Consider the following 72,089-nt stretch of genomic DNA (forward strand, 5'->3'; position numbering starts at 1 on the left):
TCATAACATTGAACACCTGCAAGTGAACATCTGAGAATAACATCAGCAAATTACCAGCTGCAACATTGTATGTAGTACGTATTACTAAAAGATGTACAAAAAAATAAAAAGGTCATAACTGCAGATCTTCATAACTCTAACACATCATAAGTCAAAGGCTACCTGTTCTACTTTCTACTTCCTTTTAAAACTACTGTTACGTCAAGGAAAGAAGCCATATTGGCTCAGTGGTTGAGAGCTAAGCTACTAACCCACAAGTCGGTGGTTTGACTCCACCAGCCCCTCCGCAGAAGAGAGATACAAGTTCAAGCTGAAGCTGAAGAAAATTGGAATAAATCCATGAAAGCCAAAGTATAATCTTGAGTATATCTCACCCATTTCAAGAATATATTTGACATATTGAACACTAATGACTGAAGACCAGAAGAGTTGTGGAAAGACAACAAGGACATCATACATGAAAAAAAAACAAGAGGTCATTAAAAAGACAGGAAAGATTGTAGCACTGTTTACAATAGCAAAAAGATGGACGCAACCAAGGTGCCCATCAACAGATGAATGGATAAATAAATTATGGTATATTCACACAATGGAATACTACGCATCAATAAAGAACAGTGAGGAATCTGTGAAACATTTCATAACATGGAGGAACCTGGAAGGCATTATGCTGAGTGAAATTAGTCAATTGCAAAAGGACACATATTGTATAAGACCACTATTATAAGAACTTGAGAAATAGTTTAAACTGAGAAGAAAACATTCTTTTGTGGTTACAAGAGGGGGGACAGAGGGAGGGTGGGAAAGGGGCATTCACTAATTAGATAGTAGATAAGAACTACTTCAGGTGAAGGGAAAGACAGCACACAATACAGGGGAGGACAGCACAATTGGACTAAACCAAAAGCGAAGAAGTTTCCTGAATAAACTGAATGCTTCAAAGGCCAGTGTAGCAGGGGCAGGGGTCTGGGGACCATGGTTTCAGGGGACATCTAAGTCAACTGGCATAATCTATTAAGAAAACATTCTGCATCCCACTTTGAAGAGTGGCGTCTGGGGTCTTAAACGCTGTCAAGCAGCCATCTAAGATGCATCAATTGTTCTCAACCCACGTGGATCAAAGGAGAATGAAGAACACCAAGGACACAAGGCGATTACGAACCCAAGAGACAGAAAGGGCCACATGAACCAGCGACTAGATCATCTTGAGACCAGAAGAGCTACATGGTGCCTGGCTACAAGCGATGACTGCCCTGACAGGGAACACAACCCCTGAGGGAGCAGAAGAGCAGTGGGATGCAGACCCCAAATTCTCATAAGACCAGACTTAATGGTCTGACTGAGACTGGAGGGACCCCGGTGGTCATGGCCCCCAGACCTTCTGTTGGCCCAGGACAGGAACCATTCCCAAAGCCAACTCTTCAGACATGGATTGGACTGGACAATGGGTTGGAGAGGGATGCTGGTGAGGAGTGAGCTTCTTGGATCAGGTGGACACTTGAGACTATGTTGGCATCTCCTGCCTAGAGAGGAGATGAGAGGGCGGAGGGGGTTAGAAGCTGGCGAAAAAGACGTTAAAAGAGAGAGTGGAGGGAGAGAGGAGGCTGTCTCATTAGGGGGAGAGTAATTGGGAGTGTGTAGCAAGGTATATATGGGTTTTTGTGTGAGAGACTGATTTGATTTGTAAACTTTCACTTAAAGCACAATAAAAATTATTGAAAAAAAAAAAAAGACAGGAAAGAAAGAAAATGCCAAAATGAACATCAGAAGAGACCCTGAAACTTGCTTTTGAACTTAGAGTAGCAAAAGCGAATGGATGAAATAATGAAGTAACAGAGCAGAACAGATTTCAAAAGGTGGCTCAAGAAGACAAATCAAAGTATTATAATGACATGTGCAAAGATCTGGAGTAAGAAAGTCAAAAGAGAAATATACACTCAGCATTTCTCAAGCTGAAAGAATTGAAGAAAAAATTCAGTCCTTGAGCTGCAATATTGATGGATTCTATGTGCAAAATATGGAAAGATGCAGGAAGCATCAAAAGGAGTTAGAGGAATACAGAGTCACGCTACCAAAAAGAATCGGTCAACTTTCAAACATTTTAGGAGACAGCATACGATCAAGAACCAATGGTACTGAAGAAAGAAGTCCAAGCTGCATTGAAGACACTGGCAAAAAACAAGACTCCAGGAATTGACAGAATACCAATTGAGATATTTGAACAAACAGATGCAGCACTGGAGGTGCTCACTCGTCCATGCCAAGAAATTGGAAGACAGGTACCTGGCCAACTAACTGGAAGAGATCCATATTTATGCTTATTCCAAAGAAAGGTCATCCAACAGAACGTGAAAATTATCGAAGGATATCATTAATATCACAGATAAGTAAAATCTTGCTGAAGATCACTCAAAAGCTGTTGCCACAGTACATCGACAAGGAACTGGCAGAAATTCAATCTGGTTTCAGAAAATGACGTGGAACCAAGGAGATCATTGCTGATGTTAAAGGGATGCTGGCTAGAAGCAGAGAATACCAGAAAGATGTTTCTTGTGTTTCATTGACTACACAAAGGCATTCGACTGTTTGAATCATTATAGATAACATTGCAAAAAATGGGAATTCCAGAACACATGAGAAACTTGTACGTAGACCAAGAAGTAGTTGTTTGTACAGAACAGGGGGATACAGCGTGGTTTAAAGTTAAGAAAACTGTGCGTCAGGGTTGTATTCTTTCATCATACCTATTCAGTCTGTATACTGAGCAAATAATCCAAGAAGATAGACTATATGAAGAACGGGACATCGGGATTGGAGGAAGACTCATTAATCACCTGCGTTACGCAGATGACACAATCCGAAAGTGAAGAGGACTTGAAGCACTTACTGAAGAAAATCAAGGACTACAGTCTTCAGTATGAATTACACCTCAACATAAAAAAAAAAAAAAAAATTCTCACAACTGGACCAATAAGCGACCTCATGATAAACAAAGAAGGGATTGAAGTTGTCAAAGATTTCATTTTGTGTGAATCCACAATTAACACCCATGGAAGCAGTAGTCAAGAAAGCAAACCATGCATGTATTGCATTGGGAAAATATGCTACAAAAGACCTCTTTAAAATGTAAAAAGCAAAGATGTCATTTTAAGGACTAAGGTGAGCCTGACCCAAGCCGTGGTGTTTTCAATCATTTCATATGCATGCAAAAGCTGGACAATGAATAAGGAATGCTGAAGAAGAATTGATGCCTCTGAGTTACGGTGTTGGTGAAGCATATTAAATATACCACAGACTGCCAAAAGAATGAACAAATCTGTCTTGCAAGAAGTACAGCCAGAGTGCTTCTTAGAGGCAAGACTGGCAAGACTTCATCTCACACATTTTGGACATGGTATCAGGAGGGACCAGACCCTGGTGAAGGACATCATGCCTGGTAAAGTAGATGGCCAAGATTGACAAGTGAGCTCCAGCATAGCAACAATTGTAAGGATAGCACAGGATAGGGCATTGTTTCGTTCTGTTGTATACAGGGTCGCTATGAGTCGAAACTGACTCGAAAGCACCTAACAACAGCAACAACAGAGGCTTGTTATTTTCCCATGCCCCCATTTCCAAATACACAACAAAGAATCACAAACTAATCTCTCTAAGATGTAAAATTTTTGGAGATCCCAAGTCCACGTATACATCCACCAATAGGGTGTCTACTTTAGAAATTTCACAGGCACCTTAGAGTGCACATTAGTTTTCCCCTCTTGTTCAAGATTCTCCTGAGAGAATCCCTTATCCTCTGTGTCTCATTGTAACATGAAACATAATTGAAATTCATTAACCATGATTACTGTTTCTATATCTTTTTCTCTGGAAAATTGAAAGCTGCAAGAGGTTAGGAATTGTGTTTGCTTTATTCCCATCTATATCCTGGAACAATCATATACTCTGCCATAGAGATATACAGTTTTTTATTATAACTTCACTAGAATAAATGAGCAAGTGAATTAATTTATCATGCGTTCTTCATGTTGAGTTGCAAATTCAGGCTATTTATTTTTTTAAGAATAAACAAAACAAAAAAGTCTTCTATGGGAGAATTTAATAAATTAAACAAAAAATAATTTGATAAAATGTTAAGGTGACCATATTGTGTCATGCTTTAATATATTATAAAAGTGAACATGATGTTATATGAAACAAAAGCATTTTAAATATTCAACATAATATAACCAGATAAAGCACACATATGAATGAATACATGAATACATAATATCTTAGGCAGGGTTTTCTAGAGTGTATATATATTCTGGATATGTATATATATTATAGATATATATCTCTATATATCTATAAATATAACCCACTGCCATCAAGTTGACTATGACTCATAGAGACCCTATAGGACAGAGTAGAACTGTCCCATAGAGTTTTCAAGGAGTGGCTGGTGGATTTGAACTGCCAGCCTTTTGGTTACCAGCCGTAGCTCTTAATCACCATGCCACCAGAGAGAGAGATTTGTTCATCACAAGGAAATGGCTCATGCAGCTGTAGAGACTGGCAAGTACCAAGTCTCTTGGTCAGGCATCAGGGTGGAGGCTTCTACTGACTCATGTGCTTGCAGGGTCTGACAAACATACAATTGACAGGTCAGACAGTAGGCTATTGGCTCACAGGTTTGCAGAAGCTGCCAGATTCCAAAGTCCACAGGTCAGATGACAGGCAGCTGGCTCACAGGGCTGCAGAAGCTGGCGAATCCCAGAATCAGCAGATCATTCAACAGGTTCAAGTTCCAAGAACCAGAGGTCAGGTGATAAGCCAGATGCAGGATCCATAGCAAGAGGTCTCACCATCAAGGAAACTCCCCTTACATCGGATACTGATTAAGACAGTGACTTGAGTAAGAGCAAGACTTGAATAAGGGTGTGACTTGAGTAAGGGCATGACTTTAGTAAGGGTTTGACTTGAGTCATGCCCTTTAATAAGGGTGTGACTGAGGATACACCCCACACTAATCCTGCCTCATCAACATACAGAGGCTTAGGATTTACAACACATAAAATGGAGCATAGCTGCACAATGCTGTAAAATGAAGGACAATTAGATCACAAAATGGAGGACAATCACACAATACTTGGAACCATTGCCTAGACAATTTGACACATAACATTAACCATCCCACACACATGACATCAGCATAGCCATCTCTTAAAAACTGATGACCCTAGAGATAATCACGCTAACAACAGGAGCTTTTGAAGAATTTAACTCTATCCATGATTAAGCAGAAACAAGAGTCTTTAGAATAACTGAACATACCAAAGTTTAATTTAGTGTATTAATTGATAAGAATCATTTCAGTCAATTTCTAGGTCCCCTTTTTTTACTTCTCAGTCTTTCTTTCATTGAGGTGAAACCTCTGTGGATAGTGCTCCCCTTCTTGCTAAGGACAGGATTTACCTCTGATCCAAGCCTCCATTTTTACCCCCTTTGTTTTGCATGGCAGCCAAATTGTCTCAGACTACTGGATTTGTCCTCCTCAGAAAGGATTTATTAAGCCTGTTTGACAGGTACCTCCATATGATAAAAGGCTCCATGCTGCTCACTATTTTATCATTAGCAAAAGGCTCATAGTCGTTACCGAAGATATAATTATTAATGAACAACATTCTCAGGTTTTCGCTTATGAAGGAACGCATTCAAGTATGGCAAAGGGGCTAGACTTCAACAGGGCCTTGTGTCCGGGAAATCCCTGGGTGATATCCTAATTTTTTTTTATTTGGACATGGGTGTGTCAATTCTAAGACCCACAACATTTTTATCCTTTCCCCAGCCCCACTTCACCTGTCAAGTTAGCTAACACATCTTTAGATTACCCTCTGGCTTAACGTACACACAGCCACATATCGTTAACTGAAAGTAACAGAAGGAAAGTGACTCTCGCGATAACTCTTTAATGGACTGGTGTGAGTCAGCTCATTATAACTTTGAACTTGTAGCACAGTTTTATTGGAAGGTGATTACTTCTGTCCCCAAATAATCAACTGCACAAGCCCCAGCATGTTTTTGTGAATAACATAGCTTGTTAATCGTGATCGCTTCTTCTTTGGATCAGGGGTGCATCTACGGAATACCTCCCTTGCCTCCAGGTGACGAGAGAAAAAAGTTATGTTGAACATGTGTGGGCAAGGAGGGAGGGTAGGAGTAAGGAAATTACCCGCTCTTTTTAGTTCTTTTTTTTTTTTTCCTATTTTAACCCCAAATATAAAAATGACTTTTATTTTGCCAAATGTTGATTTCTGTGAACGCTTATCGTGCTTAAGTTCCTGAGCGGGCCACAGGAGATTCTGTGATGATTTACCTCCCATCAGAAACTTCTATTGAAGCAGCTAATAACCTCCCATAGGCTGTTTAGTCAGTCCATTTCTATTGAGCCTCTTGGTTCATCGTTTTCTGTCTCACAGGGAACATTTAGGGCAGTGAGGCCCAGCATAGGATGGTGGATAAAATGAGCCTTCTTCTCTCTATTGGCTTGAGATTATTTAATATTTTATACTTTTTCTTTTATTTAGTATTTTTCTAGACAAGGTTTGTCTTGCTAATCTGAATTGCTTTCTATTTTATCTTTGGGTTAGTACCAAAATAGGGAAGTAAAAATGGAAATGAAAAGGACTGTACCATTATTTTTCGTAGCTTTCAATACATCATTTTCCTTCTTCATTTAACGTTTTTAGAAAGCTGACCCTGTGTTTGGAGGCACTGAGGCAAAAGGAAACCCAAAGCAAATGAAAGTAGAGGAAAGTGACTCCCCAGGTGAAAAAAAAATGACAGTGGGTGATTTTCTCCTCTTTTACTGTTCCACCTACTCCAATGTGGTTTCTGCATATTAATTCAACCAAACTGTTCTCACTAAGGTCTCTGATGCCTTCAGCTTTCCCATAGTGGAAAGTGTTAATCCACTTATCAGCTTCCTGAATTCAAGGTAGCATTAAACAAAACAATGAGACATTTTCATTGTAAGCAATTAAATGTATCTGATTTAAAATAAATAAAATATTAAAATGACTTGCCAATACATCAATTTTATGAATCTAGCCAGAGACAGATCTATTTCAAAAAAAGGAAAACTATGCAGAGTAAATACAATCCGTATTCTTTTCCATGTTCCACCCTATTTCTATCATCCAAACTACTCAAAAGCCATCTCTGTCCACCATGAGATGATCCAGCAGATCTTCAACCTCTTCAGCCTACAGCCATCATCTGCTGCCTGGGATCGCACCCTCCTGGACAAATTGTACACTGGACTCTATCAGCAGCTGAATGACCTGGAAGTCTACTTCCTACTCAAAAACTATCAAGGCAAACTACTCAAAATGTTTTTCTCTACATATTGTCCCTAACCTCTCTTCTTCACCCTTCCACTTACTCCAGTATTATTTCTTATTAGTAGTTCTACCAATTTCGCTCTCACTAAATCCTCAATGGCATCTATGTTTGGGGTTAATAGATAGCTTCAATCCACATCTTCCATGAATGCATCCATTCTTCTTCCAAGCAGTTTTATTTCTTTAAATGTGCTCTTATCATCATTCCCTCTTGTCCTTCTAACATGTGGCCATTTCACTCCTGTTTCCTTCATGGCTTTTCTCTCCTCTTTAAAGGTTGCAGGTCCTGGGAGTCGATTTAAGTCTTTCTCTTATTCTAGACTCTCTTATCATGTGACCACTTCCATTCACCATCTTTCTGTGAACAGGTATGAACCTCTAGCCAGGGCATTGTTTGTAAATTGTAGACTCATAACACATTGCCAGTGGACAATGACTAAATACCTACTAGCACTTATGGAGAGTATAGACTGCCTTTATTTTCCTTGTTGGCATGTGTTACTCCAGCTTCTGCTGAAAAAAAATTTTTTTTACTTCATCTCATTAGAGCTTTTAACTGAACTGATATTGGTTAAGCATGATTATTGTTTTTAGGTTTCTTTCCCTGCAAAAACCAAAGATACAAGAGAGCAGGAACTATGTTTGTTGTATTCACCTCTAAATCCTGAGGGCAGCATACAATCTGGAGGGAGAAAGTCCATTTTAACTTAAAACCTGTATATAACAATGATGGTTAAATGAATTATACCATCTATTCTTTAACTGAACTACTCAGTCAGACTTGCCTTTTTAAAGAACAAACGAATACAAGACGTTTCTATAATAAAAATTTAATGAACAAAGCACAATAATAAATTAACAAAATATAAAGGAAAATATAATTTTTATGAACAATGTAAACATATACATGATATGATGTGAACAAAAAAAAGTTAAATATATAAATAGCTAAATAAATATTTAAATAGATAGATAAATAGATACATCAGCATGGTAGCCTGTAAGGAACTAGTGCACATGTAGTTGAGTGGGATGTTGATGAATTTGATTCAGTTCCCATCCTGATTGTAGCAGAAATGAGAGTCTTTGAAATGGCTAAATTTGTGGAAGTATGATAGAGCGTATTAGTCGATGAGAATCATTTTTTTATGGGACCAGGTCACCTTCCTTGCTTCTTAGTCTTTCTTGCCAGTTTGTTGATGCAGAGAAGGAGCTCATGATTTCTGCTCTGACGATCTCCCAGGCACAAGGGCTGTATTTCTTCTCTGTCAGATAGACAGTGATTCTTTGGAAGTACTTCCTCACAGCCAGCATGGAGTCCTCGTTCATCAGGAGTACAGGAGTTTCTTCTACGCCCATCTCCTTCATCAAACAGACTTCCAGGTCATTCAGCTGCTGATAGAGTCCAGTGTACAATTTGTCCAGGAGGGTCTGATCCCAGGCAGCAGATGAGACCTGTAGGCTGAAGAGGTTGAAGATCTGCTGGATCATCTCATGGTGGACAGAAATGGCTTGAGCCTTCTGGAACTTGTTGCCATCAAGCTCCTCCTGGAGAAATCCAAAGTCGTTTCTGTCCTTCAGGCAGGAGAAAGGGGAGATTCTCCTCATTTGTCCCAGAAGCACTATGGTTCTTCTGTTAGCCAGGCTATGGCTCTGAGGCAGGTCACAGCCCAGAGAGCAGGTGGAGTTGCAGCTGAGCACCACCAGGGCGGTCAGCAAAAGGAAAGAGAAGGCCATTGGGGATCTTGTAGATGCTGCTGTCCTGGTTGATGCTGGTGAGTCTGTGAGCCTGGGCCTCCAGGTTCTCTGAAGACCCTGCTCTGGGCATGGGTTTTAAATAGGGAACACACTACTTTCCATTTTCTTTATGACTGCCCCTCCTTACTTTCTACTTCTGTTTTTGCTTTCCATTGTGCACTTTCTATGTGGAATTTTTGTGTGTTGTCTCTCAACCACTTTTTCTCATTATTGATACTACCTGGCAGTCTGTTGAGATTTTTTTTTCCTGACTAACCCCCCCACCAATGAAATTTTAATACCACAGATATATGTTATACGTGTTTTATACATAAAATGAGAAAGTGTAAATTTTACTCTTTTTATTGAATGCAGGGTTAATAACAGAAGGGAGGTACATATATGGAAAAGGAACGTGTGTGTGTGTGTGTGTGTGTGCGTGTGCGCCTACATGTGTACATATCCATCTGCAAATATATGTTCCCTTATAGCTTGTATTGACAGAAAGCACTGGGCTGCTAACAGAAAGGCTGGTGGTTTGAGCCCACCCATTGGCTCTGCAGGAGAAAGACCTGGAGATCTGCTCCTACAGCCTAGAAAACCCTATGAGGCAGTTCTACTCTGTCATATGGGGTTAATATGAGTCAAAAATCAACTCAACAACACAACAGGAGTAACAATAGACAAACAGCAATGACTGCAATTTGTTGTTATTTTAATTTCAAAGATACCTCCATTTCTTAGTTTCAAAAGCCTATCTCCACTAACACAGGTATATATTTTTCTGGTTTTCTCTGTTTTCAGCCAGGATCCATCTGACATCAGCAATGATATCCTTCGTTCCACGTCCTCTTCTGAATTTGGCCTGAATTTCTGGCAGTTCCCTGTCGATGTAATGCTGCAGCTGCTTTTGAGTGATCTTTAGCAAAATTTTACTGTGTGTAATATTAATGATATTGTTTGATAATTTCTGCATTTGGTTGTATCACCTTTCTTTGGAATAGGCATAAACATGGACTTCTTCCAGTCGGTTAGCCAGATAATCTTCTTCCAAATTACTTGGTATAGACGAGTGAGCACTTTCAGCACTGCATTCATTTGTTGAAACACCTCAATTGGTATTCTATCAACTCTGGGATCCTTGTTTTTCTCCAATGCCTTCAGTGCAGCTTGAACTTCTTCCTTCAGTACCACTGGTTCCTGATCACATGCTACCTCCTGAAATGATTGAATATCGACCAATTCTTTTTGGTATAGTGACCCTGTGTATTCTTTCTGTCTTCTTTTGATGATTCCTGTGTCGTTTTATACTTTTGCCATAGAATCCTTCAATATTGCAACTTGAAGCTTGAATTTTTTCTTCAGTTCCTTCAGCTTGAGAAATGTCTAGTGTGTTCTTCCCTTTTGGTTTTCTAACTCCAGGTCTTTGCAAATGTCATTGTAATACTTTGTCTTCTTTAGCTGCCTTTTGAAATTTCCTGTTCAGCTCTTTTACTTCATCATCTCTTTCCTTTGCTTCAGTTACTCCATGTTCGAGTGCAAGTTTCAGAGTCTCTTTTGATGTTCACTTTGGTCTTTTCTTTCTTTCCTATCTTTTTAATGACCTCTTGCTTTCTTCATGTATGATGTTCTTGATGTCATTTCACAACTCGTCTGGTCTTAGGTCTTAGTATTCAATGAGTCAAATCTATTCTTGAGATCGTCTCTAAATTCAGGTGAGATATACTCAAGGTCATACTTTGGCTTTCATCAACTTGTTCTAATTTTCTTTAGCTTCACCTCGAACTTGCATAAGAGTAATTGATGATCTGTTTAGCAGTCAGCCTCTGGCATGGCTGTGACTGATGTTATTGAGCTTTTCCATGGTTTCTTTCCGCAGATATAGTCGATTTGATTCCTGTGTATTCCATCTGGCGAGTTCCAAGTGTGTAAAAAAAGGCACTGTTTATTTTGGTGAAAAAGATATTTGCAATGAAAAAGTCGTTGGTCTCGCAAAATTTTTTCAGGTGATCTCCTGCATCATTTCTATAACCAAGACCATATTTTCCAACTATCAATCCTTCTTTGTTTCCAATTTTCACATTTCAATGACCAGTAATTATCAATGCATCCTGATTCCATGATTGATCAATTTCAGACTGCAGAAGTTGGTGAAAATCTTCAATTTCTTCAGTTTTGACCTTAGTGATCAGTGCATAAATTTAAATAATAGTTCTATTAACTTGTCTTCCTTGTAGGCATATGGGTATTATCCTATCACTGACAGCATTGTACTTCAGGATAGATCTTAAAATGTTCTTTTCGATGATGATGAAATGCCATTCCTCTTCAAGTCGTCATTCCTGCATAGTAGATGATATAATTGTCCAATTCAAAATGGCCAATACCAGTCCATTTCAGCTCACTAATGTCTAGGATATTGATGTTTATGTGTTCCATTTCATTTTTGATGATTTCCAATTTTCCTAAATTCATAGTTCATACATTCCATGTTGTGATTATTAATGGAAGTTTGCAGTGGTTTCTTCTCATTTTGGGTGGAACCACGTCAACAAATGAATGTCCCCAAAGCTTGACTCCATCTATATCATTAAAGTCAACTCTACTTTGAGGAGGCAGCTCTTCTCCAGTCGTCTTTTGAGTGCCTTCCAACCTGAGGGTCTCATCTTCCAGCACTATATCAAACAGTGTTCTGCTGCTATTCATAAGGTTTTCCCTGGCTAATTCTTTTTGGAAGTAGACTGCCAGGTCCTTCTTCCTAGTCTGTCTTAGTCTGGAATCTCAGGGGAAACCTGTCTGCCATGGGTGGCTCTGCTGGTATTGGAATACCAGTGGCATAGCTTACTGCAGACCTATGTTTTATTGACTATGCAAAGGTGTTCAACTATGTGGGCCATAACAAATTATGGATAGCACTGAGAAGGATGGAAATTCCAGAACATCTAATTGTGCTCATGAGGAACCTGTATGTGGATCAAGATGCAGCCATTCAAACAGAAAAAGGGGATAATGAGTGGTTTAAAATCAGGAAAAGTGTACCTCAGACCTGTATCCTTTCACCCTACTTATTCAATTTGTGTGCTGAGCAAATAATCCGAGAAGCTGAACTATATGAAGAAGAACGGGGCATCAGGATTGGAGGAAGAATCATAACAACCTGGGTTATGCAGGTGATACGATCTTGCTTGCTGAAACTGAAGAGGATGTGAAGCACTTACTGATAAAGATCAAAGACTACAGCCTTCAGTATAGATTACACTTCAGCACAGAGAAATAAAAATCCTCACAACGGGACCAGTAAGCAACATCATGATAAACAGAGAAAAGATTAAAGTTGTCAAGGATTTCATTTTACTTGGATCCACAACCAACACCCTTGGAAGCAACAGTCAAGAAATTAAACGACGCATTTCGTTGGGCAAATCTGTGCAAGAGATCTTTTTAAAGTGTTAAAAATCAAACATGTCACCTCGAAGACTAAGGTGTGCCTGACCCAAGTCATGGTGTTTTCAATCACCTCGTATACATGGGAAAGCTGGACAATGAATATGGAATACTGAAGAATTGATGCCTTTGAATTATGGTGTTGGCAAAGTATACTGAATATACCAAAAACTGCCAAAAGAACAAATAAATCCATCTAGGAAGAAGTATAGCCAGAACGCCCCTCAGAGCAAGGACAATGAGACTCTGTTTCATATACTTTGGATACTTTATCAGGAAGGGGTCAGTCCTTGGAGAAGGACATCATGCTTGGTAAATTAGAGGGTGATCAAAAAAGAGGAAAATCCTCAACAAGATGGATTGACACAGTGGCTGCAACAATGGGCTCAAGCCTGACAATGGTTGTGAGGATGGAGCAGAATCGGGCAGTGTTTTGTTCTGTTGTACATAGGGTCGCTGAGTTGGTACCCATTCTGTGGCTCCTAACAACAACAACAACAACATCTCTGCTAAGAGGAGCCAGTTCTCCATTGAGAACTGAATGATCATGAGACTGTGCCAAGAAATTTACAAGTTGAGTGCTCAAAAGTTATGGGGAAAAAGTTATGTCCAAAGGATGTTGAAGCCTTTTTAAGAAAGCTTCTACTGGCCAAATTTGAGCATCAAAATAATAACAATAATAACAGATTATAATTCATTAAATAAAAATAACAATTTAAGAGTAACATTTACACATATATACATATACATGCATGTGTGTAGAATAGAAAGCTCTACCTTACAATGGAATAGTAATGAGTGAATACAGAAGGATGATGAGAGAAGAGCATTGTAATAACAACTAATAATAACTAAATCAATCATGAGACACTAATGGATGCTAAACTCAGTGGGTAAATGTAATAAAGATAGATATTGTTGTGGATTGTATTGTATTCTGAAAAAATACATGTTAAAGTCCTAATCCTGGTACCTGTCGAGGTGATCCTGTTTGGAAATAGAAACGCCAAGGATTGCCAGCAGCTACTAGAAGCTGAAAGAAACAAAGGACTTTTCCCTAGAACCAACAAACTGATTATGGATTTCTAGTCTGCTGAACTGTAAGAAAATAAATTTTTGTTCTTTAAAGTCACCGATTTGTCATACTTTTTGTTATAGCAGTGCAGGTAACTAAGATATACTCACACATTCTCAAAAGTCTTTGCTTAAAATACTTATTAATTACAAAGGCTATATATGGAGTGGAAACCCTGGTGGCACAGTGGCTAAGAGCTACAGCTGCTAACCTAAAGGTCGGCAGTTTGAATCTACCAGGCTCTCCTTGAAAACCCTATGGGGCAGTTCTACTCTGTCCTATAGGATCACTATGAGTCACAATCAACTTGATGGCAACAGGTTTGGGGTTTTTTGTTTATATATAATCTTATAGTGGATAAATCTGGCAGACACCATCTTAGTCAAGTGATCAAAGTCAATCCCATCTTTAAAAATGGCGTGGCAGCAACATTAGACCTCCTCGTCTAACATTACAGGGTGGGGTCTAGGGAAGGGAATCATTATCTGCATCCACAGCCCCAGGCTGATTCCTATGAGACAGAAGTCAGACATACCTCCTCTCTCCAAACTTTTTACCAATTCTGAAACCAACTGTCCCTCCCATGACACTCTCCACTTCTCTGCTGGGTTTCATAATTCATTGCAATGGTCAGAAAGAACTTACAGACCATACTCACAGTTCTGGGGGTTATTAGGGAAATAACAGGTTACAATTCAGGTTGAGGAACACTCAGGATACAGTTCTTCGATCAGGACAGCCTCTTCTCAGCCGTGACCCAAGCAAGCCTCACTCTGGCCCTCAGCCCCTTGAACCTCTTGGACTGGCCTGGCCTCTGCCCTGCTTGGGCATGTATTAAAAAGCTCTTTTATCTCTGCTGATAAGTGCCCAGAGGTACCCACTCTGCCAGTAAGTTTCAGCCCCAAAGTGCTCAGCTCTCTCAATGCATGAGTTGGCATACACTCTGTAACTACTTTTTTCCATGGGCCAGGAAGCCACCCAGGCCATCTCCTGCCAATCTACTGCTTCTGCTGCCTCTTCTGCCCCTGTTTCTTGTCATCTCTCTCCATCTCCAGTGTTACTATTCTCTCTCTTTGTCTCATGTGTCTAGGATGTTCTCAGATCAGGGATCTCGGGTCAAAAGGATGTGCTCCAGTCTTAGCTCTTTTTCTTGGTGGTAGTCAGGTCCTCACTGTCCACCTCTGGGATGGCTCATTTTAAGCCTATTGGGATGGCAAAACTGGCCAATCCCCTTGTTAGGGTTCTATACACCTTATTTGCATAGTTCCACCCCCCAAAAGGAACCATAAACCTTATTTGCATTATTAGCAAACTATCCAATCCCCTTGGTAGACGACAAGCATCTTATTCACATAATTCCACCAAGTTATTTTGTGGAAGTTACATGACCATAGCTGGAAAGGCCATATAAAACATTCCATCGAAATGTACCATAACTAATGTTTCAAATTAACATTATTTGCAATTAGTAGAAATCAGTGAGAAGACTGCATCATCTCTGATATTTTTGCCAGAATTGCATAAATGTAGGCTGAGGTTAGGTGGGATTGAGTTGGTTCCAAACCATAGTGACCCTATGTATAACAGAAGAAAACACAGCCTGCTCATGCATCATCCTCACAATCGTTGCTATGCTTGAGCTCACTGTTGCAGCCACTGTGTCAATCATCATCTCATTGAAGGACTTCATCTATTTTGCTTCCCCTCTACTTTACCAAGTATGATGTCCTTCCCCAGGGACTGGTCCTTCCTGATGACATGTTCCAAGTATGTGAGACAAAGTCTCAGCAACCTCGTTTCTAAGGAGCATTCATTCTGATTGGATTTCTTCAAAGACATATTTGTTCATTCTTCTGGAATTCCGTGGTATATTCAATATTCTCCACCAATTCCACAATTCAAAGGCATCAATTCTTTGTTGGTCTTCCTTACTCATTGTCCAGCTTTTGCATGATATTTATGAGACATTGAAAATACCATGGCTTAGGTCAGGCTCACCTTAGTCCTTAAAGTGCCATCTTTGCTTTTTAACACTTTAAATAGATTTTTGCAGCAGATTTTCCAATGCAATACATCATTCGATTTCTTGATTGCTGCTTCCAGGGCCCTGATTGTACATCCAAGTAAAACGAAAGCGTTGACAACTTTAGTCTTTTCTCTGTTTATCATGATATTGCTTGTTGATCCAGTTGTGAAGACTTTGTTTTATGTTGAGGTGTAATCCATACTGAAGGTTGTGGACTTTGCTCTTCATCAGTAAGTGCTTTAAGTCCTCTTCACTTTCAGCAAGCAAGGTTGTGTCATCTGCATATCACAGGTTATTAATGAGTCTTCCTCCAAACCTGATGCTGTGTTCTTCTTCATATAGTTCAGCTTTTTGGATTATTTGCTCAGCATACAGATTGAATAAATATGGTGAAAAGATACAAGCTTGATGCACATCTTTCCTGATTTAAAACCAGTCAGTATCCCCTTGTTCTGTTCCAACGACTATCTCTTGGACTTTGTACAGGTTCCTCACGAATGGAGACTAATTATGAGGAATTGTTGCTATCTTGCAAATTGAAGAACATTATATAAAATGACTGCCCAGTATCCTTCAAAATGGTCAAGATCATGAAAGTTAAGGTAAGTCTAAGGAACTATTTTCAGTTGAAGGAAACTGGAAAGACCTGTCAACAAGATACAATGTGTGTTCACAGATTCAGTCCTTTTAAAATTATGGACATTGTTAACACAGTTGGAACATGGGGGTCACTGAGTGATGGGTAAATGCTTTGGGTTGGATACGGACAACCTGGTATTTCAATCTTGACTCTGTCTTTTACTGGCTGTGTATTTTTGGGAAAGTTGTTGTTGTTGGTTACCGTTGAGTCAGTTCCTACTCATAGCAACCCCATGTGTGCTCCATAGAGTTTTCAAGGCTATGACCTTTGTGAAACATATTGCCAGGCCTGTCTTTTGAGTTGCCTCTGGGTAGGTTTGGATCACCAATCTTTCAGCTAGTAGTCAAGCGCTTAACTGTGCCAGTTGTTTGTGGGCAAAAAGAAAACAAATATTAAGTCTGAATTTCATGAAAGTGAAAGAAGAGAAGTGGCTTTTAGCTGATAAAATGACAAAGTGTAAGTTAGCAAAATTCAGTTTCCAAAACTGCGACTAAAGGCTAGGGTAGATGGGAGGAATGAATAGCAATATTAAAGTAAGAAAAGGCAACAAAATGGCTATTTCTGCCAGTGGCTCAGATGGGCCAATGGACAGCCTTCAGCTTTGCAAGACCAACTGCCTGGTTTATCTTTCACTAAACCCACATGAGGGCATCGCTGGGGAGAGAAGGGAGGAGTCAGATAATGTCTGAGTGCCCTTGCCTGAGCCTTCTACCTAGTTAATAAATTCACTCAGGCAATGAGTAGATTGGTTTGAGAAACCTAGAATTAAATGAAAGGGAATTGGGTGATCCCAAGAGTTTCTGTTATTAATCTGGATATTAATAAAAATTATATTCATAAAATAATAACACCAAATTTTATTGCATGCTAAGCATGGACCAGCCTTTGTTCTAAGATATTTACAAATATTAACACAATCCTTTCAACAACCGTATGTGGATTACACTCACTTATTAGATTGTTTGGAGAAAAATTAAGTCTGGAGAAATGAACTAGTCAGAATGTAACAAAGTTCTAAGTTCAAAACCACGGGGAGAGTTGAACTAATGATTTGTCAGGAAAGGCCCATTAAAGGAAGTGAGAGATAGAAATGGACATGGAATTTATGAACAAAAGAGACACCATGGCATTAAATCAGTAACTCGGAGGGGGCGGGGGGTGAGATGGCAAAGGATTCTGAGTTCTGACTCAAATGTCAAAGTCTTGCTGTCTCTTATTTTGTAAGGGGCAGGAAGTATGGTATAAGTGGATTAAACTATACAGACTCCTGTAAGTCTATTTGCTTTTAACTCAAGTTTTCTTGTGAATAAGTAAAATAAGAATCAACAAAAAGCACATAACAATTTTCATTCTGAAGATTACTCAGGCATATGGACTCTGACTTCTTTGCTTAGGGGCTCCCTGATTCCATGGGTGATCCTCCTCAAGGCCAATTTGTTCTCATTACCAAGGACAACAATTTGGTTTCTCACCTTTAGTCCAAACTGGACTTCCTGTTGTCTACTGACTGTTGGTGTTCTTTGCTTGCTTGTGGGCTATAATTCTAAGGAGAAGTTCCAAATGCTAACCTTAAATTTGCCCACTCAGTGCAGTATACACCTACTGGAAAGAAAGGAAAAGGAATTGATCCATGAATGTCCACTTTTCAATTAACTAAATTAAGTTAATGCATTTTCACAATAGTCTTTACTGCCATTAGAAATTGTAATCATCCAACATGTACATTACTAACATCTGTCCTGCTGAGAAGGCTCTGTCCCACGTGTTGCTAAGTATACTCAACTACCATCCTGTTACCCTTTTGTTCAAGTGTTGTTTCATTTTTTTTGTTTTTAGAAGGAGACTCCAATATGACCTGAATTCAATAGTTTCCTTGGATTGCATTGGTTCCATGAAAATTTTCCTGAGCTGTGATAATTTGCTGGATTGTAGGAAGGAAAGTAAAGTTTGTTGCTGCACTGGAGTAACTCTCATCCCTTCCCATACTCTATGGGCTGCTGTGGTGTCAGTGGCATGGGTGCTGGGGACACTGCTAATGTTCATGTCTCCATGGGAGAACTCCATGGTCTCAGCCTTCTCTTCCTCTGAATCCAAATGATCTGAAGAAACAGTTGACTTCCTGCTGCCCATTCTACTGTTCCACCCCTTGAGGACCTGCCCTGTTCCAGTAGATGCTTTAAATATCTCAGTCCTCCGTCCAAGTTCTCAAACTGCTACTGACTCTTTCAACTTGCTTCAACTTTCATGAAGTAAACTTTGGTTTTTGAGCAAATGAGAGCTCTGTTCCTGCTGTGTCTCCTGCTTGTGGAATTGGAACATGGAAGCCCCTAGGTGAGGCAGAGGTGAGCTCTGAGATTCTTCCCCAGCCCACTGGATATAGACATGTGGGCAGTGTGGGTGATACAGCTCCCTCTAGTTACTATGTTTCTGTGCCAGCTGATCATCCATGGGGTATTCCCAGCTTCAGCTCAGGGCTTGGCAGGTAGGAAAGTTTAAGGTGTGGCCACCTTCACACTTTTGCTCCCTGTATCCTCCAGCTGGCACTGCACCATGACCCCTCCAAAGGTATTCTCAGGGAACTCCAAAAGCGACCATGATCTTCTCGGGCCCCCTTCTCCTCAATGACCAGCTTGGTAGCTAACATTAAGCACCACCAAGGGACTTGTGCAGGACTGGTGTGTGGTGAGCATCTCACTGCTGACAAGATCTCCACCACATCCTTGTTCTCCAAAACTTTCAAATATATAACAAATTCATAATTTATGGATATGATCAGAACATGGGTATAGAGATTGGTAGGATATGGTGACAGTTCAGCACCAAATCATAGAAGTTTTGCTTCCCAAACATACAATAACAAACAACAATGAAAAAGTAAAATTACTTTAAGAAAAAAAGCAGCATCCGACTGATAGAAGAAGTCATAGTATTTGAAAGGTATTAAGCAATCACAGAGAAAAAAGCCAAGTGAATCCCAAAGTGTTCATGTCTTTGCCCTACTCTTACACTGGTTCTCCCCACAGCAGTGAGGGAGGAAAGAAACTTAAGGAACAAACATAGCTTAAAACATAACTTTGAGCCTCACAACCACCACCGTTATGGAAAGAGAAGATCTAAAGATTGAGTAACCTGAGGCAAAATTTTGAAAGATCCCTCACATCCCTCCTAAGTGGAAGGCCCTCCCTGCTGCCTGAGCAAATTCACACACACACACACACACACACACACACACACACACACATCCTGATTAAAATTTTCAGTTATCATATTGCCTGGATTACCTTAATACCTCTCAAATTCTGACCAAATAGATACCCCCACATGCTGTCTGTTGGCCATCACTGTATTCTCTGAGCTCTGTCTTACCTACTGAGTCAATGTGGAAAAGATGCAAGGTCATTATTCAAACTGACAGTGAAATTTTCTCCTAAGTATAGAGTCAAGCCACACAATTTTGTAATAGAAATAAATTTGTAAAATTGGTAATTTAAGAAAGAGTTCATGTACCATCAAACAAGAGATACTTCCTCTGATTTCCCTTGTGGTTGCACTCCCAGATTGGCAGTCTCTACCACCCCCACGTGTCTCTCAGTTTGTAGTACTGTGGGAGCTTGGGTGTTGCTGTGATGCTGGAAGGTATGCCACTGGTATTCAGATACCAACAGGGTCACCCATGGCAGACAAGTTTCAGCTGAGCTTCCAGACTAAGATAGACTGGGAAGAAGGACCTAGCAGTCTACTTCTGAAAATAATTAGCCAGTGAAACCCTTATAAATAGCAATGGAACACTGTTTGATATAGTGCCGGAAGATGAGCCCCTCAGGTTGGAAGGCACTCAAAAAATGACTGGGGAAGAGCTGCCTCTTGAGTAGAGTTGACCTTAATTATGTGGACAGAGTCAAGCTTTCAGGACCTTCATTTGCTGATGTGGTATGACTCAAAATGAGCAGAGACAGCTGCAAGCATCCATTAATACTTGGAACATGGAATGTACAACGTATGAATCTAGGAAAATTGAAAATCGTCAAAAATGAAATGGAATGCATAAGCATTGCTATCCTAGGCATTAGTGAGCTGAAATGGACTGGTATTGGCCATTTTGAATCAGACAATTACATGGTCTACTATGCTGAGAATGACAACTTGTAGAGGATTGATGTTGCATTCATCCGCAAAAAGGACACTTCAAGATCTGTCCAGAAGTACAACACTGTCAGTAATAGGATAATATTCCTGTGCCTACAAGGAATACCAGTTAATACCACTATCATTCAAATTTACACACCAACCACTAGGGCCACAGATGAAGAAATTAAAGATTTTTACCAGCTTCTGCAGCCTAAAATTGATCAAACATGCAATCAGGATGCATTGATAATTACTGGTGATTGGAATGCAAAAGTTGGAAACAAAGAAGAATGATCTGTAGTTGGAAAATATGGCCTTGGTGATAGAATCAATGCGAGAGATGGCATGATAGAATTTTGCAAGACCAATGACTTCTTCATTGCAAATACTTTTTTTCACCAACATGAATGGTGACTATACACATGAATTTCACCAGATGGAATACACAGGAATCAAATCAACTATATCTGTGGAAAGAGATAATGGAAAAGCTCAATATCCTCAGACAGAACAAGGCTGGGGCAGACTGCAGAACAGACCACCAATTGCCCATATGCAAGTTCATGTTGAACCTGAAGAAAATTACAAGTCCCTGAGAGCCAAAGTACAACCCTGAGTATATCCCACCTGAATTTAGAGACCATCTCAAGATAGCTTTGGCACATTCAACACTAGTGACCGAAGACCAGATGAGTTATGGAATGAGATTAATGACATCATATATGAAGAAAGCAAGAGGTCATTAAAAGGACAGAAAAGAAAGAAAAGACCAAAATGGATGTCAGTAGAGACTCTTAAGCTTGCTTTTGAATGTCAAGTAGCTAAAGCAAAAGGAAGAAATGATGAAGTAAAAGAGATGAAACAGAAGATTTCAAAGAACGGCTTGAGAAGTGTAAAGTATTATAATGACATGTACAAAGAGCTGGAGATAGGAAAACAAAAGAAAAAATATGCTTGGCATTTCTCAAGCTGAAAGAACTGAAGAAAAAATTCAAGCCTCGGGTTGAAATAGTGAATGATTCTATAAGGAAAATATTAAACGACACAGGAAGCATCAGAACATGATGGAAGGAATACACAGAGTCATTATACCAAAAAGAATTGGTTGATGTTCAAGCATTTCAAGAGGTAGCATATGATCAGGAACTGATGGTGCTGAGGGAGGAAGTCCAAGCTGCACTGAAGGCATTGGCAAAAAACAAGGCTCCAGGAATTGACAGAACATCAATTGAGATGGTTCAACAAATAGATGCAGCTCTGGAAGCACACACTCGTCTATGCTAAGAAATTTGGAAGATAGCTACCTGGCCAACTGACTGGAAGAAATCCATATTTATGCCTATTCCCAAGAAAGGTGATCCAACCAAACTCAGAAACTATCGAACAATATCATTAATGTCACAAGCAAGTAAAATTTTGCTGAATATCATTCAAAAGCAGCTGCAGCAGTCTATTGACAGGGAACTGCCAGAAATTCAGGCCAGATTCAGAAGAGGACGTGGAACCAGGGATATAATTGTTGATGTCTGATGGATCCTGGCTGAAAGCAGAGAATACCAAAAAGGTGTTTATCTGTGTTTTATTGACTATGCAAAGGCATTCAACTGTGTGGATCATAACAAATTATGGATAACGTTGCAAAGAATGGGAATTTCAGAACACTTAATTGTGCTCATGAGGGACCTGTACATAGATCGAGTCAGTTGTTCGGACAGAACAAGGAGATACTGATTGGTTTAAAGTCAGGAAAGGTGTGCATTAGGGTTGTATCCTTTCACCATACCTCTTCAATCTGTATGCTGAGCAAATAATGTGAGAAGCTGGACTGTGTGTAGAAGAACACAGCATCAGGATTGGAGGAAGACTCATTAACAGCCTGCACTATGCAGATGACACAACCCTGCTTGCTGAAAGTGAAGAGGACTTGAAGCACTTACTGATGAAGAGCAAAGTCCACAGCCTTCAGTATGGATTACACATCAACATAAAGAAACCAAAAATCCTCGCAACTGGACCAGAAAGCAACATCATGATAAACAGAGAAAAGATTGACGTTGTGAAGGATTTCATTTTCCTTGGGTCCACAATCAACAGCCATGGAAGCAGCAGTCAAGAAATCAAAAAACGCATTTCACTGGCAAATCTGTTGCGAAAGACCTCTTTAAAGTGTTAAAGAGCAAAGATGTCACTTTGAAGACTAAGGTTCCGTTAGTCTTCTAGAGAAGACATATTTATTTATACATATATATAGAGAGATTTATCACAAGAAAATGGCTTATGTGGTGGTAGAGGCTGGCAAGTCCCAAGCCTGCAGGTCAGGCATCAGGCTGGAGGCTTCTCCTGACTCATGTTCTTGCAGGGGCTGACAAACCCACAATTAGCAGGTCAGATGGTAGGCTTTGGCTCATGGGGCTGCAAAAGCAGATGGCAGGCAGCTGTCTCACAGGGCTGCAGAGGCTATCGAATCACAGAATGGGTAGGTCAGACAACAGGCTCAAGTTCCAAGAACTGAAGGTCAGATAATGACAAGCCAGATGCAGGATCCAGAGCAAGAGGGAACTTTGCCGGGTGACCATATATATGCTGTATGTAGGGCACACCCTCAAGGAAACTCCCCTTACATCAGACCCTGAGTAAGGCAGTGACTTTTTGTAAGGGTGCGACTTTAGTAAGGGTGTGACTTGAGTCATGCTCTTTAGTAAGGATGTGCCTCAAGATATAAAAACAAGATATACCCCATACTAATCCTGCCTCACTAACATACAGAGGCTTAGGATTTACAACACATAAAATGGAGGATAGTTGCAGGATACTATAAGATGAAGGACAATTACATCAGATCACAAAATCGAGGAAAATCACACAATACTGGGAATCATAACCTACCCAAGTTGACACATAACATTAACTATCACACATACGTGACATCTGCATAGACATCTCTTAAAATCTGATGCCCCTAGAGATAATTATATTTTAACAACAGGAGCTTTTGAAGAATTTAACTCTATCCATGACTAAAGCCAACACCACACTGCAAGGGCGTCAATTCTTCTTCGGTCTTCCTTATTCATTGTCCAGCTTTCACATGCATATGATGCAATTTAAAATACCATGGCTTGGGTCAGGTGCACCTTAGTGGTGTTGGTGAAGAATATTGAATATACCATGGACTGCCAAAAGAATGAACAAATCTGTCTTAGAAGAAGTACAACCAGAACGCTCCTTAGAAGCAAGGATGGTGAGGCTGCATCTTACATACTTTGGACATGTTGTCAGGAGGGATCAGTCCCTGGAGAAGGACATCATGCTTGGCAGAGTACAGGGTCAGTGGAAAAGAGGAAGACCCTCAACGAGGTAGATTGACCCAGTGGCTGCAACAATGAGCTCAAACATAACAATGATTGTAAGGATGGCTCAGGACTGCGCAGTGTTTTGTTGTGTTGTGCATAGGGTCGCTAGGAGTTGGAACCGACTCGATGGCACCTAACAACAACAACAACATGACTAAAGCAGAAACAAGAGTCTTTAGAATAACTAAACATGCCAAAGTTTCATCTAGTGTATTAATTAATGAGAACCATTTCGGTCAACTTCCAGGTTCCCTTTCTTACTTTTTAATTTTTCTTGTGAGTTTGTTGATGAAGAGGAGGATCTCTCATGTCCATCTGACAACTTCTCTTGCACAGTCACTTCATTGCTTCTCTTTCTGATAGATATGGAATCCACGGAAGCCCTCTTTACCTCCAGAGTATGAACGGCCCTTGCTTTCCAAAGATGTCTCTTCAGGTCCAGCTTTATATACCAAACAGATGTCTGGGTCTTCCAGCTATTGGTGTATTTTAGTGCAGAGTTTTCCCAGAAGGTTCATATTCCAAGTAGGAGAGTAGCCATTTTGTGGGTTGAAGAGGTTGAAGATTTGCTGGAGTTTTTTTGTGGAGGATGGATATGGCCCAGGCCTTCTGAAGCTGGCTGCCATCTATCATGTCCCATTTCTGTATTTCAAGTGTAAAAAAGGGAGATATTTCTTCTTATCCAAGAAGCATCAAAACAAAAACCAAACTAATTGCCATCAAGTCAATTACACCTCATAGTCTCATAGTAACCCTACAGGACAGAGTAGAACTGCCCTACATGATTTCCAAGGAGCAGCTGGTAGATTTCAACTGCCAGCTTTTTGATTAGCAGCCATATCACTAAACCAGTGTACCACCAGGGCCCTCCTGTTAATCAGTCTGTAATTCTGAGGCAGGTCACATTCCAGAGATCATACGTTGCTGCAACTAACCACCACTAGGGACAACCAGAATGTGTATTTGATGGGGAGGGAGGAATATTTGGGAATCTTGGGGATGTTGGCGATCTGGGTGAAGTATGTATCTATGTGAGCCTTTTCTCCCAGGTTCCCTGAAGACCATGCCTCTTAAATAGAGAACGTAATAGTTTTCATATGGCATAGAATGTACACTTTTATTCCTTTTTTTTTTTTCCTTTCTTTTGTGTATTCTGAAATGAACTTGGGGGACATCAACAATTTTTAAATTATTTTTTCATTTTTTTCCATTTCAGTTTAATTTGCCCAAAGAAATGTCATATGTTTCAATATAAATGGATTCAAGTGAGCAAATCTTTCATTAAAGTAAGGCCTACGTAAATAGTGCTCCTCTCCCTGCTAAGGACAATTTTGACCTCTGATTCAGAGTTCCGTTTTTACCCTCTTTGTTTTGCTTGGCAGCCAGGTTACCTCAGCTCTCTGGATTTCTCCTCTTGAGAAAGGATTTACCAGGCCTCTTTGACTACTACCTCCTTAGGGTAAAAGGCTATCTGCTGTTCACTATATTGTCATTACCAAAAGGTTCATAGTAATTACTCAAGGTATAATTATTAATGAATAACATTCACAGATTTTCTTTTATAAAGAAAGACATTCAAGTATGGCCAAGGGGCTGGTCTTTACCAGGGCCTTGTGTCCAAGAATGCAACAGGCATTTTTCACTCTTTCAACCCTTTCTTACAGGAGTTGCTAAAGAGTCTTCAGGTAGCGGTCTTTACTACCTGAAATCTCTGGGTGATACCCTACTTTTTTTAATTGGACAAATGGGTGTGTCATTTTTGATTCTAAGACCCACAGTACGTCCATCCTTTCCCTAGGCCCACTTCACTTCTCAAGTTAGCTAACACATCTTTAGATTAATTTCTGGTTCAATGTGCACACAGCCACATGTCTTTAACTGAATGTAAAAGAAGGAAAGTGACTCTCCACAACTCACTCCTCAACAGACTGGCATGAGTCAGCGCATCAGAACTTTGAACTTGTAGCATTACCTTTATTGGAAGGTGATTGCTTTTGTCCCCAAACATCAACTGCACAAGCCCCAGGCATGTTTTTGTGAATAATATAGCTTGTCATTTGTGACCCCCTCTTCTTTTGATCAGGGTTCATGTATCAAATATTACCATAGCCTACAGATGATGTGAGAAAAAAGTTATGCTGAATATATGTGGGCTGAGAGGGAGCATAGAAATAGGAAAATAATCTATTCTTTTTCGTTCTTTTGTAATTTTATTTCCGTTTTAACCTTAACTCGAAAAAGAACTTTTATTTTGCCAAATGTTGGTTTCTGTGTTGAGTTCAATTCATTAAATCGTTGAACACTTACTATGCTTGAAGTTCCTGAGCTGACCACGGGAGATTCAGTGATGACTTACCTCCCATCAGAAACTTCTGTTGAAGTAGCTAATAAACTTCCATAGACTGTTCAGTCAGTGGATTTCTATTGAGCCTCTTGGTTCATTGTTCTGTGTCTCACAGCAAACACAGTGAGACTCAATATACGATACCGGATAAAAGGAACCCTCCCATTTTTGCTGCATTGAGATTCCTTAAAATTTTATACCTTCTCTTTTATTTAGTATTTTTCTAGACAAGCTCTGTCTTGCTGCATCTGAGTTACTTTTCTATTTCATCTTTAGGGAAGTAAAAATGAAAAGGACCGTACTATTATTCTTCATAGTTTTCAATACATCGTTTTTCTTTTCTCCATATAACTTTCTTAGAAAGTTGTCATTGCATTTGTAGTCACTGAGGCAAAAGGAAAGCAAATGCAGATCTGAATGTGATGAAAGTAAAAGAAGGAAAGTGACTCCCCAAGTGAAAAGAAGTGACTCTGGGAGATTTTCTCCTCTAATTCACTTTCCACCTACTTTAATACTGTTTCTTCATATTAATTCTACCAAACTTCTCTCTCCAAGGTCTCTGATACCCTCAATTTCCCCATAGTAGACAGTTTCTACCCACTGAGCAGCTTACTGACATTCCAGGTAGTATTAATTAAAACAATGAGACATTTCCATTATAAGCAATGCAATATATCTTATTTAAAATAAATAAAATATTAAAATAACTTGACAATACACCAATTCTATGAATCTAGCCAGAGACAAATCTATTTCAAAACAGGGAAAGCTATGCAGAGTGAATATAATCCATATTCTTTTCCATGTTCGGCCCTATTTCTGTCATCCACTTCAGAAAGCAAACAACTCAAAATTTTTTTCTGTACACTTAACTCTTCCATTTACTCCAAAATGGTTTCTTATTAGTACTGCTACCAAACCAGCTCCTCAATGTTATCTATATTCAGGGTATAGTTGTTGTTGGTGTTAGGTGCTGTCAGCTCGGTTCCAACTCATAGCAACCCTATGCACAACAGAGTAAAACACTCCCTGGTCTTGCGTCATTCACACAATTGTTGCTCTGCTTGAGCCCATTGTTGTAGCCACTGTGTCAATCCATCTCATTGAAGGCCTTCGTCTTTTTTGCTGACCTTCTAATTTACCAAGCATGATGTCCTTCTACAGGGACTGATTCCTCCTGATAATATGCCCAAAGTCTGTGAGACGTAGTCTCACCATCCTTGCTTCTAGGGAGTATTCTGGCTATACCTCTTCCAAAACAGACTCATTCATTCTTTTGGCAGTCCGTGGTATATTCAATATTCTTCCCCAACACCACAATTAAAAGGCATCGATTCTTCTTCTGTCTTTCTTATTCATTGTCCAGCTTTCGCATGCATATGGGGTGATTGAAAACACCATGGCTTGGGTCAGGAGCACCTTAGTCCTCAAGTCGACATCTTTGCTTTTCAACTCTTTAAAGAGGTCTTTTGCAGCTGATTTGTCCAATGCAATGCATCTTTTGATTTCTTGACTGCTGCTTCCATGTGTGTTGATTGTGGATCCAAGTATAATGAAAACATCAATCTATAGTAGACACTTGCAATCCACATCTTCCATGGATGCCATTCTACTTCTTTAAATGTATTCTGTCTTAGTCGTCTGGCACTGCTATAACAGAAATACCACAGGTGGATGGCTTTTACAAAGAGAAATTTATTCTCTCACATTCTAGTAGGCTAGAAGTCCAAATTCAGGGCACCAGCTCCTGAAGAAAGCTTTCTCTCTCTGTCATCTCTGGTGGAAGGTCCTTGTCATCAATCTTTCCCTGATCTAGGAGCTTCTGTGCACAGGAACCCCATGTCCACAGGACACACTCTGTTCCTGGCATTACTTTCTTGTAGTAAGAGGTTCCTATGTCTCTCTGCTCATTTCTGTCTTTTATATCTCAAAACAGATTGATTTGAAACACAACCTAATCTTATAGATTGAGTTCAGCCTCATTAACAGAGCTGACCCTAATCCCACTTCATTAAAATCTGGAGGTAGGATTTACAACACATAGGAAAATCACATTAGATGACCAAATGGTGGACAATCACACAATACTGGAAATCATGATCCAGCAAATTTGACACACATTTTGGGGGGACTTAATTCAATCCATGACATTCCACCCTTTGGCCCACAAAGATTCATGTCCTTGCCACATGTAAAATGCATTCACCTCATCATATCAGAGAAAAAAGTCTTAAATCAACCCCAAGGCCAAAATCCAAAAATTCCTCTTCATCTAGAATACGAGTTATCTGCTTCCAAAGTACGGTGGTGGAAGAGCCACAAGCTAGAGGTTTCCATTATAAATGGGAGAAACTGGAGGGAAAGAAGGGTTAACAGGCACCAAGCAAGTAAGCAGAACACATTACATCAGCCCTCAAGGCTTGAAATTAATCCTCTGTTCTCTGTGATCATTTAGGCAATGGCTCTGCCCTCCAGACTCTTGGCGTTGGCCACACTCTCCATATTCTGAGCGGAGGCCTCTTGGATCTGGACTTCAGATTTGCCTTCCAGGCCCACTGGAATGGCAACCCTGCTCCCTCGCATTTGGGTGGCTCCATTCTCCTAGTTCATCTGAGTTGCTACTCCACCCTTGGAGACCACAGATATCGTGACCCTACTCTTTGAGACTGCAGCAGTTTTGTTTCCTGTGCTCCTTATCTCTTGAGGTTCTTCTTCCTGGTTCCTTGGCCTCTTGGACCCTTGTGCCTTGCTACCTGAGTCTGCCCTGCTAAGACAGCTCTTTTGCTCTACCTATAAGTGCCTGCAACCACCCCACTCTGCCCGTAAACTTCAGCTGGAAGGCACTCAGCTCTCTCTCTCTTTGGGTTGGCTCTAGCACAGTCTTGCCCTGCACCTGGTTCTGCTGCTGCTTCTCACTGCCTGCAGCAGCTCCAGTGTAACAGGTCTCCTCTTTCCTTCTAAGTCCTCACCAGAATTGTCTTTGATGTCCATAATCCCCCTACAGTCTCTTCAAGGCAATCTAGGCTTCTACTATTATGCACTTTAAAACTCTTCCAGCCTCTATTCACAATTTCAAAACAGCTTCCACATTTTAGCTGTCAGAGCAGCACCCCATGTGTGGTAGCAAGTTCTGTCTTGGTTATCTAGAGCTTCTATAACAGAAATACCCCACGTGGATGGCTTTAACAAAGAGAAATTTATTCTCTCATAGTCTTGTAGGCTAAAATTGGAATTCAGGGCACCAGCTCCAGTGAAAGGCTTTCTGTCTTTGTCAGCTCTGGAAGAAGGTCCTTGTCATCAATCTTCCCCTGGTCAAGGAGCTTCTCTGCACAGGAACCCTGGGTCCAAACAATGCACTCTGCTCCTGGCACTGCTTTCTTGGTGATATGAGGTCCCCAGGTCTCTCTACTCTCTTCTCTCTTTTATATCTAAAAAGAGATTGACTCAAGACACAGCCTAATCTTATAGTTTGAATCCTGCCTCAGTAACATAACTAGCACTAATCCTGTCTCATTAACGTCACAGAGGTAGGAAAATCACATCGCTTGACAAAATGGTAGACAATCACACAATACTGGGAATCATGACCCAGCCAAGTTGATGCACATTTTTTGGATACACAATTCAATCCATGATATGCTCTTATCACCATTCTCTCTTGTTGTCCTGCTAATGTATGGCCATTCCATCTCTGTTTCCTTTGTGCATTTTCACTCCCCTTTAAAGGCTGCAGGTCCTTGGACTTGAGTTTAAGTCTTTCACTCTAGACTCTCCTATTATATAACCACTACCATTCATGATCTTTCTCTGAACAGATATGAACTCCCAGCTATGACATTGCTTGTAAATTGTAGAATCATAGCCAATTTCCAATGGACAATGACTAGATACCTATTAGCCCACTTGTGGGGGTATAAACTACTTTCGTTTTTCTTGTTGGCATGTGTCACTCAGCTTCTGCTGAGAAAATTCCTTTTTTTCCTTTGTCCCATTATAGTATTTAACTGAGCTGATAAGTTAGGCATAATTGTTGTTTTTAGGTTTCTTTCCCTACAAAAATCAAAGACACAAGAGAGCAGGAACTATGTTTGCTGTATTCACCTCTAAATCCTGAGAACAACATACAGTCTGGACAGAGAAAGTCCATTTTTACTTATAAATTGTATATAATAATGATGGCAAAGTGAATTATACCATCCATTCTTTAATTGAACTACACAGTCTTGCTGTTTCCTTTTTAAAGAATAAACAAATACATGAAGTTTTCTATAGTAAAAATTTAATGAACAAAGCAAAATAATAAATTAAGAAAGTATAAAGGAGAACAGAATTTTTATGCACAGTGTAAAGGTATACATATGATGTGAACAAAAAATAAGTTAATATATAAAAAGCTAAATAAATAAGTAAATAAATATACAAATAGATAAATAAATAGATACATCTTCATGGTCACCTGTAAGGAACTAATGCCCATGTAGTTGAACACAATGTTGCTTAATACTCCTGAAAACATACTGGACAATTTTGGTTAAATTCCTGTTCTAATTATAGCAGAAATGAGAGTCTTTGGATGGCCGAACTTGTGGACGTATGATAGAGTGTACTAGTTAATGAGAATCCATTTTTTTTTTTATGGGACCAGGTCGACTTCCTTACTTCTTAGCCTTTCTTGCCAGTTTGTTGATGCAGAGAAGGAGCTCATGATTTCTGCTCTGACAATCTCCCAGGCACAAGGGCTGTATTTCTTCTCTGTCAGATAGACAGTGATTCTTTGGAAGTACTTCCTCACAGCCAGCATGGAGTCCTCGTTTATCAGGGGGAGGGCAGTTTCTTCTATCCCCATCTCCTTCATCAAACAGACTTCCAGGTCATTCAGCTGCTGATAGAGTCCAGTGTACAATTTGTCCAGGAGGGTCTTATCCCAGGCAGCAGATGAGGCCTGTAGGCTGAAGAGGTTGAAGAGCTGTTGGATTATTTCATGGTGGACAGAGATGGCTTGAGTCTTCTGGAACTTGTTGCCATCAAGCTCCTCCTGGGGAAACCCAAAGTCGTTTCTGTCCTTCAGGCAGAAGAAAGGGGAGATTCTCCTCATTTGTCCCAGAAGCACTATGGTTCTCCTGTTAGCCAGGCTATGGCTCTGAGGCAGGTCACAGCCCAGAGAGCAGGTGGAGTTGCAGCTGAGCACCACCAGGGCGATCAGCAAAAGGAAAGAGAAGGCCACTGGGGATCTTGTAGATGCTGCTGTCCTGGTTGGTGCTGGTGAGTCTGTGAGCCTGGGCCTCCAGGTTCTCTGAAGACCTTGCTCTGGGCATGGGTTTTAAATAGGGAACACACTACTTTCCATTTTCTTTATGACCACCCCCTCTTACCTTCTACTTGTGTTTTTGTTTTCCTTTATGCACTCTGTACTTGGTTTTTAGTGCAGTGTTTCTCAACCAGTTTTTCTCATTATTGAGACCCCCTGGCAGCCTGTTGAGATTTTTTTTCCTAAATGAGCCCCCCATGAAATTTTCATACCACAAATATGCTGTGTTTTTGTTTATATATTGTATGTATATCAATGTTTTATGCATACAATAAGAAAGTGAAAACTTTACTCTTTTTATTGAATGCAGGGTTAGTAATGACTAAATCAAAATTTTAAGCTAAAAGTTAGAAATCTATTAACATTTCATTTAATTGGTAACTAAATGTACTGAGTAACTTGAATGTAAACCATTTACCTATATAAATTGCAATATATTAAATCACATAGGCAAATGAGAAATGTATATACATACATAATGGAAATGTCATGGAATCTTATAGATTATCCAGCAAGAATATTAACTGAAAAATCATTTTCTTTTTTAATTCTTTTTTAGTTGTAGTTTAGGTGAAGATTTACAGAGCAAACCAGCTTCTCATTAAACAATTAATATACATAATGATGTGTGACATTGGTTGCCAACCTCATGACATGTCAACACTTTCCCCTTCTCAACCTTAGTTCCCCCATTACCAGCTTTCCGGTCCCCTCCTGCCTTCTCCTCCTTGCCCCTGGGCTGGCGTGCCCATTTAGTCTCGTTTTTTTTTTTTTTATGGGCCTATCTAATCTTTGGCTGAAGAGTGAACCTCAGAAGTGACTTAATTATTGAGCTATATTGATGTCCAGGGACCGTACTCTTAGGATTTCTGCAGTCTCTGTCAGACCAGTAAGCCTGATCTTCTTTTTGTGAGTTAGAATTTGTTCTACATATTTCTCCAGCTCTGCCTGGGATCCTCTATCATGATGCCTGTCAGAGTATTTGCAGTGGTAGCCAGGCACCATCTAGTTATGCTGGACTCAGTCTGATTCAGTGTAAAATTTTTCGACATTTTCTCTCCTTTCCCTTCTCATTATATTTTTCTTCTTTAGCATTCCTTTCTTCTTCAAAATCCACTAAGTTCTGATCTGCCAACATACGGCAGTGTTACCAACAGTAAATCATAACATTGAACATCTGTGAGTGAACATCTGAGATTGACAACATCAGCAAATTACGTGCTGCAACATTGTATGTAGTACGTAACAGTTGGTTGACTGGGTCGCTATCTTCCAAATTTGTCATAGACAAGCGAGCACTTTCAGTGCTACAAGGCTTCTTGTATATTAGTTATGCATTATTTGTTTGCTGATTCTGATACCTAGCACACTACCACCTTTTTCCCCTGCTTTCTGAATCACATTCTTTCACTCCCATGTCACAAGAGTTTCCTTCCTCTGCAATGTAGAAATCCCCAGGGTGCTCGCCTCCTTCACTCCTCATCAACCTGCACTGTGTGTTCAGGCAGCTGCTTCCTGTTCCTTTGTGGTTTCTGGTTTTCAGTTTTACCTTCCGATTATAAAGCCACTAACTGAAAGCAAAAGCTGCAAATGAGGGAATGTCCCTGTTAAAATGATGTAACAGTTACCAGTTGCCATACAGTGGATTTCAACTCATGGCGACCCCATATGTTGCAGAGTAGGGAAGAGATCTGTATTTATGCCTATTCCAAAGAAAGGCAATCCATCAGAATGTGGAAAGTATCAAACAGTCTCATTAATATTACATATAAGTAAAATTTTGCTGAAGATCATTCAAAAGCTGCTACAGCAATACATTGACTGGGAGCTGCCAGAAATTCCAGCTGGATTCAGAAGAGGATGTGGAGCTAGGGATATCATTGCTGATATATGAGATGGATCCTGGCTGAAAGCAGAGAATACCAGAAAGATGTTTTACCTGTGTTTTATTCACTATTTGAAAGTATTCGACTGTGTGGATCATAACAAATTATGGATGACATTGCAAAGAATGAGAATTTCCGAACACTTAATTGTGCTCATGAGGAACCTGTACGTAGATCAAGAGGCAGTCATTTGAAAGAAAAAGGGGATCAAGAGGCAGTCATTTGAAAGAAAAAGGGGATACTTCGTGTTTGAAAGTCAGGAAAGATGTACGTCAAGGTTGTATCCTTTCACCATACTAATTCAGTCTCTATACTAAGAAAATAATCCAAGAATCTGGACTATATGAAGAAGAACACGGCATCAAGATTAGAGGAAGACTTGTTAACAACCCGTGTTATTCAGACGACACAACCTTGCTTGCGGAATGTGAAGAGGACTTGAAACACTTACTGATGAAAAGCAAAGACCACAGCCTTCAGTATGGGTTACACCTCAACATAAAAGCAAAAATCCTCACAACTGGACCAATAAACCGCATCATGATAAATGGAGAAAAGATCAAAGTGGCCAAGGATTTCATTTTCCTTGGGTTCACAGTCAACACGGTTGGAAGCAGCATTCAGTATAGATATGGTGCAGACCTTCTGGAACTGGCTGCCGTTCACCATGTCTCACAGGAGTCTGAAGTCATTTCTGTATTTCAGGTGGAGAAAAGGGAGATTTTTCTTTTTTAGCCCAGAAGTGTTAAGGTCCTCCTGTTACTCAGTCCATGATGCTGAGGCAGGTCACAACCCAGAGATCAGATGCTTCTGCAACTAACAACCAGTTGGACCAATCTGTGTGTGTGTGTGTGTGTATTGGGGACAGGGAGGAGGGGGACAACTGGGGATCTTGGGGATGATGGTAGCCTGGATGAGGTATGTGTCTGTGTGAGCCTTTTCTCCCAGTTCTCTGAAGACCTTTCTATGCATGTCTTTTAAATAAAGAACATAATAGTTTTCATATTGCAAAGAATATATAATTTTATTACTTTTTTTTTTCTTTCCTTTGCGAATCCTCAAAATAAACTTAGGAGACATCAACAATTTAAATTATTTTCATTTTTTCAATTTGCACTAAGAAACTTCATATGTTTCAATAGAAATTGATGCAGATCTATCAAGCGAGCAACATCATTTGTTAAAGCAAAAGTTATGTAAATACTGCTCCTCTTCTTGCTAAGCACAATTTTTGCCTCTGATCTGGGCCTCTGTTTTCACCCTCTTTGTTTTGCATGGCAGCCAAATTGCCTTAGCCCTCTGGATTTGTCCTCTTGAGAAAGGATTTATTAAACCTGTTTGACAGGAACCTCCTTAGGGTAAAAGGCTACTATCATTACCATTAGCAAAAGGCTCATAGTAATTACTCAAGATATAATCATTCATGAATAACATTCTCAGGTGTTCTCTTTAAAGGAAGACATTCAAGTATGGCCAGTGGGCGGGGCTTCACCAAGGCCTTGTGTCCAGGAATGTCACAGGCATTTTTCATTCTTTGAACACATTCTTAGGAGTCACTTAAGATTCTTTAGGTGGTTGTCTTTACTATCTGCAATCGCTGGGTGCCATCCTAGTTTTTTTTAATTGGATGTGGGTGTATCATTTTTAATTCTAAGGCCCACAACATTTTTATCCTTTCCCCAGCCCCAATTCACCTCTCATGTTAGCTAACACATCTTTAGAATACTCTCTGGCTCAATGTGCACACAGCCACATATCTTTGACTGAAAGTAAAAAAGGAAAGTGACTCACAACAACTCACTCTTCAATAGACTGGCATCAGTCAGCTCATCACAACTTTATTGGAGGATGATTGCTTTTGTCCCAGAACAATCAACTGCACAAGCCCCAGTATATTTTTGTGAATAACACAGCTTGTCAGTTGTGGCCCCCTCTTCTTTGACCAGGGGCTCATGTGTCAGATATTACCATAGTCTGCAGATGATGTGAGAAAAAAGTTATGCTGAATTTGTGTGTGCTGAGAGGGAGCTTAGAAGTAGGAAATTACCCATTCTTTTTTGTTCTTTTTAAGCATTTTCCCCCATTTTATCCTTAAAAAGAAAAAGGACTTTTATTTTGCCAAATATTGATATCTGTGTTGAGTTCAATTCATTAAACTGTTGAACACTTACTATGCTCAAAGATCCTGAGTGGGTCACTGGAGACTCCACGATGACATACCTCCCATCAGAAACTTCTATTGAAGTAACTAATAACCTTCCATAGACTATTCAGTCAGTGCATTAATATTGAGCCCCTTGGTTCATTTGTCTCACAGCAAACACAGTGAGGCTCAGCATGCGATGCTGGATGAAATGAGCTTTCTCCCATTCTTTACTGGATTAGATTCTTTAAAAATTTTTTTACCTTCTTTTTTATTTAATATTTTTTCCAGACAGTCTTGCTGCATCTGAGTTATTTCCTATTTCACCTTGAGGTTAGTACCAAAATAGATAAGTAAAAATGAGAATGAAAAAAACTGTACCACTATTTTTGATAGTTTTCAGTACCTCATTTTTCCTTTTTCCACTTAACTTTCTTAGAAAGCTGTCATTGCATTTGGAGTCATTGAAGCAAAAGGAAAGCCAGTGCAAATCTGAATATAATGAAAGTAAATGAAGGAAAGTGACTCATCAGGTGAAAACAAATGACACTGGGAGAATTTCTCTTCTTACTCACTCTTCTACCTACTCCAATGTGGTCTCTGCATATTAATTCTACCAAACTGCTCTCACTAAGGTCTCTGATTCCCTCAATTTCCCCATAGTGGACAGTTTCTATCCACTGAGCAGCTGACACTCAAAAAAAAAAAAAATTCATTAAAACAATGAGACATTTTCATTGTAAGCAATGAAATATATATGATTTAAAATAAATAAAATATTAAAATGGTTTGCCAATATACCAATTTTATGAATCTAGCCAAAGACAAATTTATTTCAAAAAAGGAAAACTCTGCGGAGTAAATATAGTCCATATTCTTTTCCATGTTCCACCCTATTTCTATTATCCACTTCAGAAGGCAAACCACTCAAAATGTTTATCTATACATATTGTCACTAACTTCTCTTCTTCACTCTTCCACATGCTCCAAAATGGTCTCTTATTAGTACTTCTATCAAACCAGCTCCCATTAATATCCTCAATGTCATCTATATTCAGAGTGTAGTAGACAGTTGCAATCCACATCATCCATGAATGCATTAATTCTTCTTCTAAGCCATTCTATTTCTTTAAATGTGCTCTGTCTTAGTCCCCTAGTGCTGCTATAAGAGAAGTACCACAAGTGGAGAAATTTATTCTCTTGCATTCTAGTAGGCTAGAACTCTGGGTCCAAAGGACTCACTCTGCTTCTGGCACTGCTTTCTTGGTGTTAAGGGGTTCCTATGTCTCTCTGTTCCCTTCTCTCCTTTATATCTCAAAAGAGATTGACTTAAAATACAACCTAATCTTATAGATTGAGTCCTGCCTCATTAACATAACTGCCCCAATCCTGCTTCATTAATATCACAGAGGTAGGCACTAGAAAAAAAGTATTTACAATACATAGGAAAATCACATCAGATGACCAAATGGTGGACAATCACACAATACTGGGAATGATGGCTCAGCCAATTTGACACACATTTTTAGGGGACACAATTCAATCCATGACATTCCACCCTTTGGTCTCCAAAAATTCACGTCCTTGCCACCTGTAAAACATATTCACCCCATCATATCACAGCAAAAGTCTTAAGTCAATTCCAAGTCCAAAATCCAAAAATTCCTCTTCATCTGTGAAATCTAGAATACAAGCTATCTGCTTTCAAAATACAGTGGCAGAACAGGCAAAAGCTAGCCATTTCCATTACAAATGGAAGAAACTGGAGGGAGAGAAGGCATAACAGGCACCAAGCAAGTCAGCAGAACACATTACATTATCCCTCAAGACTTGAAATTAATCCTTTGTTCTCTGAGACCATTTAGGCAATGGCCCTACCCTCCAGACTCTTGGTGTTGGCTACACTCTCCCGATTCTAAGTGGAGGCCCCTCAGATTTGGACTTCAGCTCTGCCTTCCAGGCCCACTGGAATGGCAACTCTGCTCCCTCACAGTTGGGCGGCTCCATTCTCCTAGTCCATCTGAGTGGCTAATCCACCCTTGGAGACCACAGATGTCGTGGCCGTACTCATTGAGACTGCTCCAGATCTGCTTCCTGTGCTCCTTGTCTCTTCAGCTTCTACTTCCTGGTTCTGTGGCCTCTTGACCCCTCTGTCCCACTGCCTACGTCTGCCCTGCTGGGGCAAGTGTTCCGAAGCTCTTTATCTCCACCTATAAGTGCCTGGAGGCACCCCACTTCACCCATAAACTTCAGCTGGAAGGCAATCAGCCCTCTCACTCTGTGGGTTGGCTCCAGCACCATCTTGTGCTGGTCTCCTGGTTCAGCTGTTGCTTCTTGCTGTCTGTGCCAGCTCCAGTGTAACAGGTATCCTCTTTCGTTCTGAGTCCTCACCAGAATTGTCTTTGATATCTATAATTATGCCAACAATCTCTTCAAGGCAATCTAGGCTTTTACTACTAGGCACTTTAAAACTCTTCTAGCCTTTATCCATTCACAGTTTCAAAACAGCATCCACATTTTAGGTATCTGTCAGAGCACCACCCCACTTGTGGTAGCAAATTCTGTATTGGTTATCTAGTGCTGCTATAATAGAAATACCACAAATAGGTGGCTTTTACAAAGAAAAACATACTCTCTCACAGTCTAGTAGGCTAGAAGTCCGAATTCAGGGCTCCAGCTCCAGGGGAAGGCTTTCTGTCTCTGTCAGCTCTGGAGGGAGGTCTTTATCATCAATCTTCCTCTGGCTGAGGAGCTTCTCTGCACAGGAACCCTGGGTCCAACGGACACACTCTGCTCCTGGCGCTGATTTCTTGACGATATGAGATTCCCACGTCTCTCTGCTCACTTCTCTCTTTATTTCTCAAAAGAGATTCACTTAAGACACAACCTAATCTTGTAGCTTGAGTCCTGCCCATAACTGCCTTTAATCCTGGCTCATTAACATCATAGAGGTAGGGTTTACACCACATAGGAAAATCACATCAGATGACAAAACGGTGGACAATCACACAATACTGGGAATCATGACCCGGCGAAGCCGATATATGTTTTTACGGTACACAATTCAATCCATGACATGCTCTTATCACCATTCTCTCTTTCTGCCCTGCTAATATATGGCCATCCCACCTCTATTTCCTTTGTGGATTTTCACTCCACTTTAAAGGCTGCAGGTCCTTAGACTCAAGTTTAAGCCTTTCTTACATTGCAGACTCTTATCATGTAACAACCACCATTCGCAGTCTTTTTGTGAACAGATATGAACTTCCAGCTATGGCATTGTCCATAAATTGTAGACTCATAGCCAATTGCCAATGGACAATGGCTAGATACCTACTAGCCCACTTGTGGAGGATATAGACTGCTTTTATTTTCATTGTTGGCATGTGTCACTCAAGCTTCTGCTGAGAAAATTCCTTTTTTTTTTCCCTTTGTTTTATTACAGCATTTAACTGAGATGATGTTAGCTAAGCATGAGTATTGTTTTTGGGTTTCTTTCCCTACAAAAACCAAAGATACAAGAGAATAGGAACTATGTCTGTTGTATTTACCTCTAAATTCTGAGGACAGCATACAATCTGCACAGAAAAAAAGTCAATTCCTACTTGTGACTTGTACATAATAATGATGGCTAAGTGAATTATACCATCCATTCTTTAACTACACAATCAGTCTTGGTATTTCTGTTTTGAAGAATAACAAATATAACTTTTCTATAATTAAAAATTTAATGAACAAAGCAAAATAATAAATTTACAAAATACAAAGGAGAACAATTTTTATGCACAATCGAAAGGTATACATGATATGATGTGAAAAAAATAAATAGTTAAATAGTTAAATAAATATTCAAGTAGTAGATAAATACATACATCAGCATGGTCACCTATAAGGAACTAGTGCCCATGTAGTTAAACAAGGCGTTGCTTAATACTCCTGAAAATACATTCGACAATTTTGATCCAATTCCTGTCCTAATTATAGCAGAAATGAGAGCCTTTGGATGGCTGAACTGGTGGACATATGATAGAGTATATTAGTTAATGAGAATCATTTTTCTTTATGGGACCAAGTTGTCTTCCTTACTTCTTAGCCTTTCTTGCCAGTTTGTTGATGCAGAGAAGGAGCTCATGATTTCTGCTCTGACAATCTCCCAGGCACAAGGGCTGTATTTCTTCTCTGTCAGATAGACAGTGATTCTTTGGAAGTACTTCCTCACAGCCAGCATGGAGTCCTCGTTTATCAAGGGGAGGGCAGTTTCTTCTATCCCCATCTCCTTCATCAAACAGACTTCCAGGTCATTCAGCTGCTGATAGAGTCCAGTGTACAATTTGTCCAGGAGGGTCTTATCCCAGGCAGCAGATGAGGCCTGTAGGCTGAAGAGGTTGAAGAGCTGTTGGATTATTTCATGGTGGACAGAGATGGCTTGAGTCTTCTGGAACTTGTTGCCATCAAGCTCCTCCTGGGGAAACCCAAAGTCATTTCTGTCCTTCAGGCAGGAGAAAGGGGAGATTCTCCTCATTTGTCACAGAAGTATCATGGTTCTCCTGTTAGCCAGGCTATGGCTCTGAGGCAGGTCACAGCCCAGAGAGCAGGTGGAGTTGCAGCTGAGCACCACCAGGGCGATCAGCAAAAGGAAAGAGAAGGCCATTGGGGATCTTGTAGATGCTGCTGTCCTGGTTGATGCTGGTGAGTCTGTGAGCCTGGGCCTCCAGGTTCTCTGACAGACCCTGCTCTGGGCATGAGTTTTTAATAGGGCACACGCTACTTTTCATTTTCTTTATGACCCCCCTCTTTACTTTCTGCTTGTGTTTTTGTTTTCCTTTATGCACTCTCTATGTGGCTTTTAGCTCAGTGTTTTTCAACCGTGTTTTCTCGTTATCGAAGCCCCCTCACAGGGTGTTGAGATATTTATTTCCTAACTGACCCCCCTCCTTGAAATTTTATCACAACAGATGTACTGTATTTTTGTTTATATATTATATGTATATCTGTGTTTTATACATAAAGTGAGAAAGTGTAAACTCTACCCTTTTTATTGAATGCCGGGTAAATAATGACTAAATCAAAATTTTAAGCTAAAAGTTAAGAAGCTATTAACATTTCATTTAACTTAGTTACTAAATTTGCTGAGTAAATTTTAAGGCAATTCATTTACCTATATATATTGAAATATATTTAAACCACATAGGCAAATAACAAACTTGTATAAATACATTTTTTTTACATTACAGCAATGTAATGAAATATTAAAAATTATCTAGCAAGAATAAGTAATTAAATATTAAATTATTTTCTTTAAAGTTATTTTTAGTGTACTTAACTTTTAATTTTCATTGGTATGAGAAAATTACTTTAAATTTAAGTAGTTACTAGATATTCATCCAGATATTGTCAACATTGTATTCCCTTCAGCATTTGACATTATTATTGATAGGTTAAATACATTAATAAAATTAAATATTAAAATACCAATTACTAGTATTTTGTTTTCCAATCCCAAGTAACAGCCAAAAGCACTGAGGTTTAATGTTTATCATGGAACATTCATAAGGCAGCCAGTGGCAACCCCTAACTATGTGGAAGTGACGGCTTGTGCTGTGACTTATAGGTCAAGCAAATGATGGAGAGAAAGTCCTCCATTAATCTTGCATACATTTTGTGTAACTGCCATCAACTCAATGTCCAGACTTCTCATGTGATATCCAAGGAAACATGGGTATATGTTTTTCTTTATATACTTTGTATATTACCCATACTGGTTGCCTTCCAGTCAATTTGGACTCATAGAATCTATATAAGCCAGAGTAGAACTACCCCATGGGATTTTCAAGGCTGTAATCCTTCTTATTTTGTTTTTTACCGTCCGAGTAGTGCTGGCTTTCCCAGTATTGTGTACTGTCTTACCCTTCACCAAAGTTACCACTTAATCTATTCTCTATATATTGTTTTTCTATTCCCATCCCTCCCCTCCCTCATAAGTCAAAGATTGTTTTTGTGTGTGTGTGTGTGTAAATCTTGTCATGAGTTTTTAAAGTAGTACAATATTTATCCTTTTATGATTGATGTTTTTCACTCTGCATAATTTGCTCCAGATTCATTCATGTTGTGAGATGCTTCGCAAATTTATCATTGTTCTATATTGTTGCACAATACTCCATTTTGTGTAGGTACCATAGTTTGTTTATCCATTCTTCTGTTGATGGGCATCTAGGATGTGTCTGTCTTTTTGCTATTGTAAACAATGCTGTGATGAACATGGGTGTGCATATGTCTATTCATGTGACAGCACATATTTCTTTAGGATATATTCCTAGGAGTGGGATTGCTGGATCATATGTTGTTTCTATTTCTAGGTTTCTAAGGAAGTGCCATATCGTTTTCCAAAATGGTTGTACCATTTTGCATTTACATTAGTAGTGACTAAGAGTTCCCCAACATTTGTTATTTTCTGTTTTTTTTTTTTTTTTTGATTCATGCCAGTAATGCCGGGATGAGATGGTATCTCGTTGTGGTTTTGATTTCCATTTCCCTAATGGCTAGTGGGTTGGGTATTGGCTAGTGATTGCAAACGTTTCCTCATGTGTCTGTTAGTTGTTTGAATGTCTTCTTTGGTGACGTGTCTGTTCATTTCCTTTGCTCATTTTTTAATTGGATTATTTGTCTTTTTGTTGTAGAGGCATTGGATGTTCCTGTAGATGTTAGAGATTAGACCTTTGTCAGATATGTCATAGCCAAAATTTTTTTTCCATTCTGTAGGTTCTCTTTTTACTCTTTTGGTGAAGCCTTTTGATAAGCATAGGTGTTTAATTTTTAGAAGATACCAGCTATCTAGCTTATCTTCTGGAGTTTGTGTGTTGTTAGTTATTGTTTGTATCCTGTTACTGCCATGTATTAGAGCCTCTAGTGTTAATCCTATTTTTTTGTCTATGATCTTTATAGTTTTTGGTTTTATATTTAGGTTTCTGGTCCATTTCGAATTAGTTTTTATGTATGGTGTGAGGTATGGGTCCTGTTTCATTTTTCTGCAGATGAACATCTATTTTGCCAGTCCCATTTGTTAAAAAGACTGTCTTTTCCCCATTTGATAGACTCTGGGCCCTTGTTGAAGATCAGGTGACCATATGTGGATGGATTTACATCTGGGTTCTCAATTCTGTTCCATTGGTCAATGTGTCTGTCGTTTTACCAGTAACAGGCTGTTCTGACTACCATAGCTGTATACAGTAGGTTTTGAGGTCAGGTAGTGGGAGCCCTCCTACCTTATTCTTCTTCTTCAGTAGTACTTTCCTTATCTGACTCCTCTTCCCTTTCCATATAAAGTTAATGATTGGGTTTTCCATTCAAGGCTGTAATCTTTAAGGAAGCAGGCTGCCACATCTTTCTCCTATGAAATGTCTTGTGAGTTGATATCGTTGACCTTTTGGTTAGCAGCTGAGCGCTTAACCACTGTGCAACCAGGGCTCCTTTTTCTCGTATATTAAGTCTTTATACACTAAGCATGGCTATATTCTCACTTCTACCTGCCAGGAACATAGCCTCTGATGACTAGACCTATTTTCCCTTTAGAATATCCCCTTGAGTCTATATCCGTAAGCAAAGAGACTATCTTACCTTAACTTGCTCCCTAGAGTCCCTGGGTGGTGCAGATGTTTAAGGAACTCGGCTACTAATTAAAAGGATGGCGCACTTCAAGTCCACCTAGAGGCACCTCAGAAGATAGGCCTGATGGATTTACTTATGAAAAATTAACCATTGAAAACCCTATATAGCACAGTTTTGCTCTGATACACATGAAGTTGCCATGAGTCAGAATCGACTTGATGACAACTGTTATTTATTTATTTTTGATCTTGTGTCCTAGGCATCTAGCCTATGCATTATAGCCATAGCCATCAAGTCGATTCTGACTCATAACAACCCTACAGAACAGAGCAGAACTGCTCCATAGGGTTTCCATGGAGCAGCTGGTGGATTCAAACAGCCGACCTTTTGATTAGCAGCCAAGCTCTTACACACTGCACCACCAGGGCTTCAGGCATGTAGCCTAGCCCCTACTGTTTCAGGAGATTGATTGGTATTCATGAAAAGAATAATCATGATAATAATAATAGAAAGAATAATATCCACACATACTAGACACATGTGATTGAGAGGGCAGTAGATCTAAAGACACTTTGAAAATTGCTCGTGGCACTAAAAGGGAAGTTATTTTTGGAGATTGTATGGAGTACCAAAAAAAAAAAAAAAAAAAGAAAAACCCATTGAATTACAGGGATATTTTCCTCAAGTTTGTATTTGCGATATTTAGAATTTCAGAATGAGAAACAAACGCCTAGTGATGTATGGAAGACTCACTCTCCACTTTTATGTCAGCCTTCTCCATGATCCTCAAGTACTTTTAAGGAGCTACCTGATCATACTTTCCTCATCTCCCTCAGGTAATAAAGAAACAACATAAACTTTACAGTGTGTTCCAACCTTTGCCCCATGCCCTTGGACATTTTACAGCTTAGCTGTGTCTTTTGGAATCAACCTGAATGATTCTTTCAAAGGTTCAATGATGCTGTATAAGGAGTGACATCCATGTCATCTTCCCTTGCTGTAATTGTGGAATCACGTTTTAGGTCAGAATTTTCTTTGTCTTTTTGTGCAATCAAGAACATGGTTGTATTTTTTCCCCTTAAAAACAGTACTAGTACACATAGTGCAAAAATGACCAGTGGTCTTATTCGCTGAACTTGCCTCTTTTTCCCACAAATCACTCAGACTCCCTTTCCCAACTTCCTTGCACTTAGGTATCTCATGAGAACAAATCCATGTCAATTAAGTACGAGTGCAAGTGCTGTTGGCCCTGTAAAGACCTGGCCCTTGAAAACATCCCCACATCATCCAACATATTTTTTTCTTTACAATTGAGTAGAATAGGCACCAGCACCCCAGACACGTTTGGAGTTACATGCTGAAGATGGCAAAGCCACAAAATACAAAGTACCCAGATCCTTGAATCACTGGAAGAGAGCCAACCAGAAGAGTCATCTGATCAAGAATGCCTGCATTGAGCTGTTACCTGAGGGAAATGTAAATCTCTATTTTGTTCTAAATATTGATAGTTTTCTGTTTATCTGTTACAGCAGCTAGCATTTTATTAGAACTGACAAATGTCTTTAACAAAACACTATCCTGAAGTTTTTTGTATAAAAGCTTTTTTCCCCAAACTTTGGAAACAGCAAATACTCCTCCTCCCAAATTTAAAGAGAAAAATGAAAATCGTAAATCATAAAATTATTTATTTAAGAAAAGTAGATCATGTTCTTCTCTCTAAATATTTTTTGCCAACTCATGGTGTATAATATATTTTAAAACAGTCTCATCATTTTCATTTCAGATATTTTTCAACTGATGCAAAAATATAAGGTGAGAATACCTTTTTTGGTCTTAGTAAACAGTAATGTAATTGAGAGTCACAACTATAATTTTATTCTCCATTGGCTGGCTTTTCTTGGAGGATTATTTCATGAGGCAAAAGCACACTTCAACTTCCTCTCTGACAACCTCCCAGACATAGCTGCTGTGTTCCTTTTCCTTTAGATAGCGAATGATTCTTTGGAAGTGCTTCCGGACACTAATTCCCAAAGAGGGACAAGATAGATTTTCTTTTTCCATCTGCTCCAGTTGTTCCAGACTGCGATGGAGGCTAGAGAGCAGTTGATCCAGCAGGAGCTGATCCCATACAGCACGGCTATCCTTTCTGTTAAAGAGGTTGAAGGTGCGCTAAAGCATCAGATGACGCAAACAGAAAGCTTGTGTCTTCTGGATTCGGGTGATACGCCCTTTCTTCCAAGGAAACTTGAAGTCAATTCTGTCATTCAAGCATGATGAGAGAGCATACTTTTCAGCTGTCTCAAAAACATGAAGATTTCCTTGTTTTCCAGGCCATGGCTCCAAGGCAAATCACAGCAAAGAGAGAACGGTGGGATGGAGGACAGCCTTCGTCCTATTAGCAAATAGACCTTGAACTTGAACAATTGCAGTGATTCACCGGGTGGCCAGCAGGGGGCGAGCGGACACCGCTGAACAATAGGCCAAGGTTTTCACCGCCTCGCACGCTTACGGAAGGCACCCGGGAAGTCTCCATTCCTCAAACAGGCCATAAAAAACCCACCATTTTGAGAAACTCGGATTTGGCCCAGGCTTTTATTAGTGAAAATCAGCGTTTGCGTTTTGCGAAAAGTCGCTGGCTCATCTTGGACCGTCAGCTTTAAGTAAAAAAACAAAACCAGGGTTTCCCCAGCTGCAACAGTAAGTAGAAAGTCTTGCATTGTCTCGGGCCTGATTGCTGAGAGGAAGTTTCGCCGCTGCTTCAGCCCGAGGCGTTTTTCTTAGCTAGCGAGCACAGAACCTTAGTATTTTGGAACTTCTTCCCTGGGTTTTGTGCTTTACTGTCTCGTTTTCCTGTTTATTTAGCCCAACGTTTTACCAAAGAATCCACTTATTGAACGGTTAACAGCTTGAAATCCCATGTTGTAGATTTTATTTATTTTACCGAGTTAGGATTATTTTGGGACGAAATGCCGTGACATATTCAAACAAAGGGGAACACAGAAAAAACTAAGAAATGAAAATACAGAATATTGGAACCTCCAGTCGAATAATTTGGGGACACAACTAGTGCCCGGAAAACAGAAAATGTGCCCTTTTTTATACTGGAAAAAAAAAAAAAAAACAAAAAACCTCTGTCGTGCAGTCAGTTCCGACTCAGCGACCATATAGGATAGAGTGGCGCTACCCCATATGGTTTCCAAGGCTGTAAAGTTTAGAGAAATCAACTGCCTCACCTTTCTCACAGGACCGGCTGGTGGGTTCCAACCATACGTATACCTGCCCTTATTTTAAGTAAAAAATGTTTTTACAACATGTATATATATATATATATATATGTATATATATATATGTATATATATATATACATACATACATGCCCTTATAGCAGTTGTAAAAAATTATTGAAAAGTAGGTTATTAAAACTCCCGTATTATTTTAAGCCTTCATATTTTTATATCAAACAGAATTTAATATAATTTAATTGAATTTTCCTAGCTTTTACTATAAGTGAACTCATCAATAATATTTTTTCAAAACTGCTTCTTACTTGTGTTTAAATGAGAGACTTGTCGTGTTTGACAATTTCTTGTGACCCAGTGGAAACTTTGGTGGCATAGTGGTTAAGAGCTAAGACTGCTAACCAAAAGGTTGGCAGTTAAGATTCACCAGGTGCTGCTTGGAAACCCTGTGGGGCAGCCCTACTCTGTCCTCTAGGGTCACTATGAGTCAGAATTGACTCAATGGCAACAGGTTTAGTTTTGTTGTGACTAAATGACAAGCTTAAATATTTCGTATTTGTCTTCAGGTTACTATTTTTGGGTCAGGTTACTACAATGGTTTTCGTAGAACCTCACCTTGGCTAGCATTGTTTTTTAAAATTAGCATTGTGGTGTACAAGGACTGCAGGACATCTAGAAGGTCAGACCTTTTCATTTTAAGAATTTTATAGGCTGAATGGAATTTGCTAGTTTTTCATTTGCACTGCTCCCCTCCCCCCACTTGTAAGACTCTCAGACTTTGAAGTTACACAGTCAGATCCTGTCTTAAAATTTGATACTTTGTTCACCGTGTGTGTTTTGGCATTAATTTTTATTTTTTGATCTTGCATTAAAATAACTTGATTACTTAGATTTAGGGCCTCCTTCAATTTTGTAGTTGATGGGAGTACTTAACATCGCTCTAATCCCAGCCCAGGAAATAGCTTTTTAATTAGCATTGTGATTTTTGATGGCAGAAAACCCTGGATGGTAGTAAGGGAACATCGCTTTTCCAATCACCCTTCCTCTGCCTGTTTTTTTTGCAGATTTCCTGCTCTTTGCAACGTTTTTAATTCACTCAAAGATTTTTTTTTTTTTTTTTTTTGCTTTAGTTATAAAATGTATTGAGTCACTTTTGGCAGTTCGTTTTTTGATAATAAGAAAAAACTTTTTTTAATCCAGATAAATCACATTTTATATTTGAAATAATCAGAATTTATCTATTTTTCTGTGATTGTTGTATTTAAAAAAATTGTTCTTCATGTTAAAATATGTCAGCATTGCCTTTTGTTTTCTTTTGCTTTGGTCGGGGGAAGGGCAGGTAAATGTATAGTTTTAAAGTTAGGTCTTACTCATTCTTTTACAGAGACTAAGTACCCTTAAACCTTTAACCAGTAACCAGTTGCTGAATTGACTCACGAGGACACCACGTGTGTCAGAGTAGACCTGCGTTCCATAAGATGCGTGACTAACTTTTCAGAATGTCGGGCCTTTCTTCTGAGGCGCCTCTGAGGGGACTTGAACCACCGTTTGGTTATTGGTTTTTGGCCCAGGGCATAACTGTCTGCATCCCCCAAGGACTCTTAAACCTTTAACCAGCCTTAAAATCCAAAGAGAACATAAATGGTTTCATTAATTTCATTGGTTCATAAAAATATTTTGAAGTATCATTGCACCAAGCAATTTGCTTGTCTTTGTGTATATATTGGTAAATGAAACAAAAATACGGCTCTCTTTGATGGTGCCCTCTGGTAGAGAAGACAGCTCGTAAAGAATAAGTAATTAGTTGGAAGTCCTTTCTAGTGAAACAAGATACTAGCATATTATATTAACCAAAAAAAGCCTGTTGCTCTCCAGTGAATTCCTGTCTGAAGAAATAAACTACTCAGAGTGTAACAAAGTTCTAAGGTTAGAACCTTAGAGAGAGTTGAACTGGCGACGTTATCTGGAAGGGCTGGATAAAAGAAGTAAAGGATAGAAATGGACATGTAATTTATGAACAAAAGAAAGACTATGGCATTAAATCAGTACCACTGTGAAGGTGAGATGACAAAGAATTCTGAGTTCCAAAGGCTTTCTGTCTCTTACTTTGTAAGAGGCAGCAGTTATGGTATAAATGGCTTAAACTATGCAGACTCCTATAAGTCTGTTTACTTTTAACTCAAGTTTTCTGCTGAGTAAACAAAATAAGAATAACAAAAAGCATGGAATGATTTCCACCCTGAAGATTGCCCTGGTATATGGGCTCTAACTTTTCTTCTTAAGGGCCTCACAGATTCCACAGATGACCCTCTTCAAAGCCAATCTGTTCTCAATGCCAAGGACAGTAACTCGGTTTCTCACCGTTAGTACAGACTGGACTTCCTGTTGTTTACTGACTGGTAGATGTTCTTTACTTGCTTCTGGGTTATAATTCCAAGGAGAGGTTCCAAACGCTAACCTTAAATTTGCCCACTCAGTGCAGTATGCACCTACTGGAAAGAAAAGAAAGATGATTGATCCCCCAGTGTCCACTTTTCAATTAACAATAGCCTTTATTGCCATCAGAAATTGTGATCTGCTAATATGTACATTACTAACATCTGTCCTGCTGAGAAGACTCTACCCAACTCATTGCTAAGTGTACTTAACTACCATCCTGTGACCATTTTTTCAAGTGTTGTTTCATTTTATTTTTAAGAGGCTGCAATATTACCTGAATTTAATAGCTTCCTTGGATTGCACTGGGTCTGTAAAAAATTTCCCTGGGCTGTGATGACCTGCTGGATTCTAGGAAGGAAAGTAAAGTTTACTACTGGTACTGGAGTAACTCTTGTCCCTTTCCATACTCTATGGGCTGCTGTGGTATCAGTGATGTGGGTGCCGGGGGCACTGATGATGTCCACATCTCCATGGGAGAACTTGGTGCACTCAGGGTTTTTCTCCTCTGAACCTGTATGATCTGAAGAAACAGTTGACTTCCTGCTGTCCGTTCTACTGTTCCACCTCTTGAGGACCTGCCATGTTCCAGTCAACACTTCAAACATCTCATTTCTCCGTCTAAGCTCTCAAACTGCTACTGACTCTTTCAACTTGCCTCAAGTTATACGGTGATCACTTTGGTTTTTGAGCAAATGGGAGCCCTGTTCCTGCTACATCTCTTGCTTTTGGAATTGGAAAGTGGAAGCTGCTAGGTGAGGCACAGGTGAGCTCCTGGATTCTTCACCAGCTCACTGGATGTAGACCTGTGGACAGTGCGGGTGATACAGCTCCCTCTAGTTACTGTGTTTCTGTGCCCAGCTTGTCATTGGTGGGGTCTCGCCTTCAGTGCAGGCCTTGAAAGGTAGGGAGGGTCCAGGCATGGCTACCTTCATACTTTTGCTCCTGTGTCCCCAAACTCAGCTGCCTCCACCTGGTGCTGCACGTGATTCCTCAAGGCCATTTTAAGGGAACTGCAGCAGTGACTGTGGTGTTCTTGGCCCTCTTCTCTGGTTGACCAGCTTGGTAGCTAACATTAAGCACCACAGAGGGACCTGTTCAGGGCTGGTCTGTGGTGAGCACCTCTCTGTGTATCCCCACCCCATGGTTGTTCTCCAGTGCTTTCAAATATATAACAAATGTGTAACTTATGGATATGAACATAATATGGTTATAGAGATTTGTAGGACTTGGTGACAGTATAGCACCAAATCATGAAACATTTACTCCCTGAACCTAAAATACCTACCAACAATGAAAAAGTAAAATTGCTTTAAAACAACGACAACAACAACAAAAAATAAACAACACCCAACTGATAGAAGAGGTTGTAGTATTTGAAAGGTATTAAGCAGCACAGAGAGAAAGAGCCAGGTGAATCCAAAACTGTTCATGTCTTTGCCCTATTCCTCCACTGGATCCCTCCACAGCGGTGGAGAAGGAAAGAAAGGCAAGGAACAAACATAGCTTGAAACATAACTTTGAGTCTCCCAACCACCACCACCACCACCACCCATTATGGAGAGAAGCAATTTAAAGATTGGGTAACCTGAGGTAAAGTTCTGAGAAATGCCTTCTATCCCTCCTAAGTTGAAGGCCCTCCCTGCTGCCTGAGAAATTCATATATACACACATACATGCACACACTTCCTGATTAAAGTTTTCAGATATCATATTGCCTAGATTACCTTAATAGCTCCCAAATTCTGTGCAAATAGATACCTCCACATGCTGAGCGTTGGCAATCACTGTGTTCTCTGAAACCCCCTTACCCAGGTCTGAGCTCTGCCTTACTACTGAGTCAATGTAGGAAAGATACAAGGTCATTATTCAAACTGACAGTGAGAATTTTTTCCTGATTATCAAGTCAAGCCACACAATCTCATAGTAGAAATAAATTTGTAAAACTGGCAACTTAAGAAAGAATTCACACACCATCAAGAAAGAGATATTTCCTGATTTCTCCTGAAGTTCCACAACCAGATTGGCGTCTCTGTCAACTCCTAGTGTCCCACAGTGTGTAGAGGGTGTGATTAATCAGAAAGTTGGTCAGCAGAGAGGGTCGGAAGCAAGGAGCACATTTTAACCTTTTCTTTCTCCACATAGCTGCCCATTGCCCAAAGATGACATGCCATGCCTGAAGCAGGGAATATTTTCCTTCTCTAAGACATAAAATAATGTTCAAGAAATTAGTTTATTCCCACATTGGGGTCAGTTCTTTCCACAAAGGGCCCCTTTGAGCTCTGGAAGAAAAAACCCCTGGAATGGGACAGAATTCTGTCTATCCTCACACTCCACAGACTTGGCCACTGTCTTAGCCCCTTTTGTCCAGTAATTGGCTCTCTTTCTCTGTAATTGTTTTAAAAGTCCACAGGGTAAAAATGAATATAGATAGTCCCTGACTTAAGATGGGGCTCCCTTCCTAGGCCTCTGTTGTAAGTTGGTTCTGATGTAAGTTGAATACCTGCTTTTTTGTTTGTTGTTTTTGTTTTCATTATTTTTGCTTTTTATTATCAGTATTTTTATAAATTCAATCTTTATTTGTCTTTGGGGATTGGCAACGTTACATAAAAACTTACAGATATATTTTAATACATACGTACATTAAAAAATCACAAATCATAAAAATTTACTCCAACAATGAAGAGTTGGACAATGTTGGCATTTTCTCAGTGTGGTAATAACTCCATATGTAAGGTTCTGTATCATCTGGATTATACCTAGGAATGGGGGTAGGGTTTTTACTCAGAAAATTAGTGAGCATTGTCTGTATGGTTCTTTTGTTTTTTTCTTCATATATTTCACAGTAACATCTCACTGCTTCACAAATCTGCCTGTTGACTTTAGCAAAGCAATGGGCATTAAAATTTAGGCTCTGTGATTTCAAGCAACGGAAACCCCTGATTTAGTTTAGAAAAAAACTTCAACTAATCATTTCATCATAATTTTTTTTTGAAAACTTCTCTCATTCTTCTTATTTCTTTCTTCAGCATTTCTTTCCTCTTGAAAATCCACTAAGTTCTGATCTGTCAATGTACAGCAGTATTTTGAACGGTAAATCGTAATACTGAACATCTGCGAGTGAACTTCTGAGAATGACAACATCAGCAAATTATGCGCTGCAGCGTCATATGCAGTACATATCAGTAATGATTACATGTACAAAAAAAGGTCATAAGTGTGGTTCATCATAACTCTCATACATTGTAAGTCGGGGTCTATCTATTCAGCTTTCTACTTCCTTTTAACAACTACCATTACATTAGGGGAAGGAGCCATGGTGGCACAGTGGTTAAGAGCTCAGCTGCTAACCAACAGGTCAGCGGTTCAAATCCATCAGCCCCTCCACGAAAGACAGACTCAAGTTCAAGTTGAAGCTGAAGAAATTTAGAAGTCCATGAGAGCCAAAGTATGACCTTGAGTATATCCCACCTGACCATTTAGAGACCATCTCAAGAATAGGTTTGACACATTAAACATTAAGACCAAAGACCAGATGAGTTGTGAAATGACGTCAAGAACATTATATATGAAGAAAGCAAAAGGCCGTTAAAAAGACAGAAAAGAAAGAAAAGACCAAAATGGATGTCAGAAGAAACTCTGAAACTTGCTCTTGAATGTAGATTAGCTAAAGTGAATGAATGAAATAAAGAACAAAGTAAAAGAGCTGAACAGAAAATCTGAAAGGGTGGCTCCAGAAGACAAAGTGAAGTATTATAACAAAATGTACAAAGGAGTTAGAAAATCAAAAGGGAAGTATGTGCTTGGCATTTCTCAAGCTGAAAGAACTGAAGAAAAAATTCAGCCTCGAATTGGAATATTCATGGATTCTATGGGCAAAATGACTCAGGAAGCATCAAAAGAATATGGGAGGAATACACAGAGTCACTGTACCAAGAAGAATTGATCTACATTCAAGCATTTCAGGAGATAAAATATGATCAAAAACCGATGGTACTGAAGGAAGACGTCCAAGCTGCACTCAAGACACTGGCGAAAAACAAGGCTCCAGGAATTGATGGAATACTGATTGAGATGTTTCAACAAACGGATGCAGCACTGGAGGTGCTCACTCGTCTATGCCAAGAAATTTGAAAGACAGCTACCTGGCCAAATGACTGGAAGAGATCCATATTTATGCCCCTTCCAAAGAATGGTGATCCAACAGAATACAGAAATTATTGGACAATATTGTTAATATCACAGGCAAGTAAAATTTTACTGAAGATCATTCAAAGGCAGTTGTAGCAGTACATCGACAGGGAACTGGCAGAAATTCAAGCTGGATTCAAAGAGGACATGGAATGGGGAATATCATTGCTAAGGTCAGATGGATCCCGGCTGGAAGAAGAGAATGCCAGAAAGATGTTTACCTGTGTTTCATTGACTATGCAAAGGCATTTGACTCTGGATCGTAATAAATTATGGAAAACACTGCAAAGAATGAGAATTCCAGAACACTTAATTGTGCTCTTGAGGAATCTGTACGTAGACCAAGACAGAACAAGGGGATACTGCCTAGTTTAAAGTCAGGAAAGGTATGTGTCAGGGTTCTATCCTTTCACCATACTTATTCAATCTGGATGTTGTTGTTAGGTGCAACTGAGTTGTTTCCGACTCATAGCAATCCTTTGTACAACAGAACAAAACACTGCCCAGTCCTGTACCATCCTCACAATCATAGTTATGCTTAAGCCCATTGTTGTAGCCACCATGTCAGTCCATCTATCTCATTGAGGGTCTTCCTCTTTTTCACTGACCCTCTACTTTATCAAGCATGATGTCCTTCTCCAGGGACTGATCTCTCCTGATAACATGTCCAAAGTATGTGAGACATAGTATCACCATCCTCATGTCTAAGGAGCATTCTGTATGTACTTCTTCCAAAACAGATTTCTTCATTCTTTTGTCAGTCCATGGAATAGTCAATATGCTTCTCCAACACCACAATCCAAAGGCGTCGATTCTTCTTCGGTCTTCTTTATTCATTGTCCAGCTTTCACATGCATAGGAGGCAATTGAAAACACCATGGCTTGGGTCAGGTGCACCTTAGTCTTCAAGATGACATGTTTACTTTTCAACACTTAAAGAGGTCTCTTGCAGCAGATTTGCCCAATGCAAAGCATCTTTTGATTGCTTGACTGCTGCTTCCATGGGTGTTGATTGTGGATCCAAATAGTATAAAATTCTTGACAACTTCAATCTTTTCCCCATTTATCATGATGTTGCTTACTGGTTCAGTTATGAAGATTTTTGTTTTCTTTATGTTGAGGTGTAATCCATACTGAAGTTTGTGGTCTTCGATCTTCATCAGTAAGTGCTTCAAGTCCTCTTCACTTTCGGCAAGCAAGGTTGTGTCATCTGCATAACACAGGCTGTTAATGAGTCTTCATCCTATCCTGATGCCCTGTTCTTCATATGGTCCAGCTTCTCAAATTATTTGCTCATACAGTTTGAATAGGTACGGCAAAAGGATACAACCCTGATGCACACTGAATTTAAACCATGCAGTATCCCCTTGTTCTGTTCGAATGACTGCTTCTTAATCTATGTACAGTTTCCTCATGAGTGCAATTAAGTGTTCTGGAATTCCCATTCTTCTCTATGCCTACTCAGCAAATAATCTGAGAAGCTGGACTATATGGAAAAAACAAGGCATCAGAATTGGAGAAAGACACATTAATAACCTGTGTTATGCAGAAGATACAACCTTGCTTGCTGACAGTGAAGAGGACTTGAAGCACTTACTGGTGAAGACCAAGGACAGCCTTCAGTATGGATTGTACCACAACATAAAGAAAACAAAAATCCTCACAACTTGTCCAATAAGTGACCTCATGATAAATAGAGAAGAAATTGAAATTGTCAAATGTTTCATTTTACTTGGATCCACAATCAATGCCCATGGAAGCATTAGTCAAGAAATCAAACCATGTATTGCATTGGGAAAATATGCTGCAAAAGACCCTTTAAAGTGTTAAAAAGCAAAGATGTCACTTTAAGTACTAAGGTGCACCAACCCAAGCTGTGGTATTTTCAGTTGCCTCCTATGCATGTGAAAGCTGGACAATGAATAAGGAAGACCAAGAATTGACGCCTTTGAATTATGGTGTTGGTGAAGAATATTGAATATACCATGGACTGCTAGAAGAACAAACAAATCTGTTTGGAAGAAGTACATCCAGAAAGCTTTTTAGAAGCAAGAATGGCAAGACTTCATCTCACGTATTTTAGACATGTTATCATGAGGCACCAGTCCCTGAAAAAGTACATCATGCTTGATAAAGCAGAGGGCCAGCGAAAGAGAGAAGGACCTCAACAAGATGGATTGACACGGTGGCTGCAACAATGAGGTCACGCATAACAACAATTGTGAGGATGGTGCAAGACTGGACAGTGTTTCCTTCTGTTGTACATATGGTCTCTATGAATTTGAACCAACTGAACAACACCTAAAAGCAACAGACTTATTATTTTCCTGTGTCCCCATTTCCAAATATACAGCACAAATCACAAACTGTATCTCAAGATGTAACATTGTTGGAGATTCCAGGCTCACATATGCATCCACCAGTGGGGTGTCTGCCTTTAGAAGTTTCACAGGCACTTTAGAGTGAACATCTGTTTTCTCCCCCTTGCTCAGGCTTTCGTGAGAGAATCTCTTGTCTGCTATGTCTCATGGTAACATGAAATGTAACTAAAATTCATGATTATGGTTTTTATGTCTCTTTTTCTGGAAAATTGAAAGTTCCAAGAGGTTAGGAATTCTCTTTGCTTTAATCACCTTATATCCTAGAACAATCACATACTCTGCCATAGAAATATGCAGTTTTTAAATAAAACTTGACAAGAATGAATGACTGAATTTATCATCCATTCTTTATGTTAAGTGCAAATTCATGCTATTTCTTTTTTTAAGAATAAACAAAAAAAGTCATCTATGGACTCAAACCAAACCCACTGCCATTGCGTCGATTCCAACTCATAGTGACCCTATAGGACAGAGTAGAACTGCCCCATATGGTCTCCAGGGAGTGCCTGGTGGATTCGAACTGCTGACCTTTTGGTTAGCAGCCGTAGCTGTTAACCACTATGCCACCAGGGTTTCTGTCTTCTATGGAATAATTTAATAAACAAAAAATAATTTGACAAAATGTAAAGGTGAGTATATTTTGTTATATTTTAATGTATTACAAAGGTGGACATGACATTATGTGAAACAAAACTTTTAAATACTCAGTATAACCGAGATAAAGTAGACAAATAGATGAATACATGAATATAAATATGGCAAGGAAATGGTTCATGTGGTTGTACAGGCTAGCAGTTCCCAAGTGTGTGGGTCAGGCATCAGGCTGGAGGCTTCTCCTGACTTACGTGGTTGTAGGGGCTGACAAACTCACAATTGGCAGGTCAGATGGTAGGCTATTGGCTCATGGGGCTGCAGGAGCTGGTGAATCCCAAAATCAGCAGATCAGATGTCAGGCAGCTAGCTCACAGGTCTTCAGAAACTGACCAGTCCCAGAACCAGCAGGTCAGACAACAGGCTCAGGTTCCAAGAACTGGAGGTCAGATGATGACAGGCCAGATGTAGGATCCTAGCAAGAGTGAACTTTGTCAGAGTGTCCATATATACCGTGGATGTAGGTCACACCCTCAAGGAAACTTCCCTTACATCAGATTGAAATTGTTAATGTCTCCTAAGTTTATTTTGAGGATACACAAAGGAAAGACCAAAAAAATAAAAAGGAATAAAAGTATATATTCTTGAGTATGCTGGTGACTTGAGTAAAAGTATGACTTGAGTAAGGGTGTGACTTGAGTAATGGAATGACTTTAGTGGGGGTGTGACTTGAATCATGCTCTTTAGGAAGGACATGACTCAAGATACACCCCACACTACTCCTGCCTCATTAACATATAGGATTTACAACACATTAAATAGAGGATAGTTGCACAATACTATAAAATGAAGCACAATTACATCAGATAACAAAATGGAAGACAATTACACAATACTGGGAATCACGGCCTAGCCAAGTTGACAGATAACATTAGCCATCACACATACATGACATCAGCATAACCATCTCTTAAAAACTGATGTGCCTAGACATAATCACATTAACAACAGGAGCTTTTGAAGAATTCAACTCTATCCATGACTAAAGCAGAAACGAGTCTTCTAGAATGACTGAACACACTGGAGTATGAAACTAGTATATTTGTCAATGAGAATCATTTCAGTGAACTTCCAGGTCTCCATTCTTTCTTCTTAAAATTTCTTGTGAATTTTTTGCTGAAGAGAAGGATCTCCTGATTTCCACTCTGACAAGTTCCGATGCACAGTCACTTCATTGCTTCTCTTTCTGATAGAGATGGGTTCCTTGGAAGGCCTCTTCACCTCCAGAGAATGGACAACCCCTGCTTCCCAGAGATCTCTCTTCAGATTCCACTTTCTATACCAAACAGATCTGCAGGTCTTCCAGCTATTAGTGAATTTTAGTGCCGAGTATACTAGAAGATTCATATTCCAAGCAGTAGAGGAGCCATTTTGTAGGTTGAAGCAGTTGAAGATTTGATGGAACTATTTGTGGAGGGCAGATATGGCCCAAGACTTCTGGAACTACCTGCCATCCACCATGTCCCAGGGGAGCCTGAAGTTTTTTCTGTATTTCACATGGAGAAAAGGGAGATTCTTCTTTTTTAGCCAAAAAGCATCAAAACGAAAACCAAACTCATTGCTGTCGAGTGGATTCCGATTCATAGCAACTCTAAAGGACAGAGTAGAACTACCTCATATGGTTTCCAAGGAACAGCTGATGGATTCGAACTGCCAAACTTATGGTTAGCAGCTGTATCTCTTAACCACCACACCACCAGGGCCCTCCTGTTTATCAGTCCATGACTCTGAGGCAGGTCACAATCGAGATATCACATTATGCTGCAACTAACCACCACTAAGGCCAACCAGTGTGTGTGTATGTGGTATTGGTGGGGGAGGAACAATTGGGTATCTTGGGGATAATGGTGGCCTGGGTGAGGTATGTGTCTGTGTGACCCTTTTTTCCCAGTCTCTCTGAAAACCTTTCTATGTATATCTCTTAAATAGACAGCATAATAGTTATATAGCATAGAATATATACTTTTATTCCTTTTTTTTTTATTATTGGTCTTTGTGTATCCTCAAAATAAACTTAGGAGACATTGACAATTTCAATTATTCTTTTTTTTTTTCAATTTAACTTCAATTTGGCCAAAGAAACTTCATATATTTCAATACAAATGGATGCAAATCTATCAAGTGAGCAAAATCTTTCATTAAAACCTATGTAGATTGTGCTTCTCTTCTTGCTAGGGAGAAGTTTTACCTCTGATCTGGGGCTCCATTTTTACCCTCTTTGATTTTGCATGGCTGCCAAATTGCCTCAGCTCTCTGAATTTGTCCTCTTAAGAAAGGATTTAGTAGGCCTGTTTGACTGGTACCTCCTTAGGATAAAAGGCTCTATGCTGTTTACTATTTTATCATTAGCAAAAGGTTCATAGTCATTATTCAGGATATAATTATTCATGAATAACATTCTCAGATTTTCTCTTATGAAAAAGGCATTGAAGTATGGCCAGTGGACTGGGCTTCACCAGGGCCTTGTGTCCAGGAACATAATAGGCATTTTTCACTCCTTCAACCCTTTCTTAAAGGAGTCACTAAAGGCTCTTTAGGTAGTTGTCTTTACTACCTGAAATCCCTGGGTGATATCCTAGTTTTTTTAATCGGACATGGGTGTGTCAGCTCTAACCGTAAGACCCACAACATTTTTATCCTTTCCCCAGCCCCACTTCATTCTTGAGTTAGCCAACACATCTTTAGATTACCCTCTGGCTCGACATGCACATAGCCACATATCTTGAAAGTAAAGAGGAAAGTGACTCTCAATAACTCCTTACCAGACTGGCATGAGTCTGCGCATCATACATTTGAACTTGTAGCATTACCTTTATTGGAGGGTGATTGTTTTTGTCCCCAAAGACTCAACTGCATAAGCCCCAGGATGTTTTTGTGAGTAATACAGCTTGTCAATTGTGACGCCTGTCTTCTTTTGATCAGGGGCTCAGGTATGAAATATTTCCATAGCCTCCAGATGATGGGAGAAAAAAACTATGCTGAATATGTGGGGGCTGAGAGGGAGCACAGAAGTGGGGAAATTATCCATTCTTCTTTTTCTTTTTCCTTTTTATCTTTAAGTAGAAAAAGGACTTTTATTTTGCCAAATGTTGATTTCTGTATTGAGTTCCATTCATAGAATTGTTGAACACATATTATGCTGAAAGTTCCTGAGCTGACCACAGGAGTTTCTGTGATGACTTACCTCCCATCAGAAACTTCTATTGAGGTAACTAATAACCTCCCAGAGACTATTCAGTCAGTGCATTTCTACTGAGTCTCTTGGTTCATGGTTGCCTGTCTTCCTGCGAACATTTAGGGCAGTGAGGCCCAGCATAGGATGCTGGGTAATATGGGCCTTCCTCCCTTTACTGGCTTGAGATTATTTAAAATTTTATTCCTTCTCTTTTATTCAGTATTTTTCTAGACAAGGTTTGTCTTGCTACATCTGAATTACTTTCTGTTTCATCTTCAGGTTAGTACCAAAACAGGGAACTGAAAACGGAAATGAAAAGGACTGTACCATTATTCTTCATAGTTTTCAAAACATCATTTTTCCTTTCTCCATTTAACTTTCTTAGAAAGCTGTCGTTGCATTTGGAGGCATTGAGGCAAAAGGAAGGCAAATGCAGATCTGAATATAAGGAAGGTAAAAGAAGGAAAGTGACTCCCCAGGTGAAAACAAATGACACTGGGAAATTTGCTCTTCTCTTATTCATTCTCCCACCTACTCCAGCATGGCTTCTGCATATTAATTCTACAAAACCACTCTCTCTAACGTCTCTGATGCCCTCTATTTTCCCCACAGTGGAGAGTTTCAATACACTGAACAACTTACTGACATTCAAAAAAAAAAAATTAATTAAAACAATGAGACATTTCACTGTAAGCAATTAAATGTATCTGATTTAAAATATTAAAGTGACTTGCAAATACATCCATTTTATGTATGTAGCCAGAGAAAAATCTACTTAAAAAAAGGAAAACTATGCAGAGTAAATGCAACCTATATTCTTTTCCATTATCCACGCTATTTCTATCATCCACTTCAGAAGGCAAACCATTCAAAATTTTTTTCTATACGTATTGTCATTAACTTCTCTTCTTCACCTTTCCACTTACTCCAATATAGTTTCTTATTAGTACTTCTACCAATCCCACTCTCACTAAGATCGCTGATGCTGTCTATATTCAGGGTTAATAGAAAGTTTCAATCCACATCTTCCATGAATGCACCAATTCTTCTTCTAAGCTATTTTATTTATTTAAATATGCTCATATCACCTCTCTTCCTTGTTTTCCTGCTAATGTTGGCCATTTCACCTCTGTTTGCTTTGTGACTTTTCTCTCCCCTTTAAAGCCTTCAGATTCTAGTGTAACCCAATGACGGTGGGTCCTGCCAGTCAAGTCAATTGTGAGACACCAGGCCTTTGAGAAAGAGAAAGTAGACTTTATTGCAAGCTGATCAAGCAAGGAACTTGTAAACCGAATCTCAAATCAAGCCCTTCAAGGTTGGGGATTCCAGAGTAGTTATATGGCTCAGGATAGGGCTCAGGATAGGGAAGTTAGGTATAATTCATGGAATTTGTGGGAATAGCCGGGCAATTCCAGGAACTAATTAACATGTATGGGGGTGCAGTAGGGCATGCGATATGGCAGCTAGGGGTCATGATTTTTGTGGGGTATGACGTGACAAATTCATTTAAGGACAGTGGGCGGCTCATTGCATGTGTCTGAATGGAGGGGGACAGTGAGGCGGCCTTGAGCAGAGGACAGGATGCCTTATCAGGAATTCACAGACCCAGGGTTTGATGGGAGGAGGAGGAACAGTTTAAGCTTGTCAGTAACATTCCAGGTGAAGAACAGTATAACCCTGTCGGTTACACTCCAAATCAAGTTTAAGTCTTTCTCTCGTTCTAGACTATTTTATCATGTAACCACTACCAGTCATGATCTTTCTGTGAACAAAAATGAACCTCCAGCTATGACATTGTAAATTGCAGACTCACTGCCAATTGCCAATGGACAATTGACTAGATACCTTCTAGCCCACTTGCAGAGGATATAGGCAACTTTTATTTTCTTTGTCAGCATGTGTTATCATGCGTCTGCTGGGAAAATAACTTTTTTTTTTTCCCTTTGTCTCATTGTAGCATTTAACTGACCTGAAAGGTATAATTACTGTTCTTAGGTTTCTTTCCGTACAAAAACCAAAGATACGAGAGAGCAAGAACTATATTTGTTCTGTTGTTGTTGTTAGGTGCCGTCGAGTCGGTTCCGACTCATTAGCGACCCTATGCACAACAGAATGAAACACTGCCCGGTCCTGGGCCATCCTCACAATCCTGGTTATGCTTGAGCTCATTGTTGTAGCCACTGTGTCAGTCCACCTCGTTGAGGGGCTTCCTCTTTTCCATTGACCCTGTACTCTGCCAAGCATGATGTCCTTCTCCAGGGATTGATTCCTCCTGACAACATGTCCAAGGTATGTGAGACGCAGTCTTGCCATCCTTGCCTGTAAGGAGCATTCTGGCTATACTTCTTCTAAGGCAGATTTGTTCTATTCTGAATCCTGAGAGCAACATACAATTTGAACAGAGAAAGATAAAACTGTTACTTATAACTGGTACATAATAATGATGAGTAGAGTGAATTGTACCATCTATTCTTTAATCAAACTACACAATAAGGCTTGGTGTTTCCTTTGTGAAGAGTAAACAAATACAAGAAGTTTTCTAGAATAAAAATTTAATGAACAAAGCAAAGTAATAAGTTAACAAAATATAAAGGAGAACATAAATTTTATGCACAATGTAAAGGTATACATGATATGATGTGAACAAAAAATAAGTTAAATATATAAATAGTTAAATAAGTAAATAAATATTTAAATAGATACATCAGCAAGGTCACCTGTAAGGAATTAGTGCCCATGCAGTTGAACACAATGTTGCTTAATAATCCTGAAAACACATTTGACAAGTTTGATCCAATTTCTGTCATGATTATAGCAGAAACGGGAGTCTATAAAATGGCTGAACTTGTGGAAGTATGATAGAGTGTATTACATGATGAGAAATTTTTTTTTTTTTTTTATGGGGCCAGGTCGCCTTCCTTACTTCTTAGCCTTTCTTTCCAGTTTGTAGATGCAGAGAAGGAGCTCATGACTTCTGCTCTGACAGTCTCCCAGGCACAAGGGCTGTATTTCTTCTCTGTCAGATAGACAGTGATTCTTTGGAAGTACTTCCTCACAGCCAGCATGGAGTCCTCATTTATCACAGGAACGGGAGCTTCTTCTACCCCCATTTCCTGCATCAAACAGACTTCCAGGTCATTCAGCTGCTGATAGAGTCCAGTGTACAATTTGTCCAGGAGGGTCTTATCCCAGGCAGCAGATGAGGCCTGTAGGCTGAAGAGGTTGAAGGTCTGCTGGATCATCTCATGGTGGACAGAGATGGCTTGAGCCTTCTGGAACTTGTTGCCATCAAGCTCCTCCTGGGGAAACCCAAAGTCATTTCTGTCCTTCAGGCAGGAGAAAGGGGAGATTCTCCTCATTTGTCCCAGAAGCATCATGGTTCTCCTGTTAGCCAGGCTATGGCTCTGAGGCAGGTCACAGCCCAGAGAGCAGGTGGAGTTGCAGCTGAGCACCACCAGGGCGATGAGCAAAAGGAAAGAGAAGGCCATTGGGGATCTTGTAGATGCTGCTGTCTTGGTTGATGCTGGTGAGTCTGTGAGCCTGGGCCTCCAGGTTCTCTGAAGACCTTGCTCTGGGCATGGGTTTTAAATAGGGAACACACTACTTTCCGTTTTCTTAACGATCCCCCACCCCACCTTACTTTCTACTTCTGTTTCTGTTTTCCTTTATGGGTTTTTAGCTCAGTGTTTCTCAACAACTTTTTCTCATTATTGAGATCTCCTTGCAGGCCGTTGAGATTTTTTTTTTCCTAATGGAACTCCCCCATGAAATTTTAATATCGTAGATATAGCGTACTTTTGTTTATATATTATATTTATACCTGTGTTTTATACATAAAATGAAAAAATGTAAACTTTACCCTTTTTATTTCATGCAGGGTTAATAATGATCAAACCAAAAGTTTAAGCTAAAAATTAAATTAAAAAAACTCTTAACATTTCATTTAACTTTGTAGGGAAATGTGCCGAGTAACTTTTTATTTTATTTTATTTTTTATTTTCTGCTTTAAGTGAAAGTTTACAAATCAAGTCAGTCTCTCATACAAAATTTTATATACACCTTGCTAAATATTCCTAGTTGCTCGCCCGCTAATGAGACAGCATACTCCTTCTCTCCACCCTGTATTCCCCGTGTCCATTCAGCCACCTTCTGTCTTCTCATCTGCCCTCCGGACAGGAGCTGCCCACATAGTTTCATGTGTCAACTTGAGCCAAGAAGCTCACTCCTCACCAGTAACATTTTCTATCTTATAGTCCAATCCAATCCCTGTCTGAAGAGTTGGCTTTGGGAATAGTTCCAGTCTTGGGCTAACAAAAGGTCTGGGGACCATGACCTCTGGGGTCCTTCTAGTCTCAGTCAGACCATTAAGTATGGTCTTTTTATGAGAATTTGGGGTCTGCATCCCACTGTTCTTCTGCTCCCTCAGGGGTTCTCTGTTCTGCTCCCTGTCAGGGTAGTCATCGGTTGTGGCTGGGCACCATCTAGTTCTTCTGGTCTCAGGATGATGTAAGTCTCTGGTTCATGTGGCCCTTTCTGTCTCTTGGGCTCATAGTTATCGTGTGACCTTGGTGTTCTTCATTCTCCTTTGATCCAGGTGGGTTGAGACCAATTGATGCATCTTAGATGGCCACTTGTTAGCATTTAAGACCCCAGACGCCACACTTCAAAGTGGGATGCAGAATGTTTTCATAATAGAATTATTTTGCCAATTGACTTAGAAGTCCCCTTAAGCCATAGTCCTTCAAAGCACTCAGTTTATCCCCGAAACTTCTTTGCTTTTGGTCCAGTCCAGTTGAGCTGACCTTCTGTGTATTGAGTATTGTTTTTCACCTAAAGTAGTTCTTATCTACTAACTAATCAGTAAATAACCCTCTCCCGCCCTCCCTCCCTCCCTCCCCACCTCTAACCACAAAAGTATGTGTTCTTCTCAGTTTATACTATTTCTCAAGATCTTATAATAGTGGTCTTATACAATATTTGTCCTTTTGCACCTGACTAATTTCACTCAGTATAAAGCCTTCCAGGTTCCTCCATGTTATGAAATGTTTCACAGATTCATCACTGTTCTTTATCGATGCGTAGTATTCCATTGTGTGAATATACCACAATTTATTTAACCATTCATCTGTTGATGGACACCTTGGTTGCTTCCAGCTTTTTGCTATTGTAAACAGAGCTGCAATAAACATGGGTGTGCATATATCTGTTCGTGTAAAGGCTCTTATTTCTCTAGGGTATATTCCAAGGAGTGGGATTTCTGGGTTGTATGATAGTTCTATTTCTAACTTTTTAAGAAAACGCCAGATAGATTTCCAAAGTGGTTGTACCATTTTACATTCCCGCCAGCAGCGTATGAGAGCTCCAATCTCTCCGCAGCCTCTCCAACATTTATTATTTTGTGTTTTTTGGATTAATGCCAGCCTTGTTGGAGTGAGATGGAATCTCGTCGTAGTTTTAATTTGCATTTCTCTAATGGCTAATGATCGAGAGCATTTTCTCATGTATCTGTTAGCTTCTTTAGTGAAGTGTGTGTTCATATCCTTTGCCCACTTTTTGATTGGGTTGTTTGTCTTTTTGTGGTTGAGTTTTAACAGAATCATATAGATTTTAGAGATCAGGCTCTGGTCGGAGATGTTACAGCTGAAAATTTTTTCCCAATCTTTAGGTGGTCTTTTTACTCTTTTGGTGAAGTCTTTAGATGAGCATAGGTGTTTGATTTTTAGGACCTCCCAGTTATCTGGTTTCTCTTCGTCATTTTTGGTAATGTTTTGTATTCTGTTTATGCCTTGTGTTAGGGCTCCTAACATTTTCCCTATTTTTTCTTCCATGATCTTTATCGTTGTAGTCTTTATTCCACTTGGAGTTAGTTTTTGTGCATGGTGTGAAGTATGGGTCCTGTTTCATTTTTTTGCAAGTGGATATCCAGTTATGCCAGCACCATTTGTTAAAACGACTATCTTTTCCCCAATTAACTGACACTGGTCCTTTGTCAAATATCAGCTGCTCATATGTGGATGGAGTTATATCTGGGTTCTCAATTCTGTTCCATTGGTCTATGTGCCTGTTGTTGTACCAGTACTAGGCTGTTTTGACTACTGTGGCTGTATAATATGTTCTTAATTCAGGTAGAGTGAGGCCTCCCACTTTCTTCTTCTTTTTCAATAATGCTTTACTTATCCGGGGCTTCTTTCCCTTCCATATGAAGTAGGTTATTTGTCCATCACATTAAAACATGTCATTGGAATTTGGATTGGAAGTGCATTGTATGTATAGATGGCTTTTGGTAGAATAGACATTTTTACTATGTTAAGTCTTCTTATCCATGGGCAAGGTATGCTTTTCCACTTATGTAGGTCCTTTTTAGTTTCTTGCACTAGTACTTTGTCGTTTTCTTTGTATAGGTCTTTTACATCTTTGGTAAGATTTATTCTTACGTATTTTATTTTCTTGGGGGCTACTGTGAATGGTATTGATTTGGTGATTTCCTCTTCGATGTTCTTTTTGTTGATGTAGAGGAATCCAAGTGATTTTCGTATGTTTATCTTATAACCTGAGACTCTGCCAAACTCTTCTATTAGTTTCAGTAGTTTTCTGGAGGATTCCTTAGGGTTTTCTGTGTCTAAGATTATGTCATCTGCAAATAGAGATAATTTTACTTGTTCCTTGCCAATCCGGATGCCCTTTATTTCTTTGTCTAGCTTAATTGCTCTGGCTAGGACCTCTAGCACAATGTTGAATAAGAGCGGTGATAAAGGGCATCCTTGTCTTGTTCCCGTTCTCAAGGGAAATGGTTTCAGGCTCTCTCCATTTAGAGTGATTTTGGCTGTTGGCTTTGTATGGATGCCCTTTATGATGTTGAGGAATTTTCCTTCAATTCCTGTTTTGCTGAGACTTTTTATCATGAATGGGTGTTGAACTTTGTCAAATGCCTTTTCTGCATCAATTGATAAGATCATGTGGTTTTGGTCTTTTGTTTTATTTATATGGTAGATTACATTAATGGTTTTTCTAATATTAAACCAGCCTTGCATACCTGGAATAAATCCCACTTGGTCATGGTGGATTATTTTTTTTTTGATATGTTGTTGAATTCTATTGGCTCGAATTTTGTCGAGGATTTTTGCATCTATGTTCATGAGGGATATAGGTTTGTAATTTTCTTTTTTTTGTAGTGTCTTTACCTGGTTTTGGTATCAGGGATATGGTGGCTTCATAGAATGAATTAGGTAGTATTCCATCATTTTCTATGCTTTGAAATACCTTTAGTCGTAGTGGTGTTAACTCTTCTCTGAAAGTTTGGTAGAACTCTGCAGTGCAGCCATCCGGTCCAGGGCTTTTTTTTGTTTGGAGTGTTTTGATTACCTTTTCAATCTCTTTTTTTGTTATGGGTCTATTTAGTTGTTCTATTTCTGATTGTGTTAGTTTAGGTAGGTAGTGTTTTTCTAGGAATTCATCCATTTCTTCTAGGTTTGCAAATTTGTTAGAGTACAATTTTTTGTAATAATCTGATATGATTCTTTTAATTTCAGTTGGGTCTGTTGTGATGTGGCCCATCTCGTTTGTTATTCGGGTTATTTGTTTCCTTTCCTGTATTTCTTTAGTCAGTCTGGCCAATGCTTTATCAATTTTGTTAATTTTTTCAAAGAAGCCAGCTTTTGGCTTTGTTAATTCCTTCAATTGTTTTCCTGTTCTCTAATTCATTTAGTTCAGCTCTAATTTTTTCTTATTTGTTTTTTTCTGGTGACTGATGGATTCTTTTGCTGCTCGGTTTCTATTTGTTCAAGTTGCAGGGACAGTTCTCTGATTTTGGCTCTTTCTTCTTTATGTATGTGTGCATTTATTGATGTAAATTGGCCTCTGAGCCCTGCTTTGGCTGTGTCCCAGAGGTTTTGATAGGAAGTGTTTTCATTCTCGTTGCATTCTATGAATTTCTTTATTCCTTCCTTAATGTCTTCTATAACCCAGTCTTTTTTGAGCAGGGTATTGTTCAGTTTCCAAGTATTTGATTTCTTTTCCCTGATTTTTCTGTTATTGGTTTCCGCTTTTATGGCCTTGTGGTCTGAGAAGATGCTTTGTAATATTTTGATGTTTTGGATTCTGCAAAGGTTTGTTTTATGACCTAATATGTGGTCTATTCCAGAGAATGTTCCATGTGTGCTAGAAAAAAAAGTATACTTTGCAGCTGTTAGGTGGAGTGTTCTATATAAGTCTGAGGTCAAGTTGGTTGATTGTAGCAATTAGGTCTTCCGTGTCTCTATCGAGCTTCTTACTGGAAGTCCTGTCCTTCTCCAAAAGTGGTGTGTTGAAGTCTCCTACACTAATTGTGGAGGTGTCTATCTCACTTTTCAGTTCTGTTAAAGTTTGTTTTATGTATCTTGCAGCCCTGTCATTGAGTGCACGAATATTTAATATGGTTATATCTTCCTGGTCAATTGTCCCTTTAATCATTATGTAGTGTCCTTCTTTATCCTTTGTGGTGGATTTAACTTTAAAGTCTATTTTGTCAGAAATTAATATTGCTACTCCTGCTCTTTTTTGCTTGATGTATTTTTTTCCATCCTTTGAGTTTTAGTTTGTTTGTGTCTCTAAGTCTAAGGTGTGTCTTTTGTAGGAGCATATAGACGGATCGTGTTTCTCTATCCAGTCTGAGACTCTCTGTCTCTTTATTGGTGCATTTAGTCCATTTACATTCAGCATAATTATAGATAAGTTTGTGTTTAGTGCTGTCATTTTGATGCCTTTTTGTGTGTGTTGTTGACAATTTCATTTTTCCACTTACTTTTTTGTGCTGAGACGTTTTTCTTTGTAAACTGTGTGTTCCTCATTTTCATAGTAGTTGAATTTATGTTTGCTGTGTCGTTATGTTTTTCTTGGTTTTTATTTTGAGTTATGGAATTGTTATACCTCTTTGTGGTTACCTTAATATTTACCCCTATTTTTCTAAGTAAAAACCTAACTTGTATTGTCCTATATCGCCTTGTTTCCCTCTCCATATGGCAGTTCTGTGCCTCCTGTATTTAGTCTCTCGTTTTGATTATTGTGATCTTTTACATATTGACTTCAATGATTCCCTGTTTTGAGCATTTTTTAAATTTTTTAAAAAATTAATCTTAATTTGTTTTTGTGATTTCCCTATTTGAGTTGCTATCAGGATGTTCTGTTCTGTGACCTTGTGTTGTGCTGGTATCTGATATTATTGATTTTCTGACCAATTTCCCTTAGTATTTCTTGTAGCTTTGGTTTGGTTTTTGCAAATTCTCTAAACTTGTGTTTATCTGTAAATGTTTTAATTTCGCCTTCATATTTGAGAGAGAGTTTTGCTGCATATACGATCCTTGGCTGTCAGTTTTTCTCCTTCAGTGCTCTATATATGTCATCCCATTGCCTTCTTGACTGCATGGTTTCTGCTGAGTAGTCTGAACTTATTCTTATTGATTCTCCTTTGTAGGAGACCCTTCTATTTCCTTTTAACAACTACTGTTACATCAGGGGAAGGAGCCCTGGTTGTGTAGTGGTTAAGAGCTCAGCGGCTAACTGACATGTCGGTGGTTCAAATCCACTAGCCCCTCCACGGGAGAAAGATGCAGCAGTCAGTTTCCATAAGATTATAGCTTTGGAAACCCTATGGGGCAGTTCCCTATAGGGTCATTATGAGCTGAAATCGATTACAGGGCAAGGAGGTTATATCAGGATTCCTGGATGTCGCAAAGCATTAAGCACTGGTCTACTAACTGAAAAGTACCTGCCTGGAAGAGCCTTGGAAGAAAGGCCTGGTGATCTGCTTCCAAAAGGTCACAGCCTTGAAAAACCCTGCTCTGCAACACGTAGTAACCCTACTCTGCAACACATGGCAGCCCTCCTCTGCAACACGAGGGAGCCCTACTGTGTAATACATGGGGTAGCCATGAGCTGAAATACACTGTTTGGCAACTGGCAACTGTTAAATCTCTGTAACAGGGACATTCCCTAATTTGCAACTTTTGCTTTTGATTGGTGGCTTTATACACGGGAGGTAAAATTGAAAACCAGAAACCGCAACGGAACAGGAAGCAGCTGTATGAATGCACAATGCAGGTTGTTGGGGAGTGAAGGAGGAGAGCAACCTGGGAGTTTCTACACTTTAGAAGAAGGAAACTATTATGATATGGGAGTGAAAGAATGGAATTCAAAAAGCAGGGAAAGAAGGGGGAGCATGCCAGGTATCAGAATCAGCAAATAAATAATGCATACTTAATGTTTAACATGGAGCTCTGGTGGCACAGTGGTTAAGAGTTTGGCTGCTATCCGAAAAGGTCAGCAGCTCAAATCCACCAGTCACTCCTTGGAAACCTTATGAGACAGTTCTGCTCTGTCCTGTAAGGTCACTATGAATAAACTCAAATGGAATGGGTTTCATGTATAACATAAGAAGCCCTAGTGGTGCAGTGTCGACCAATTCTTTTTGGTATAGTTATTCTGTGTAATCCTTCCATCTTCTTTTGAATCTTCCTGCATCGTTTAATATTTTCACCATAGAATCCTTCAATATTGCAACTCGAGACTTGAATTTTTTCTTCAGTTCTTTCAGCTTGAGAAATGCTGAGCATATTCTTCCCTTTTGGTTTTCTATCTCCAGCTATTTACACATGTCATTATGATACTTTACTGTGTCTTCTTGAGCCACCGTTTGAAATCTTCTGTTTCATCTCTTTTGTTTCATCATTTTTTCTGTTTGCTTTAGCTACTCAACATTCAGCAGCAAGTCTCAGAGTCTCTTCTAACATCTATTTTGGTCTTTTCTTTCTTTCCTGTCTTTTTAAGCCTCTTGCTTTCTTCATGTATGATGTCCTTGGTGTCATTCCACAACTCGTGTGGTCTTCGGTCATTATTATTCAATGTATCAAATCTATTCTTGAGATGATCTCTAAGTTCAGATGGGGTATAGTCAAGGTCGTACTTTGGCTCTGGTGGACTTGTTCTAATTTTATTCAGTTTCAATTTGAACTTACATATGAGCAATTGATGGTCTATTCCACAATCAGCCCCTCGCCTTGTTCTGACTGGTAGTATTGAGTTTTTCCATCATCCCTTTCCACAGATATAGTCGACTTGATTCCTGTGTATTCCATCTGGTGAGACCCACCTGTATATTCGCCTTTTATGTTCGTGAAAGAAGGTATTTTCAATGAAGAAGTTGTCGGTCTTGCAAAATTCTATCATGTAATCTCCAGCATCATTTCTATCACCAAGGCTATATTTTCCAACTACCAGCCCTTCTTCTTTGTTTCCAACCTTTGCATTCCAATCAGCAGTAATTATCAGCGCATCCTGATTGCGTGTTCGATCAATTTCAGACTATAAAAATTGTTAAAAATCTTCAATTTCTTCATCTTTGGCCTTAATGGTTGGTGTGTACATTTGAATAATAGTTGTATTCACTGGTCTTCCATGTAGGCATATGAATATTATCCTATCACTGACAGCATTGTACTTCAGGATAAATCTTGAAGTGTTTCTTTTCACTTTCTTTGTTGTCAAAATCATTAATCCTCCAGAATGCTTACCTGTGCTCCTAGAGTGTTGGTGTGAGGGATGGACAGTAGTTTTCAATGGTGACCTATGCCTCTCCTGACCTATGTACCTAGGTATCAAATATGTCCACAGCCTTCAGATGCTAATAGCAGAAGTTTGTCTTGTCTATGTAGGTAAAGGAATTACCCAGTTGTAATCATTTTACTTTTGGTAGCCAAATAATTTTTCGTTTTACCAAGTACAGCTTTTATTAGTCAACTGTTTTACTTAAACTAGTGAACACTCGTTATGCTCAAAGTTTCTGAGCTAGACAGTCTTTCTGTTACATTAGTGATTTTTCATTTTAAATTTTTATACCTTTTTTCATGTTGTGGTTTACTGGGCAAGGTTTGTTTTACTGACTGTGCATCACTCTATTTCATGATGAGGTTAATACAAACAAAGGGAAGCAAAAGAAAGGCAAAAGGATATATCATCTTTCTTTATGATTTTGGAGACACCGGATTTTTTTCTTATTTTAACTTTCCTAGAAAGTAAAATTAATGGTTGTTTGAGGGCAAAAAGAAAATAAATATTAAGTCCAAATGTCATGAAAGTGAAAGAAAGGAAGTGATCTTTTAGCTGACAAAATGACAAAGTGAAAGCAAAATTCAGTGTTGCAAAATTGGGTACTAAAGGCTATGCTAGATGGGAAGAATGAAGGCCAATATTGAAGTAAGCAAAGGCAGCAAAATGGTTGCTTCTGGCAGTGGCTCAAATAGGCCAATGGATAGCTTTCAACTTTGCAAGACCAACTGTCTGGTTTATCTTTCATTTAACCCACACGTGATCAGTTCTGGGGAGAGAAAGGAGGAGTCGGATAATGCCTGAGTGCCCTTCCCTGAGCATTCCACCTAGTTAATAAATTCACTCAGGCAATGAATAGATTGGTTTGAGAAACCTAGAAATAAAAAAAGGGAATTGGGTTATCTCAAAAGATTCTGTTCTTAATCTGAATATTTTTTAAATGATATTTAAAAAAATGTTAACACCAAATTTTATTGCATGCTGAATATGGACCAGCTTTTGTTCTAAAATACAATCATCTCAACAACTTTATGTGGATTATGCTCGTTTATTAAACTGCTTTGAGAGAAACATAAGTCTGGAGAAATGAATTAGACAGAATGTAACGAAGTTCTAAGGTCAAAACCATAGGGAGAGTTGAACTAATGATTTACCTGGAAGGGCCCATTAAAGGAAGTGAAGGATAGAAATGGACATTGAACTTATGAAGGAAAGAGAGACCATGGCTTAAAAATGGTAGTGCAGGGAGAGTGAGATGACAAAGTATTCTGAGTTTCTACTCAAATGCCAAAGTCTTGCTGTCACTTATTTTGTGCGGGACAAGAGGTAAATGTAATTGGATTAAATTACACTGGTAATGTAAATGGA

General features: G+C 39.4%; 3 protein-coding genes and 1 pseudogene across 3 annotated transcripts; all 4 read right to left on the bottom strand.

The window, feature by feature from the left end:
• Nucleotides 1-8,504: 8,504 nt before the first annotated feature.
• Nucleotides 8,505-9,500, bottom strand: LOC100660270 (interferon alpha-5-like). Its single transcript, XM_003407652.3, has one exon. The coding sequence runs from the start codon at nt 9,117-9,119 to the stop codon at nt 8,529-8,531; it is 591 nt and encodes a 196-aa protein (XP_003407700.1). The 5' UTR covers nt 9,120-9,500; the 3' UTR covers nt 8,505-8,528.
• A 21,003-nt stretch (nt 9,501-30,503) lies between these two features.
• LOC135232347 (interferon alpha-5-like) lies at nt 30,504-36,551 on the bottom strand. Its single transcript, XM_064290854.1, has 2 exons — nt 36,476-36,551; nt 30,504-31,436 (listed from the first exon to the last, which is right to left on the bottom strand). Exons 1-2 carry the CDS (start codon nt 36,549-36,551, stop codon nt 30,763-30,765), a joined length of 750 nt encoding a protein of 249 aa, XP_064146924.1. The 3' UTR covers nt 30,504-30,762.
• Nucleotides 36,552-39,364: 2,813 nt separating this feature from the next.
• Nucleotides 39,365-40,615, bottom strand: LOC100660554 (interferon alpha-5-like; annotated as a pseudogene).
• A 21,426-nt stretch (nt 40,616-62,041) lies between these two features.
• LOC100665583 (interferon alpha-5-like) lies at nt 62,042-63,898 on the bottom strand. The gene has a single exon (XM_003407333.3). The coding sequence runs from the start codon at nt 62,630-62,632 to the stop codon at nt 62,042-62,044; it is 591 nt and encodes a 196-aa protein (XP_003407381.1). The 5' UTR covers nt 62,633-63,898.
• Between the last annotated feature and the right edge of the window lie 8,191 nt (nt 63,899-72,089).

Source organism: Loxodonta africana, chromosome 9 (assembly GCF_030014295.1).
Source record: "Loxodonta africana isolate mLoxAfr1 chromosome 9, mLoxAfr1.hap2, whole genome shotgun sequence".
Lineage (NCBI taxonomy): Eukaryota > Metazoa > Chordata > Mammalia > Proboscidea > Elephantidae > Loxodonta > Loxodonta africana.

Excerpts from the sequence above, each read along its gene's own strand:
- LOC100660270 (XM_003407652.3), bottom strand. The coding sequence starts at position 9,119 with ATGGCCTTCTCTTTCCTTTTGCTGACCGCCCTGGTGGTGCTCAGCTGC.
- LOC135232347 (XM_064290854.1), bottom strand. The coding sequence starts at position 36,551 with ATGTGGATTGCAACTGTCTACTACACTCTGAATATAGATGACATTGAG. Across the intron at positions 31,437-36,475 it reads TGGGAGCTGGTTTGATAGAA|AGCAAGGTCTTCAGAGAACC; the intron begins GTACTAATAAGA and ends ACCCATGCCCAG.
- LOC100665583 (XM_003407333.3), bottom strand. The coding sequence starts at position 62,632 with ATGGCCTTCTCTTTCCTTTTGCTCATCGCCCTGGTGGTGCTCAGCTGC.